Genomic DNA, 60,948 nt, shown 5'->3' on the forward strand with positions numbered 1-60,948 from the left:
CAACTTTCATATGACACCTCTGTGAACATCACAGCTGTCATGGCAACCACAGCCCCTCCTGATAGCCTCCATGTACTATGGAGAGGATGTCCTAAACATGACTGGAAAGCACCATGAGACTAAAGAGTCTTCAGTTTTTACAGGCAGTAACTTGTGGTGGTTTAACATGAAAAATTTGATATCCTTGGCATAAAAAGTGCTCGCTTTTACAAAATAAGTTTAAAAAATATCTGCGTACTTAGAAGGGGCTCAAGCTTTGTTAATAGATGTTGAGCTGACCTGTACATACCTCTCCAGAACTTGGTTAGTGGACTGCGACTGGGATTACATTAGAACATGATTTACATCCTTTAAGGCGACAAGCTCCTTTTTGTTTGAGTGTGCAGCCAATTGTTAAACGTAATTACATACTCTTACTACAAGTTAGAACAAGAAAAACTTTCAGCTTCCAAACTCAGAAGATGAACACATTAAAATGAACAAGGAGGACTAATATGCTTTCTAATGAAAGAGTAGTCATTACTCTTATTGGAGGGAATTTGGCGTTATTATGAATATTGCTGTTATTATTTTCATTATAATAATATATATTTTTAAGAGACCTGCTTTGTGCCACTGACATTATTCTCCGCATGTTCCAAGTGAAAAATTTCATCAGTAAAAAGTGAGATCTCATCCATGTTCTGCTGTTTTGGTACTAAATTATTTTTTGTTTTATTGATCATTTTTCTCTTAATGGAGATTTTGCCATTTTTATTTGAAATGATGAACATGGATGGTATGTATGCTTCTTCCTCAGAGGATGAACTAAAGGAGAAGCTGCGTCAGCAGCAGAAGACAGAGTGGAGGTACTTTGATGGGAATTTCAACTCAACAATCCACATAAACAATGTTTCTAAAGCAGAGGAGATCCGCACTGAGTACCGCCCGACACCCATACCACCCTCTCTACCTCCCCCTCCCATGCCTGTTACTGTCATTCCTATCCCTGTGGTCAGTCCCAACCCTACCGGCTCACCCACTTTGCCTGTTACCACCCTTTCTCCGCCAGCTGCTCCTCCACTGGCTTCTCCAAAAAGAGACCCTCACTTCCCTCAGGAGCAAAGTGCTACCACTCTGCTGTGCTCTCCACAACCCAGAACAGAGCAGCTCGCCTCTATGGTCACCACTAACCACAGGCAGCCAATACAGAACCACCACCACCAACGCCCACAGCTCATCACCCAGACTAACAACACTAAACTGAACCAGCAGCTGGTTCAGCGATACCCCGGCTCAATAGCCTCGGCCCCACAGCAGCATGCCTTACTCCCCCACTCAGGCCCTGTGCTTCAACCGGCTCCCACACAGAATGGACCCATCAGCCGTGGCAGTCCTCCTGATGAAGAGCGCCAGCTAGACAATAAGAAGAGACCTGGGGGGTAAGTTTAGACCTGCTCGCTTATAGTTTTAAGTTGACTTTTGGTGTTTTTGTCAAAGTACCAGTTCATAAAATGCAAAAAAGTAATGGAAGATGCTTGTTATTCATTTCTAATAATAAAACAAAGCTTTCATTGGGACATGCTTGACAGAATTATCTACCAGAAAAAAATAAAGAAATAGTCAGGTTGATTTAGAATACTCTTGTCATGTTGCCCTTTTGGACATTAAATCCTTACTCTGCTCTGGCTGGTGCTCTTCCAGGGCGGGCACAAGAGAAGTTCATAACAAGCTTGAAAAGAACAGGTGAGTAGAACCCATCTCTTTGTATAATAGTTCAATTTATTTATTCTGAAACTGGTTCTGAAGTTGCCTTAAGCCCAAAAGTTTAGCTTAAATGATTAGAAGCAACATTGGCTTTTAGTTAATATAATGATATATATTTTCATGCAAAGTCTAAATGTGTGTGCTTTGTGTGTGTGTCAGACGAGCGCACCTGAAGGAGTGCTTTGAGACTCTGAAAAAGAACATTCCAAACATCGACGAGAAGAAAACCTCCAATCTGAGTGTCCTGCGAAGTGCACTGAGATACATTCAGGTAAGTCTATATACTCTGAGTCATGGAGCTAATTCATCCTCTAGACTGCATGTATTTGCTGTATCTATATTTTAGAATAAAATTCAATCTCACAGGACGATTATCACAGACCTTTTTCAGCTGGAGTTATCCACATGGGGTGCGGTTGAACAAAAACCTTCTGCTTTGCAGTAGAATGGTTATTTCAGGATTTTCTACACTAAGTCTGAATCTGAAGCAATAGTGATGAGTACATCTTAGATATTTTGGGTTTCCTCTCGCACATTTAGAAAAAAAACACCCCCTTTTTTCTTTTTTCTTTCATAGGAATGATTGATTGTGGTTTCAGATTGATTATATTTGAATCAAAAGGGATGTTTGTCAGCACTGAAGAGCAACAGAATTCATTAGGAGGAGGGTGTGAGGAATTTCAGCCTCTACCCAACAAGCAGAAGATACATTTGCGACTGCAGCTTGTTCTGGAAAGTGCTGATTATATTTAATAGGGGATGTGTCAAGTGAGATCTGCAGCAGCACAGAGGCGGCTGTAGACTTATTCTAATGTTTTGAAGTCTGCACACATTTGTCAATAAGAAGACAAAAAAGTTAATGAGATTACTACATACAGGTTTATATGCTTGCTATTTTAATCTCTGTAACATTCAGCCTTGTTCAACAGTATCATCTTATGATTTTATTTTATTTTTTTAAATTTACGCAAACTCTTCTTCAGATTCATAAACATGTTAGGTTTGTAGACCACAGAATCATTCTTATCTCTCCTTTTAGATCTCTTATAAGTTGACAAACCAACTGGCTCTACTTTGCATAGATAAACACCAAAAATGCCCATAATAGGTAAATATTTCTTGGTCCTGTGCAAACAGACACACACAGATGAGGAGAAATGACAAATGTAATGACAAAAAGATTAATAATAGTACAAACAATGATGATAATAATAACAATGATGATAATTATAACAATAATGAATAATAATAATAATAATAAAAAAGCCTGATTTTCCTTATTTTTGAAGTTTTTACCTAATTTCTAAATAATGAGACGGTGAGCATCAATCAATATAAAATTGGATTTATATACCAATGGGTCATTTATTTATCCTGAATTTGCATAGTAACTTGCAGCCTGGTCTCATGAGCACGTCAAGAAGCACATCTTAGTGGCATCGAGGCTAAAGGGGAAAGTGGTACGTTGTAGAATTTCATTACATAGCCTAATGCACCTTCTGCAGTTTGTAAAGCGAATTTCCATCTGCTGTGGCATCATTTTAAGATGTGATTCGTCTGTGGAGGGTACATCGGATGAATACAGCTCAGTCTGGTAGGAGTTATTAACCAGGAGGCCAGTAAATAACCTTTAACTTTATTTATTATAACTTTATTTATTTTAAATTTGTTAATAGAACTAATCATTAGAATAAAAAGTAGTAGTAAATTCAAAATAGTTTTAAAGACAACATTCAGCAGGTAGATTTGGTAGTCACTGGTGACTTGGACATTTATGTGGTGATATCGTTGTGGTTAAGGGGAACGGATCAGGCTTGTGTGTTATTTAGGAAGCCTATCAACAGAATCAAATCCGTCTTGACTGTAACTTCTTGGATTAAGGAAATAGATAAAAATAGTTTCTTTCCCTTCAGGGAAATTGTAACATTTGGAGAGGATCTGCAGTATCATGCTACTTATATGAAATAACACAATGTTTCGTACTTTAATAGAAGGTATTTTGAAAATCTGACTGAAATATTACTGTAGTTTTATTGGTGTATTTTAATGAATAGAAAAGCAGAAAACAACAGAAACACTGATTCTGTTTCTTATCCGCACTAAGATGTTTTTCTAAAAATATACTGATGAAAGTAGCAATTTTTGTAAAATGTTTTCAAGTAGGATTTAGGAACAAATTTGTTTGTGAGAACAGCTGGTGCTGTTTTGCTCTTTATCAGGGCTCTTTATCAGCCCTTTAGTTGTTAATATGTCATATTACGCAGGTTTATCACTCTTAACATCAAAGAGGGCAATCTGCTGCTGATTGGATGCTCTGAGAAGCAGCAGTCTGGTTAGTTCTCGCTGCCTGTGGATGCTGAAAGGAAACTAGGACAGCATGGATGCACATCTCATCACCCAGTCTCCCTCCCTATGCCCCTCTCTGTGATTTAGCAACCTGCTGTGTGTGTTGTGCTCAACTGGCAAATTGACCTTCCTGTATTTTCCTACTGTCAACAGCTTAGATGGGCAGGGATGATTATTTTTAATGCTATAGAGTAAGGAAAATTAAACGGATTCTTCTGAATTTTGTACATCCTGCTTGTCATATAAAGCTTTTTTTTAATTGACCCAGTCTGAGTTTTTTTTCAGGAGAAATGGAGAAAAGTCCTAAACACGTGCACGCAGCAGTATTTTACTATATCTGGTGCATACGTGTGTCACCTACCTCCCTCCCTGTTCCAGCACTTGCTCTCCTCTTGACTGGAAGAGACTAAGCTTGCACACAAAACACAGAGGTGGTTCTTTGCGTTGAGACCAGCGCTGTATTTTAGTTGCTATCTCAAGCGTTATTTGTAGATGAGCAAGGTTCCTTTGAAAAGGAATTCTGTGGAAATCCTGGTTGGACTTTATTAGTTTTCCCCCGGGGTCACAGACTTGGCCAGCAGCAACGTAGCTCTACTTCCTTATGACATATTGGCTGAAAATGACTCAGCAACTATAACAAGGAGCGTTATACAATCAGATTAGTTTGGGTCTTGATTGCGACTGTTCTCTCATTAATTCAACATGATTTGGCTTTTACTTTAAATGTGATGATTATTGCAACATAAAGGCCTTTTTCCTTCAGTCTGTGGTGCAGAAAGCCGAGACTGTAGAATAAATCCTGATGCATTAGCGCTCGTCCTCTCTACTCCCCCCCCCTCCTTCCTTCTACCCTGCCCATCTGAGCTTTTAAGGCCACATGAGAGGCAAGCACATGGCTAGCCTGAGCCGCGTGACGTCAACCCCCCCCCCGCCCAGCACTGCAACAGGCAGGACTTGCTGTACCACCAGGCTTAGCAGCAGCAGCGGGGTGGGAGCATGGTGTGGTAAACACAAGGCTCAGTTTACGCCACTCGCGCCTTATTTCCCTCTCTGACTGAACTCGTTTCTCCGCTGCTTGTCCTTAATTGCCAGTCTAAAACATGTTGCAACATTATTTGAAATATAAGACTTAAATGTGTTGATTTTTTTTAAAACTTTGCCTTAAAAAATTGAGCTGGTTTCTTATGTTAAGATTTAATGTCCACATGTCCATTTTTAATTCAATTTTAAAATATTGTAGCTGTGGTTTTTATTCTGTTCACAATTTCACAAGCAAGCTTCTGCTACATTAAGTCTTATCCAGTTAGTTTTCAACTAAGATAAAGTAATGAGGCCAGCTATGACTTAGAAAAGCTAATGCACATAGAATCGTGTGCAAAAGTCTGCATTCTTTTCTACAGACAAGACTTTAATTGTTGAAGTTAGGCACCACGTGAAATTCTCAATTTCAGCTAAAAGGCACAGCAAGACAAGGGTTTATGATTACCATGGTGTCACAAGACCTCTGCAGAAGCCTGATCAGCCAGCCAGGCTGAGCAGCATGCCTGCAACGTGGCTCCTGTGCTCCTGGCCCTTTAAGAAAATCCAGCCTTGTGCTGCCTGCTGCTGCAGAAGTGAGTCAGAGTACAGCTTGTATTGCTCCCTTTCAATCCCCAGCTATCTGCCGCCCTCCCTCCCCTGTTCTGAGGGGCCATGTGCTCGGCACTCGCATTGCTTGTGATGGCGCTTGAGCACTGTTTACCTTGCTTGCTGAAACACACACACACACACGTTCAGCCTCTCTCTTTACTAATCTAGGTTTTCACACACAAACAAAGCTGTGGTGAGGCCTTGTCTCGGTTGAAGGAGGGGGTTTGGTTGCTCTGGGGAATATGTTCATGTTTAAAAGAATCAAGAACTACTTGGCATCTTGTGGACTACCAACCTGGTGACATGATTAGCAGGGTGACGAAGTCATGTGTGATCCATCTGCTGCCGACTTAGTTATCAGGTTTATGTGGTTAATCTCTGACTAGCTGTCTCTAAAAGAGATAACCACAGTGTCAGCCCTGCCCACCATCACAATTGTTAAGAGAGTTCAGTGGGTTGCCGTGTTTGTGAAGCATTTCTTCTCTCTCTCATTCTCTCTCTATGAGTCATAGTTTGAAGCACGCACTGTTGTGGCACCAGTCGCACAAGCCCGCATGCTGGTGAAAAGGAAGCACTTAAACCTTGTTTGTCAGTATCTCACGTTCGTTTCAGCCAGACTTGCTTTTAAAATTCCTGGTTAAATGTTGACATGCTGTCAGAAAACATCATTTGAAGCCTCGTGCATGCTCATTAGGTTGCCAAGGAAACCATAGGGAGGTTTGCAGTTGTTTCCCTGACAACATAAGATGGGGGCATTTTGGTATATTCCTGCATTCAGACTGATGTGTAGAGCTGTAGTCACACATCTGTATCCAGATGTAAGAGAACATCTAATAAGAAGCACATACTAACGATCAACAGAGTAATTGTTCTGGCTTGTCTCACTGTGGACTCTTGCCAACAAAGGTAAACCACTATGGGCCCTAGAAGAGAGCACTTAACCCCTCCTAACTGCTCCCTGGGTGCAGAAACATGGCAGCCCACGGCTCGCAAGTAAATCCAGAGATAGGTCAAATGCAGAGCTGAATTTCCCTATCAGGATTAATAAAGTAAAATTTATTTTCATCATTATTACAATTATTATATGTTGTTAGGAGATCAAATGTAGCATATTTCCAAAAAAGTAAAGAAGTTAGATTAAGTAGGTGATAACAGGACTTATTCTAAGTGTTAGTGTGTATGTGAGTGCCTGACAACATGCTCAGTGGGAAGCAGCAACAGCCCAGACCACTTGCCCCATGCATTTCTAATCCTGGATAAGAACCAGACGGAGACAGGTGCCAAATCACGCCCGTCCCGCCTTTGTCCCGTTTAGCTATTTCTGTATGTTGTAACATAGATGTGCATGTGGAGCACACAAGCAGAGACCTCACATTTTAAACCAGACACAACATTTCTGTTTTAAACTTAAAAATGTGCTTTTTAATAATATCACACACAAGTTGACTTCATACAAGCTGCCAAACTGTGAACCCAGCAGCATGAACGCGGTCCGGAAGTCCACTCTTTGGGAGAATGGCTTTATGGTTTTGACTCATCAGGTTTCAGTGTCCCTTCCCTAAGCCTCTCTCTCTGAGGTCAGAGTGTTCTGGATAGATTCCAAGCTGTACTTGCCAAGTAATTAATATTTTATGTAATCGTGGTGTTTGATTTCTAACTTAATAACATTACTGTTCTGCTGTTGTTCATGTACCGGTAGTCTTTTTTAGTTGCAGAGAATTGCTCATGTGTTAGGGGTTCTTACCACTAGTACATTTTGTTAAGATTTGGTTGAGTTCTCATACTTCCTCAAACCTTTCCCCTTGTCATGTACAGGAAAGTCCAGCTCAGTCAGCTGGTAAAGGGAAAATTGGGTCACATGGAGCCACTGCTAGGAAGCGCCTCCTACTTTACATACTTGTTTCTTCTATCTCTCCTCCTCCTCCTTCGTCTCCTCCTCTGAGACTGGAGTTAGTTTTTTTTCTTTTCGGCCCCACGTACACAGGCTGGTATTTAGCTTCATTTTAAGTCAATAATTCTGAATAAAAAAACCTGGTGTACATCTTCAATTGATTTTTTTTCATTACTATCATAATGAGAAAAATTCTAATGTAAAATAAAGTCTGTAAATGATAGTTATAAGTTAAGTACCTAAGACTTAAAGAAAATGGTTTCTTTACTGATGGTAGTTCACCCTGTTTAAACAGATCAGCACAAAAATATACATAATTTTTCCACACATGGTCCTGCATATATAGTTTCATGACATTTAGCAGCACGTTTTTTTCCCCATACAAGTTAAGCTGCAGTCATTACATGAGTTCTAGCCTCGGTGAACAAACCAAGAAATATTTTCCTGCTTGATTTCTTTCAGACACTGAAACGCAAAGAGAAGGAGTACGAGCATGACATGGAGCGATTGGCCAGAGAAAAGATTGCCACCCAGCAGCGACTAGCGGAGCTGAAGAACGAGCTGAGCCAGTGGATGGACGTTATCGAGATTGATCGTGTCCTCCGACAGACAGTACAGCCAGAGGAGGACCAGGCTTCAACTTCAACAGCATCCGGTAGGTGGAAAGAGACTGTCTGAACTGTTAGAACATCAATAGGAAAATAAGTGCACTATATTTGATGCATTACCATTATTAGATGGTAATGCATCTAATAATGCTTTTGTTACATTTCAGAGGGGGAAGACATTATGGACGAAGACATGGATGAAGACATAGATGCACAGAAAACACCACCTGCCTTACCCACTGTGCCTCACACTACAAAACCTGAGAGTATGACACAGAATCAGACTCCATCCCTGACACCTGCCACCACTACCACCATCATCACCCCACACATCTCCATCCAAAGCATAGCCCCTCTTCAGCAGCCACAGCCACCCCCAGTAACTCCTCCACAGCCATTGTCCAAACCAGCAGCTCCATCTGCAGTGGTGGTCACTACATCCAGCACTGCATGTCAACCTTCTCTCCCCACCCACACACAGATGGTAACCACGCCCACTCTGCATCCTACTGTTATCGCCCACGCGTCAGTGTCCCACCCCTCAGTAATCCAAACAGTGAACCATGTCATCCATGGAGGGGTTTCCAAACATGTTGCTCACCTGGCTCCCTCTACCACAAGCTCTGTGCAGTTAACTCCTAGTCAGCAGCCCATTGGCCACATCACTGTGCACCCAGTGGCTCATTTGAGCCAGCATCTACCCACTCTTTATCCTCAGTCGGTGGCCGTCACTCAGCCAGCCGTAGTGGGTCATATCACTCACACATTAAACCATGCCCACCCTCAGGTGAACGGCACTTCCCCTGCCCAAGCAGCCGCCACCATTGTTGGCAAGCAGACAACAGTAAGCACCCAAATGATGGCACATCACCCACAGCTGATGAGTCAGACAGTCATTAACCCTGTGACAATGGTGACGATGCCCTCCTTCCCCATCAGCACTCTGAAGTTGGCCTGAACACTGTCGTCGCAACCACTGGGCTGCAGACGAAGATGCTGCACAAACAGAGAGAACTCCGTGGCTCAGATCAGGCAGGAGAGCGCTGCTGGAGGATTTTAGAAGTGAGACTAAGATTCAGAAGCTTTCCAGCAAAAATAAAAGCCAGGACAACATTCTACCAGTTTCCTGGGACCCTGATCCTGAATTTTTTGGATAGACTAAGCTGCATATGGTCGTCACAACGTTGCCTGTGACACATGAAAATGTAAAACCTTCATTTGCAATCCATTGTTGCAAATATTGAAGCAGTAGTTATTTTCACATGACCTTAGCAGGAAGATGTGGCGCTGCCTTTATGGAGTGCTGGCAGTGTAGGATCAGAGAGCTGGGCCACCATATCCAGCACACTGAGAATGTGATTTAGAGCAGCTCCTCCCCTCCAGCAGCAGCACATGCTGTCAGGCTGCAGCAAAATCATGGACTGAACTTTCCCCCTACACAGAAGCTGCAGTCGTCAGTGTTGGTACTTAGAGCAATAGCGCCCCCATCTGCTTAATTTGTGGTCAATGTAACATGTTGCATATAAAACTGATGGGTATCAATACCATGATGACTACTTTGGTAAAATTTCTGCAGTTCTGTCAGGGTTTGGTTTGACAATCAAATTTCATTTACTTACATATATATTTTTTCATTTAAGCATACAAGGGATTGCACACTGAGCACAAACACAATTAAGTAAAACAACAATTATTGTTTTCGACAGCTGCTACTATACATATCTTGGCTAAACAGGTGCTGTTTCTACAGCTACATGGCCTGTAAACACAACACTTAAGAGATCATTTGGAAATAAAAATTCAACTAAGTTTATTTTTTAAACATAAATAAAAAGGTCCATACAATAGTTTAAAGGATGTGTTAATGCCGTGTTGTACTGCAGATGTGTGTGCATGCTGCAAATGCATGTTGTGACTGTGTTAATTCAGTGATTTCTCTGAAAACAACAAACCGGATGTGCTCTCTGATGTTCGTATGAATGTTCTCGTTACTATAGGAATGTGTAAGGTAATGGCAAAGATTTGAAGTTATTTTAAGGTGGGTTTGGTGCAGATTGGCACAAATTCTATTCATGAGTAAATTCAAGACCATTCTTTTCCAGAGCTAGCACTGTGAACATTTCTATTGTCTCATTGGCCAACAGACCTGCAGTTTAACAGCACTTGGCAGAAACGCTGGGCTCTCCTTAATGAATCTGAATGTACTGATCTGTGAGAGGAATCAGAGTAGCGTACTCCACAGAAGTTGAAGCAGTTTTTGAAAATGAGATCACATTATTACCAAGTGTATATAAAGTGTAACATTTAAGTGATTTGCTATTTTAAACTGTACTGTTGCTTGTTTCACCTGATGAATAACTTGTTTAATGTAAACTTTATAATCTAGCCTTTTCCCCCTGGGACCATGTACAGTGCTGTGTTACTATCAGATTTGCCCACTTCTCAAAGCATTCTCCCTTTTTAATTTGTTTTGTATTTTGTTTTAATGCAATTTAATAAATAGCAGGGACTCTTTTGTTTATAGTGCAAAAGTAAAACAACTGTTCTCCTAATCATGAATTGTATGCAACAACTCCTAGGTAAATTTTGAAAATGTATTGCAGAAAAAACTGATGTATAAAAAGTTAACAGGGAAAAATATACTTGAAGAAGCAACAGTATACTTGTGTGTTTTCCCTATGGAGAAAGTTCAAGGTGTATATAGCCTGTAAATGTTGGGCTGCATATAGATCTAACTGTATTATGTAAACACTTGGGAGACTATGTCAAATAAAAAATTATAAAATATAATTAATAAATTGTACTATGTTTACAAATGCCTTAAGTTGCCTTTTTTCATCCCTTTAGACAAAGAAAGCAAAGATATTTGGACAATTTGATTATTTTAAAATTAACCAAATAATGTAAGAAAGTTGGTGACAACAGGTTAAAAACAAAAAAAATCTGAATTTTTTTATGACAAAGTCTGTGATGTTTGCCAGCTGCGATGGTAATCACTTTTATTCCAGCTGCTGTAAAGACAAGCCACAGTGCTTGTGTCTTGGGGCGTGCCAGCTACTATTCAGCTGTTTTTGTCCTTCACTAAGTCCACCCTCATGCCGTTAGTCAGTCAGCAAACTTCTCAGTATGCTTAGAAAAGAAACTTCAGTGCCTTCTCTGTTTTTTCTACACATAAGTGAAGAACCATAAACTCAAGGTTCTGCAGTTATGCCACGTAAGACCATTATAATCAACCCTATTATTTCAGATGAAACTGTAGATGAGAGAAATGGACTGGCGAACAAGTGAAGAATAAGCACAAAAACATGCTGCAAAGCAGTCAGTGATGTCTTGATTAAAATGATGCACTGATTGCTAAAAACTTTTTCTCCAAAGTGCTCCTTTCACCCCCTGCGCACCAACATTGACTAAATATGCAGGTCATTTTCCAAGAGAACGGACTGCTCAGGAGGTGGTGCCTTTTATGTTTGTTGAGCTCTTATCCGGGACATAACCTGCAGGTTAGCTGTTCGGCGTAAATTACCATGGTGGCAAAAAGTTAACCAGCATCATAGTTTGGAAAACCCCGGCTTAACCCTGTAGTTACCTCAATAAGAGAAAATCCAGCGCTGTAGTACAGGCCTCTGGAAGCTTTGAGAGCTTTAACATTTAGAAATAAGTAAACAGCAGAAAATACCAGCAGTCAGGTGCAAGATGCAACCAAGAAAGAATTGTACCTGGCGTACATTTTGCATTTACTATTATTTATAGATTTTTCTTTAAGTATTTTCAGTGATACTGGACATTAAAAAACAATTTACTGTTAAGAATAGTTATAATTTTGACTAATTCTACAGTAACTTAGAATTACAAATGAACCACAGAACTTGGAAATGGGTCAGTGTCATACACTTGATCTCAAGAGCTTAAAAGCTTATAAAACTCCCTGCCATTCAGGACTAAAGAGGCCTTTTGGATTAAAGATGAAACGTCTCCAAGAATAAGACCAGTAACCTCTATTCAGGAATTTATGATTATCCCAAGATTACCCTGGCCTGTAGGAAAAAAAACAAAAAACAAAACAGATTCAGAGCTTTTAAAAAAAAAAAAAAAAAAAAAAAAAAAAAAAAAGCCAAAACAACATTTACCTTTTTAACATATTTTGTGTTTGCAAAGATAAAAAGGCCACACCTGGCTTCAGATCAGATATCCATGAAACTCTAAATGTCAGCTATCCTGTCTAACATGTTAAAAGTAAAAAAGACTAAAAAAAATTTGTGACACTCACAATTTACATATTAAAAACAAGCGTGCTATTTGCGTAACAAAGTAAAATTCTTTAAATGATAAGCATGAAGTTATGCTTGTATTTTATTACAATATTAGAATTTATACATGTTTTCTCTTCATTATTTTGATTTAGAAATTCATTACATAAATATACTCAAAGATGTAGAATAACAAAAGTCAGATTTAATATAAAACAAAACCAAAAACAAGATGTCCCAACTTTTTGAGAGAAGTTCAAGGAATGTTCTTTTTTGAAACACAATCAAATCAAAAACAAAAACAAACAAACAAAAAAAAAAAACCCCAATATTTTCTATTACATACAAAAACTGGCAAATGATTCATAGTCTCACTAATGTTGATCATTGCTCTTAATCCAAAAACACGCTTTTAAGTATCAATCCATAATTTTTTACAATTAAGCTCATAACATCATGGTCACTGATCTGATGTCATTTAGTAAAATAAAATAAAAAAAAATAAAAAAAAGCATGCGCAAATAAATACACCTGTGTCAGTTGGTGTAACCCTGCCCCTGGACACTCACTGCAAATCGAGGGTCTCGTCTTAAGTTCCAGGCCTACGTCGTAACAACTATACTGGGGAACGACCCAAAAATTATACGGACTTCTTATAAAGACTTCTTTGTCATTGTTAAACATATATATTATATAAGTTGACTATCAGTAAGCAATTTCTACTAACACTGGCCAATTTAAAGCAGAGCCTCTAACATCCATAAAGTCAGGCATCAGAGGTGGCAATTATAATAGATATGCAAACACTCGTAAAACAAAATATACATAAAGATGAAACAGGGTTAACCAACAATAAACTTGGGGAAAAGAAAGTGTACATCCATATAATCCATAAGAAGTCAAGCAGTGTCGTAGTGTGTGATGACACAAAATCAAGAACATAAAATAAGTAGACCAGTTCTTAGGTGTGAAAGAAAAAAATTAAATTAATACAGCATTCATGCTTGTTGACTTACAAAGAAATTAAAAAATGAACACATCAGAAAAGTGTGCTTAAAATATTAGCAGGACACTATTACTTTGATGTAAACCTCATCAACCTTACAACTGTGATCATGTGACTAAAGTACAGTTCTGATATGTGACTTAGATTCAAGCAAACAGCAGAGTGCAGAGGACCAGGTGTTCTGCAGAAGTGGTGCCATTAATGTCAGAAGTTCTGGAGAGAATAAAGGGAGCCGTTTCAAATGCCACTACATCTATCCCCTCCTCACCGGGTCCATGTGAAACATGCTGTTGATGAGGCTGGGCGGTGGCTGGGTGGACATCCTGGGAATGTCAATGTTCATGACTCGAATAAAGGATTCCTGGCTGTTTTATGTACACAGTGTGGCCGGACTCCTATGTTAATAGCCGTCTTTTTGAGTGATCAAGTGATCCTGAATCCTCTGCAGCATCTCCTGCATCCTCCGTAACTGCAAGGAGAGATGAGGGAGATGTTAGTGACATAAATAAGTCACGGGATGAACTTTGACTTGAACAGCAGAGTGAAAACTGGGCATGTCAGCTGGCTGAGCGGGTTTAATCAAGGTTAGTTATTTACACATGACTGCACAGAAAAGTGATCAATAACACGGGGACATCATGTGTTCTGCTTTGATCATGTGACCTGTGCTGAACAGCTGGAGGGAAGCGGCATCTCCTCAACCTGCCTCTTTAGCTATGTGACAGCATATATCATATATGAGCAGCTTTCCAGAATATTAGCACGTACATCTGAACATCTGCAGCTACAGGAATGCGATTCCTTTATTTAGTAAAATGTGTGAATTTATTGCTGCATTTGTGTGCATAACTTTAATCCCACATGCAATTTCAATTTTTTGAAACACAGGAAATGAAATAAAAAACAATTGAGGAAAATAATCTCTTTATTTAAATAAATGAATTGGTTTATAGGATAAGCGGGGAAGGAAGAGGGACTTGAAAACATATTGCTGGTGACACATTATGAGTTCTAGATGACCGTATGATCAGACATTTATTCTTTATTCTGACAATCTTTCAACAAAATGAACCAGAAGTAGCTTTTTAGTTTTGTTCAGTTGGGCTTCATTAAAATAAAATGTAAACAATCGTATTATCAGGCATTAGGCTCACATATGCAGAGTTAAAATGATAGGAATTTGTGAAGAAGGCATCACTTCAAAATAGTACCAACAATATGTTGCCTAAAACATTTATTCTATTTATAATAATCCAACCATTGGATTCATACTGTGTGAAACACATGCCTTACAAAATCTTTAGTTGGTAGTTGGTTTTTCCATTTTGTATGGATTGTATTTCGTTCAGAGCACCGGTAACCCATCAGAAATCTGCCTGACTGAACTGATACTGAATTAAATCGGAAATCGAATTGTGAATGAGAACTTAATCAAGTTGGGAAATCAGTAGTAATACCAAAGCCTAAATGTCAATGGTGAACTTGCAATAAAAGCTTCTTCTTAAATCAGAATGACACGATGCTGTATATGATGTTACAATTACAGACATGTGACAAAGAAGGTCCATCTTTTAATTTAAGGTTTTATGAATCATCATATGAGAAAAAAAAATCATGCCCTTAGCAGGTTTTAAATTGGAGGTAAATGTATCTGTTCCTATATGACATATTAAATAAAATCCACATATGCAATCTACTTTTTCCCTATGCTATAAGTGGCTCTACAAGAAACTGAATGATGGGGTGCGCTTTTCTCCCATCGCCCCAATTGGTTTAATTTTTTTTTCAAATGACTGTAAAATATAATTATTTAGTAATATGAAAAACCTTAGAAATTTTAAAAAAGGGTTCTTTCTTTTTCACATGTCAGCATTCTGCTGTCTCTGGTGTCGGGGCTTGAAATTGGTCGTGTTTGAAACGTAACATAGTATTGAAACTTTTTTCTAACTCACTGTTCAAAGAGTCTAAATACAAGTTGATTACATGAATGCACCATCTCATATTTTCATATATAAAAAGTTGGGACTTCAGTGCACTTGAAGAAAAAAAAAAGGGTACAAAGGATCTGTGAGATGAAGTCACTCAGAGAGTTTCCTCAGCTTTCTGAGCCGAGTGTGCATCTTGGCTGGGCTGAGAGTCTAAGAGCTCGTGCTGCTCAGAGTGGTGGTTAGACTCGTGTTCTTGGTCGTGATGCAACTCCGGGTCATTGTCAGCGTTTCGTACCTCCTCATCTTTCTCTCGGATGAGCTTTTCAGTCTCGCTCTCTGTCACTCCAGGCACCATGGGAATGGGGAAGTCTGTGCCACTCTCCCTGGTTAGTTTACTGCAGAGATGTCAATTAAACAGAAACAGTTTATATCCACAAGTTTTTTTTCTATCGCCGTGATGTGCTTTTTCAAGCTGCTAAGCCTGTTTAAACAGCAATAACTCATTTCAACAGAGAAAATAAGAAAAAGTGAGATGAATACAGAAAAAACATGGAAAGCAACTGTTGCTGCTTCAGTGTGATCATACTTGCGATTGCGCTCTTTCACCACCATGCGGGTCATGCTCTGGATGCACTGAGCTCTGTAGTTTTCGTAGTGAGTCTCCCGGGTCACGTCTTTAAGGTCCTGCATGTGTGTGCGAACGAGCATGTTCCTGAGCTTCACAAAATCACAGTGTGCCGAGTTTTCCACTGCAACCCACACAGCAGGGAACAATTAGACTCAGCTAAACCAACAATGAATCAACAAGGCCAAACAGGCTGATCCAAAATGTAAAAATGATCTATAAATTGTCAACTTATGTTTGTAAATCAAAACAAAATGTTTGCAGCATGATACATATAACCTAAAAGGACAATTTTTGAGTTCCACTCCACCATTTAAATTGGTGAGCTACCTTCTACGATGCCCCAGGGGTAGAGACGGCCTCGCACTCTCTTCCCTTTAGCCTCCACCACTGTGTTGCTGCCAATGACAGCAAAAGGAATGCTTTCCTTAAAAGCAGAACAGAGAAGATCATAAAATTAAAGCGATATTTCAAAAGCACTTGAATGACAAATTGTAGATGGCTCTAGATTAATATCGACCCCTGCAGTGTTTATAGTTGATCAACATTCCTTTTTCAGTCGTTTCAGTCTTCAAAGTCTTTCCTCATCACATTTATTGCTTCATTTCTTCTGTTTCTCAGCTCTTATGCAAGATATAAAAAGGGAGACATAAACGGATACACTGATGTCTCCTCCAGCCTTGTTGCAAGTTCATGATGTGAGAGGGGTGAACAAAGGTTGGGTCACCAAGACTGTCAAGCCTCCAAGGTCACATATCTATCACTACACTCACTAATTGGATTATTTCATCAAATGTTTTGGGGGTTTTTTTTCTCAAAAAGATTATTTAGAAAATTTACTTAACCATAAATTGTATCCTCTTCTTACTTTTCGAACGACCAAGAATCTAATAATAAATCTAGTAATAAGTGCCTTTCTATGTACATCATATTTAGGTTAACTTCTTTGTGGAAATTTTTGTGCCTTTCGTGTACTTCAGTTTTGATTTTTGTCTTCGGACAGTAAAATGAATCTTGAATCTTGAGTTTTTTATTAAAGGATTAAACATTAAAGATGTGTGGTGGCTTTAATCATCATGTTTTTTAGTGTTTAAATTAAATTATTTTGTTGAATAACAGATTTCTAAATTATCTCAGTGTTTGTATAGTAACCCTCAAACTCCATGACAAACACAGATAAGAAAAGAAACCTGGAGTCTCTCTTCCTCACCTTCAGCTCTAGATCTTGCTGCTTAAAGTCCTCATCCTCATCAGAGTCACAGTCAGGAAACTGATATATCTTGATGCCGTACTGCTCAATCTCCTCTCTGATCTGCAGAACCAGATTGAGAGGAGGACAACAACTTGATAACAGTTAATGTTATGTGGTGAAACACATGTAGGGCCAGTCCACGGATTCCCTTGCCTTAATTTTCTTTTTCTTGACCTCATTCGGAGTGAGTGTGTCTGCTTTGGCCAAGATGGGGACAATGTTAACCTTCTCGTGCAGAGCCTTCATAAATTCCACATCTAAAGGCCGAAGGCTGAAAAAGGGAAAAACTCCTCTCATTAAAGACAAACACACAAAATAAACATTATACAACTGTGATAAATGAACATAAAAAGCATTGTATATGTTTTATAATATATGTTTATATTAAGTAAAACATCCTTATCCTGTTTTATTAAACATTTAGAGCCACAAGTACAGATGGAGAGGATTTGCTAATGTGCTACCTGATAAGTAACAATGGAAATTAACCAGCAGAGGGTGCCGCTGCTCTACCTCAAGTTTTCTGGTGGATTTGTTCCATGATGAGCACAGCCATGTGGAACAGTAATGTGCACGAATGTGCTGAAAAGTACCACATCAGCACTCAGCACAAACAAGTGATTAGGGTGAAAGCATTGCAGCAGATGCAAATTCACCTAAAGGCAGCTGAAAACTGTTTTAACTCAGAGCAAGAGCTGCTGCATTAACAATTCATCATGCTGAGTGCACCGCAAGCGCATGCTGCTAAACTAGATCTCAGCGGTGATGTCAATTACAGAGGACAAATGCTGTGAACTAACATAAGTAAGATGATTAAACTGATCTTTTTAGGAGAAACATGATGTAATTGTAAAACAAGCCTTTCCTGGCTTTCTGGTCAGGACACAAATGCTGCTGCAGACATCACACACTGCAGCAGAAAGGTTTACATCTTGATCTCTGAGGGAAAGGAGAGCAGGCAGGGTAACTAATCTCTGGAGGAAAAATGCAGCTTTGTCATACCCATGACCAAAGGGTGAAATGAAATAGAGGCAGCAGTGTACACGGTTGTCCTGGATGTTTTTGCGGTTGAGGCCACTCTCATCCCTGAAGTACTGCTCAAACTGCTGGTCGATGTAATCAGCCACTGACTTCCAGCTAGAGCAGAAACACAAAGGAATGCTCAGTGTGTGGAGTGATGCAGATGCCACATGACTTATAAACCAAGCTGAGATATAATGAAGCTATCTGTCTGTAAATATTCACAGAACTGTGTGGTCTGAAGTACATTTACTCCTCAAAGCTGTTTAAAATGTACCATTCAGTGTTGTTCACAGCATCCCCAAATCCAGGCGTGTCTACAATAGTAAGCTTTAGTTTGACACCTTTCTCCTCAATATCCACTGTGTGTTTGGTGATTTCCACAGTTTGTGTAATTCTCTCTAGAGGAAGACAGAAATAGGTCTCATCTTCAAATATATATCATTACACCAAAAAACTCAAATGGGTAAAAGAGAAATGAGGTGGTTTGCTCACCTTCAGCATTGAGAAGTTTCCTATCTTTGTATAAATCTGTGAGAAACAGGCTGTTGACCAGGGTGGACTTTCCCAGGCCAGACTCACCTTCAAACAAAGAACAACAAAGGGAAAAACAGTGAGGCTTAAGACCTTGTGATTAGCAAAAGTAAAGGGTGGGCTTAGGATCAAATGTCTTCTAATGTGCAAACTGAGATTTTACCTGCCACCATGAGAGTAAAGTCAAATCCTTTCTTGACTGATTTGCGGTGCACCTGGTTTGGCAGTGTTGCAAAACCCACATATTCCTTGTCTTGGTCCTAAACGCAAACACAGAGAGGGAAAAATGTCATCTGGGTCATGCATTATACTGTCCATGGAGATGGCGACACTCGAGATATCTTCAAAATCACACTAATGATTTGGCACCACAGGAAAATCAACAACACAAGTGTAAAATAAAAAAAGCATTCCTGCCATGATACTTCCGTATAAATCAGTCAGAGGAACATGTTAAAGCACACAGTTTAAAAAGCAGAACTCAACCAAAGGAGTTTGTTTATCCTCTCTGGGTTCCTTCACCTCCTTTTATTACCTCATTATTGTCGTATGGATCAAAAAGAGCCCAGGGGCTTCTCGGCCTAGGTGGACTAATAGGGGAGGGCAAGTCAAACTCCACGCTTCTGGACTGCGGCAAGCCGGGGTCTGAACCTGAATCTGACTGGGCCCTACCCGCCACAGGGGGCCGCAGATAAGATGGGGTATGGGGGCGATCTTGGCCCTCTGCCTCTCTGACTGCATCACAAACTTCATGGCCATGATGGTGGTGGAGGTGACCTTGCTGAGGGTCTTGCATTATGTTCTCCATCTCTGAATCATCTGAATGGCTTGAATGCTGAAGAGGGTGAGGAGGACAATGAAAAATAAAGGGGATGGAGAAATACAGATAAAGGAGAGGGAGAGTGCCAGTGTCGACGGGAAGATGTGGAGAGTCAGAAGACACATTATTTAAGTAATGCTTAAAATAGTTGAAATTGGTCACTTTTAATTTTTTAAAACAGACACATAAACATGCTGATTTTATTGAATAAAAATGTTCTCATTCACTTTTCAAACTACCATTCAGCAGAGAAAAATCAGCTAAACTGGTTTTAAAAAAACAGAACACGAACCTTTAACTATGCTAAAGAGAGGCTACGTGCAAAGGCTTGTGCTGCTGGTAATTACTTTCATCACCAGTATTGAACATTGATTATGTTCGAGGTGAGCATTAACAACAATGACATTAAACCAAATATGGTATAATGTTTTTCCCAAAGCACTGGGGTGTGCATTTGTATTTTCAATTACATGCTTTATATAGCCTCTGACAACTTCATAAATATTGAGGCAAATAAGTTGTATTTTAAGATTATTACTAAAGAGCAATCACAGTAAAAAAAAAAAAAAAAGAAAAAGTTTGTCATTAGCTCATTTTTAAAGATAAAAACATAAGAGTTAAGCTTTACTGTAACAATGTCCACAGTTCAAGAGTACACTGTTGTGTATATTATGGACTCCAGTTACCACAGGTGGTAGTCCCAGGTGAAAGACTAGCTGGATAAATAATGCAGTGCTGTTTAGAAAGCAACAAGGCTATTTAATTTAGCAACAGGTCCATACTGTGACACTGCTTTATGTTTTATTTATTTACTATACATAAGATTAGGGGGAAAACTAGCAACTTTTATCTGAATAAAAAGACTCACGTTACAACAAAGAAGAAGTCAAAGTCCAAATTAGCTGATGACTGATGGGAATAATTGTGATTTAGGGATTTTGGTGATACCTGTGCAGCATGCCTGCTATGATTAGGAGAGGCTGGGCAGGAGTCTTTCTCATCTGAAGAAGAGGAAGGCTCATGGTCACTGTCCTCCATTGCTACTGGGGCTACACTGCACTCTGCAATCTCCTGACAGAAGGGTGTGCATGTAGAGGTTAAACAAGAGGGTAATGAGCAGAGGGAATCATGTTAGGAAGGGTAGGAAAAAAGAAGTCCACTAAGTTCAGATGAGACAAATAAAGTCAAAGAAAGAACATATAAAAGAACATACCATTTCACAAAGAAATGGTATAACTACAGAAGAGGTGAGACAACTGTGGTTCAGTAATAAAAAAGATGAATGAATACTACGTAATGGCATTTAGAAGAGATTGTTTATATAGATTTCTACATCTTGGGAAGAGGTCCAGTAGAGTTTTCCTGTTCAGTCTTCAAAGACCACCATGACTAAATCACTCCCAACAATACTGGCGTTAGCATAAAAAGACTGGGAATTACACAATTCAAAAAGTCACAAACAGTTTGATGAAAACACCAAAGTAAAAGTCACTTTCGTCTAAACAGACTAAATGTGTTCTGGCACCATATGAAATAATGACTGAAAAAACACTTAAAAAAAAAAAAAAAAAAAAAAAGAGGACAGAAAAAATAAAGAAAATTTAATTTTGTTCCATTTTCATAAAGATTTTAAAAGCGTCAAAATGCCTTAAAATAATTCTAGTATATATTTAATTTCTAAAAAGTTTCTGAACATTCATGACAAACACATTTAATTATTCTGGGGAAGCAGCTTAAGGGCAACATGGAAATTGACCTTTCCTGTTCTACAACTAAATCACTAAGATCAATGTTTTACATGGAGGGTTCTGTGACCCACATAAGATCACTGAAATGGTCAGTCTCACTACTCTGGAATAAACATACTGTATTTAAAAAATCTTCCATTTGCATGAATGTGATAAAAAGCTGTAACAAGAACTGAAACCAAAGCTGCTTCCAGAAATATTAGCTGACATTTCTTATGAACATCACAACCCATGCTAATACAAAGGGAGATTAAAGTTCATCCTCAGAAAACTGGTTTAAACAGTTGCATTCACCCATCCTGCATGCAGAGTGTCATCTCTCATCTAGAGCCTCACCTGTTGTGCCTTTTACAGAGCCTAAAGCCTCTTCTTTTCACTGCAGTGTTTACTGCTCTTCACATCAACTCCAGCAGACAGCAGAGACCAGCGGCTACAGCTTTTATACCACTCCATCCCAGAGGACACAGTGTCCTTTAGCTCCATTGAGCCACTCAGTGCCTCAGGGAAGGGATCAGCCGCATTGACGAGACCCACGTCAACATTCAAAGGCTACACACCAACCCTCAAAAAACGAGTCTAGAAACACTTGAAGCAGCACAGCGGTTTATCATGCATGATCCAATGGAAACAAAAAGCGATTCGCATCTATGACTGTGATTCTGGATCATTCACATTTACATTTATGTGAGAAAATCATCAGGAAAGTGATACATATTTTCAGAGTATATATTGACTAATAGATTAACTATTAAATCCTCCAGTCTTTTGTGACACATACAACATAATGAAATAAGGTTGGTTATTTAGCATGGCAAGAAATAATATAAAGTCAACTAAACTCTATCAACCAGAGCATAAGATAAATATGGCAAACTTATGAAGTCTCCATTTAGCTTAACATTGCTCCTGGTAATGTGAATAAGTTCCCTGATCAAACTAAAAAAGGAATTCATTTCTTACTAATTTCTCTTCAATTAAGGATTTATGAGATTTCTTCATTCATAAATCAGATTTATGCAGCAGCTCACTCCAAAATATTAACTAACCACTCCACGGAGTGTAATGCCTTTTATAGAAGGAGAAAACTTTATACAGCGCAATCATGACTTCCTCAGATGATTAAGTTAAAAGTTGCATCTATCCTTCAGGAAGAACAAGTTTTTACTTTTATTCCATCTTTTCTACTTTCTTTCTGTAGCATTTCTGAACATGACCTTTAGAGCTTCTCTAACCACTCACTATCAGGTTGCACCACCTTTAAAGCCCCGCGATGAGGAAAGCGTTACTGTGTGCACATTGAGAATTCACTTTCCTCCAAGTTTTTCAAACCAGCTTTGTATGGGGCTCTAATGCAGCCAAAAACCAAAAAGACACGCAGCTTTTTTTTCTCTCCCACTCAGTCAGACTACCGGTCAATGACGTTGTTCATCTAAACATGCAAAAGTTTTTATGAGAAAGAAATGTAATGGAAAATACAGCTTTTTCCATTTCAGACACAAGAAACACATTCTCACTGCCATGGCCTCCACATTTAATCAGTTTCAATCAGCAGGAACATAAAGCAGAAAATGGACATATAGTAATCCATCTCATAACTGATTTTGTATGTATGAAACTGATTCTTATCATTCCCTTTTTTGTTAAATTTCTGGAATTAGGTTTAATACAGACAATATTTGATCATATCCAATATTTCCACTCTTTAAAATATCTATAAAGTCCACCTTTACAAAGAGCCAGATAAAAATATGACTCAAAAGCTATAATGCAAAATTCAAGAAAATCCGTCTTCAAAAATCCTCCAATCAGGTGTTTCTCATAAGTCAGCTTGACCAATTCAAAAAGCATGACCACTTCTAGAGCTGAGTAAATAATAAACAAAGTCAGGATGTGGTGCATTAAGAAGATCAATCAATATACTTATGAAATACATGAGTGACTGGGGAAAATATAGATCATCCCAACTCTGGTGAACTACACAAACACAAAGCCCAAAGCACTCCATTGAAAAGCAAAAAAGATAAAAGAAGAACAAATATAGAGGTTAAAAATAGAGAAAGAGAGTCAATAAATTAAAGACCCAGACCTCAAACAGTTTAACTTGCAAGATTTACAGAAATGTCTCCTCCCTTTGTGTTTCTGTTTAACAGCTGATGATATGGAAACAATCTCCTATAACTAGAACAAATCCCAATGGGCGCTGACATTAATTTCACTCATTTGCAATAAGCTAAAACACAGACTGCTATGGGAAACTATCTCTGCTGAGACTTGAACTAATTAAGATTTCCATAACTAGCTGAGGATTGGTTCAACTCAAGCTGCTTGAGGTGCCATGCAGAGTTTGACAGAGATAAAACTGAATGAATAAGCTTCAGGTTCATCTTGAAAGTGAAAAAAATCCAACCCTGATGAAAAACACACACCTGATGCCTGTAGGACACAGTGTGATGAACATATCATGGGTATCTTTCTGTTACCTTACCAAGATATTCAGGATCTGGACAAGTGGTACAACAAAGCTGGGTATCAACTCAGTAATTCAACCTGGGGTTTTCCAGTCTTTCTTGGAGCTCGCTATAATAAAATGGGAGGTTTTTGGAGTGTGTAACCAATGGCAGACATGGAGAAACCCTGCAGAGCAGCATATCTCACCATGGAGGAAAATTTAATCTTCAAAAAACAAAAAATTTAAACAACATCCAGGCCAAAAGCAACACAACTGCTGCAGCAAAAGCCAGAAATGAATGCTGGAAGAAACGACTCTGTTAATACATAAATTCTGCAGATTAATACCATATTAATTCACTGGACAATATAAATGGACAGTACTCTGATCACTTTGTTACAGCCCAGACATCTGGGTAGAGTTTCCTCAGTCCCATGCTTTCATTTTATATATTTAATTAAGTGCTTTTTAGGTTAAGCCCTCTTCTTGCTTTTCCAACTGAACTAATTGGTCAGGAGGTGGTTTTACACTCGTTGATCTGTGGTTGTGCTTTTACTGCTCTGGAGCAGGTTAGTTATTGAGCATTAGTTACCATGGTAATTTACCCTGCAAATACATGAACCAGCTTCGTAATAAAGAATACCGGGTGTTAAACTAGAGGTTACCCAGATAACAGAAAATCCAGCCTTATCATGCGGGCCTCTGGAAATACTTGGAAATAATTTATGACAAATAAGCCTTTATACACAGTAAGTCATCTGAAATATATTTGGCTTTAAACACTTCCTCACATTACTCGAAAATGCTTTAAAGACTTCCTTTCATAAGTTTAAATAATTTATCAATACTGTCTATGTAGCCAAATAAATGAGACAAGGGAAATTAAACAATGGTATGCGGACAGAAACATTAAACTTTTGGCAGTAAAACATCTTACTTCAGCAGTGGCTTGTTTGGCATTTCCTGCAATACTGATAAAAATGCACTTAGATTGTATTGAAGCCTCAACATGGGCAATGCAGAACTATTTCATTTGCTGCTGATTACACATTGGCCTGGAATGTCCTGCTCGTTGTATGAAATGAGTAAAGTGGAGCAAAAGCAAGAATTTGCCCGCAGAACTGTTTGTTTTATATACAGTCCACTGCAATAAAGTTAATCATTTTGATTAAGTTTAATAAGCAGTCTTGGAGACAAGTAATAGGCTGCTGCACAACTACTGAGGAAGACAATACTCTTTGTAGTTAAAGGTTTTCAAGGAAACCACTGTATGAAAAATATCTAGGACCAAAATCCTCATGGATATATAGACAGCCCCGAGAGACAATTGAAGGATACGAAACCTAGCTGAAAATAAACAAGTTGTGTGGCTGAAAGTGTTGCTTTGTTACTGTTGGATGGTAGCAGTGGGTTTGACCGACATCGTGCTGATAGATGAATATTTGCTACATTGAATACAGCTCTCAGGGGATAGCCCTCTTCAAATGCTTCCTGCATGACATGGGAAATGCAATCAAAATAAGTCATAAAGAAACTATAGAGCATGTTCTTATTGACCTTCTATGATGAAAGCACATTTCAACTCGGCAGGAAATGCATTCGACAGCGTCGTTTATAATCCAACTACAATAATTACCTTTTAAAACTTTGCTAGACTGGTAAATAATGTTTGCTTTGCAAGTTAAGCTCCTGTTGGCAGCAATACTTACAAGAGTGTATGCTGATGTAGTGTGGGACAGGGTGATTAAAATTATGGCTGCAAGCGTTACCTTATATTTAGTGATGTAATACCTCTGTTGACATTTTTCCTTTGCTTTAAAATTAGTGAAAACAAATGTGATTTTTTTGAAGGCATTTACACAAGGAACACAACTCTTGTGTGCATTCCTCTTTAAAATGCAAATGCCAGTAAGGTCTTTCCTTGTGATGAGGCCAATAGCAGGTGGTGAAACGAGCCATGTGCACTCTGTGTGAATGCTGTGGTTGTTTGGATAGTTATAGCAGCGCTCTGTGTGAAGTTGGCTCAGAACAAAGAGATGCAGAAATACAGAAATAATCCCTCCTTAATTCACTTTCACAGTCATAGAGCTCATGCAAATGTTTATGTGACCACAACTTTGCATCTTCAGTGCAAAAGAAAATGTAATTAAATCTGAGTCTTACCACAGTGTGTAATTTACTGCAAATCAAAATAGGAAAAGTGATAGCAATACCCGAATAATGCAAACAATAAGCAATACCCTCCTCACCAGAGGCACATCTTACAAGCACTCTGACTGCATTAAGCTGTCATACCTGATCAATACTTTCGCATTTTCAATATCTAACATACATACAGCAGAGAAAAGCCTGCTCACACGAGTTCATGTGTTTGTTTAGCTTGTGTGTAGCTTTATAAGGAAAATCTAAACTTAAACACATGCATACAGTGTGAACAGTGAAAAACCTGCAGCAACACTATACTACACTATTCAGAAAGAAAACACTAAATTGACACACTTCATTCTAGTTTAAACACAAAAAAGGAACAAACATACCTCTGTGTCACTATTAGTTTCTGAATTTGTTGCCATATTATTCTTTCAGATCCAACGTGAAATTCTTTAGTTTAACCAACACGGCAGAATTAAGCGAAAAGGCCTTCGACGGTTCCTCAGAAAGTTGCTCCTATAGTTTTTGGAACTCCAGATTTAAAAATTACATCTATTTTCCTTGCCACACCATTAAGTTCCCTTTTCTGATGTTTTTTTTCCCCCTTCATCCATTTGCATTTAGTCTGGAGGCATCTTGCTTCAAGCAGGTGCAGCTTCAATCTCTACTGAATCTGGAGTGTCAGAAGAGCTCCACCCTACTTTTCCGTTTGGACCAATTGGCAGCTTGTATGCAGATGAGCAGCAGCAGTATATACTGTATGTGCACAGCCATTCTGGCTTGAGAAGAGGTGCAGATCTGCAGGGAGAGCAACATTTGCTGTATTGTCTTGATACAAGCTTCTCATGCCCTCATTCCTAAAACTACAAATATGAGATCAGCACATACAAACACAAATATTTCTGGATAAATTTCAGTGAAAAGTGCATGTAGTGCATTTCTGAAATGATACAATAATAGACCCGTTTATATGACAGTCACATCATAAAATAATGTAGCTTGAAACAACTGAAAAATAGATGTGGGGTTTAATGTAGAAGATAAAACAGCAGAGTGCACATAACCCCTTACAATGGCTGTTGTCACATCCATTACAGACCACCCAGCTGGCAGTGCCAGGGCCAAAGCAGCACAAGAGGAGTGTGTGTGTGTGTGTGTGTGTGTGTGTGTGTGACTTTGAGTGTGTCGTTATGGAAAGGGGGGTTGAGTTGTGGCCTACATGCCACAAATAATCTTTTCAGTCTAATACACACTTACTTTCTCTCTCACTACATGCATGCATACACAATTAAGCGGGCCACAGCATAACAATTTTCATTACGCTGGATCAATGTCTGCTTGCAAACCTGACAAATCTCCCTTATTGTTAGAAAAAAGATTTAGTGATTAAGTCAGTGCATCAGGTTTTGCGCAGAAGTGTTTGGTTTCTGAGAAGTTAAACTTGAAAGTGAAATTTGAGGTAATTTGTAAGGAAAAAACAGACAAAAAACAAAAAATAACCCATAAAATGATTAAGAAGTACAAGACTGTACGACAGACTCAGCAATAAAGCAAAGTCTGACACTACATAACAAATACTGGTGAGTGTATCCGCTTTGAAAAGCTCAGCCTGTCTCTAGGCTAAGATTTAATCTTTCTTTAAGCTTTCTAATGGGGAGCAACCAAAACAAGAGCTGAATTCAGCTGAGAATTAATGTTTTGTTTACAGGAGGGAGAACAAAATGCAACATGATCCCAATCTTAATAGCTCTAACTGAAGGTGTGCCAACTTATACTACTATAATAAGTATCATAAGTAGTAGACAGAGAGCAACACAAATAGCATCAGGTCAACAGACATGCCAGTTCAACAAACCACACAGTGGGCAAATTTCACTTAAACCTCCATTTAATGAGACATGTGCTCAGAATTGGCCTGGATGAGAGGGTATCGGTCAGGAGATACAACTTCCTGTAAAGAAAGATGGTGTGTGAGAAGATGAGAGCAGGTCTGCTTTAATCCTTTCTGGCTGGATCACAACATGAGGGTGATTATCATGGACTGTCTGAAAGGGCTGACTGTGCCCAGGGGATGCCTTTACTCACTGGTACACTGGCCTGAATGTACAGAATAAATAGCTACACAATCCACATACAAGTCAGACAGCAATGAGCTACTGTAGAGGTCAAATTGCCCATCATAATCCAATGTCTGTCCCTGTTTACACTCCAAAGTCATCTGATCCAAGACTAGCAGGAGTTTGGGAGAGCCACTGGGCTTGGATGTCAAAAGATGAGTCACACACAGTTAGCATGATGCACAGTTTTCTAATATATACTATGTGCTATACAGAGGAAGCAGAATGAGCAGTGGAGGGAGGGCAGTGCCACCTGCTGCTCATGATGGGAAACAGTGTGACTTCACTGAAGATTTACAGTTGAGACAGTTCAGGGATGCTCAATCCTGGTACTTGAGATTCAGACTTAACCATTGATTTGAGTCAAGAGTACTGCAGCAGGGAAACCTCTACAACTTGCAGGACACTGGCCCTTGAGGACTAGGACTAAGGATGTTTGAAGTAGTATCAGCATGGATTGACACATTTTAATCTTTAAAGGGGTCCTATTATGGTATTTCGAGTTTTCTGAGCTTTCTACAGTGTTACAGTGTTGAATCCTCATCTGCAGATTCAAACTCAAACTCATTTGAGTTTGAGTTTGAGTTCCAGCACTCTCTCCGTCCGGTTTCCATGGCGACGAAAAACGTGTCGTTTTAGAGAGTTTTTTCTACTTGGAAATCCTTGTGACGTCCCGGGGGATAAGGTTCAGTGATTGGTTACCTTCTACTGGTTAACAAGGGCATGTACAAATACATCAGGCGGGTGGAAAACGTTGGATAGTTATTTCGAACGATAGCTGGTGAGTTTACCAAAGAGAGACATCCTGCTGCATTCGTTGCTGTGGGTTGCTGTTTTCCACTTCGTTTTCAGGGTCTGATTCAGGTTCCAACATGTAGGGCTGTATGCTATGTGTTGACATTGTATTTTGTTTTTTTTATTGAGTTCATATTAGCCTAATCCTTCTGTTTATGAGATGTTACAATGACGGCGAAAGCAGTTGCGGTGCGCGCTCCCGATGTAGTGCAGTGGCGGGAGGCGGGACTTAATGCGGAAGAGTCTCAATCCACTCAATTTGCCCACAGGCTGATCTGACAGCCTACGGAGAGGGTCGGTCTGAAGTAAATAAAGCGATTTGTGACAATAACTCGGTCAATCCAAGCCCTTTTGGTCTCAGAAATAAAAATAAATTAGACTGAAATGCACATAATAGTTCCACTTTAAAAGATGGAAATGCAAACATAAATGTTAACTTTACACTATGATAGTGCTACAACACTGAACTTATTTTCCAAGCATGAATAGTTCAGATTTTGTCTTGTCCAGAGAGCTTCATGTATCCAAACATTCTGACGACACAATGCAATCCTGTGTTTTGCAAGGAAGAGAGCAAATATGTGGTAAATACTCAGAAAATTGGAATTTTGACCTACATTTTCTCCCATGGCGTCTAAAAAACTGGATAAAATCCCCTAGCAGTAAAATAAACATGCGCTACACACTTGCTTCCATTTGAAGCAGATACCACCATCTTGGCAGGAACATAAATATTGTTCAACAATAGTGAAGAACTCAGAGATGCTGGATTGGCTGAACTTGCACTTCCTACATTTCCTCCTCCATTCAATTAAGGATTTTTATCTGAAGCAGAGAGATTCCTGTTGGAAATGAACTCAAGTATTTTCTCACTTTGTTTTTTCCCCCATAAAAAGGTGGCTTGGTGTAACAAAGGCTTTTGTGATGTGATGTGATATGAAGTGTGTGTGTGTGTGTGTGCGTGTATGTGTGTTTAAAGAAGGGAAATACCTTCTCAGATTCCAGGCTAAGTTTTCCATTGTTTTAGTAATTTTAACAACAACACATACCACAAATCAGCTTGAACCCAAAAGTTTAAAGGTTTGAGAGGAACATAGCTGAAAATCTTTAGACTTCAGGAATTGTTTACATTTAGACAATAACACTTGGTTATCTGGCATGTACACTAACCCTAACTAATACCTGTATGCGGAGGGTGTGATATCCAGCTTGTCCAAAATCACTTGACCAAAAGACATCTAAACTCAACAAATCACATTTTTACTCTATTTACTGCTTTGCACAAATGTCTTTGGATGGTGGAAGGAAGCCAGAGTACCCAGAGAGAACCCACACATACATGCAAACTCCCCACAGAAAGGCCACTGTCCAAGCCTCCCCCCAGCCGAGGATCGTACCAGAAACCTTCTTGCTGGGAGGCCACAGTGCTAACCACTACGCCACTGTGCAGCCAAAGAAAATCATGAAAATATTAATTATTTTCTAAATTTTTGGATGTTTTAACAGTTCTGCATTTTCTATTCTCACAGCCCCCCAAAATGTTGATCTGCCTCATTAGCAGTACCATGGATGGTGTAATGTAACCTGGCTAAAAAAAGAAACAATGTGTAAAACAAAAGCACATATGGAGCTTATCTAAATTAGCAACATACTGTACAAACACACACACAGTCACACACACACTAATGCAATTGCACTTCAAAAGCAACAACTAAAAGCTTGGCTTCCCTTGAACTGAGTAAATGCCCTTTATTCTGCTACCTTTGGCAGAAACCTGGACATTTTAATGAGTTGTACTGTTTAGTCTCAGCCATTTTTTAAAATGAGAAACAGGAACTGGCTCTCAGATAGCTGAGAAAACTACTGCTGAATCATGAAAAACCACCAGATCAAACTGCATAACTTTCTGGTGTTAAATAAAAGTACTGGTATGTTACGCTCAAACAGAGCAGAGCAAATCACCTGTGGGACAGAAGGCGACAAACAAGCTCAACATCTGCTGGGAGCTGCACTCCATTTACCCAGTATAAGGAAGTGACTGGGTTGCTGTGTGGCCCTGCTTCTGCTATGCTGAATTCCAGCCTGTCTCACTCCCACATTACACGAACACAAAACCACCTCGTGTGATTTTTGGCTCCTGCTTATCACAAATCTACTGAAGTCTGAAGTTGGAGCCCCATATCTGCTGAAACACAGCTGCATTGTGTCCTCAACAGATTGAATAAGAGAAATTACATCAGTGTCTGGACTGGGTTTCCTGCTTTCCCAAAGGTGGCAACTGAATAGAAACAAACACAAAGTGGAAAACTATTTCCAGAATCTCTACCTTTTGAGCAGTAAATTAAGAAACCAAAGTCTGCAACTCCCTGAGGGTGGCAGTGGTGGAGGTTGACTGTTCATTACATTATGTGAAATATAGATTTAATGGTTTACCTGACAGCCCATCTCAAAGCAAAAGACAGCTATGCAGCCAGACAGACATTTTTGTCTGTCTCCTGTGTCGTTTTTGTGTAATTTAGTCTGTTTTTGGGATCTGTTGCTTGACGCAGCAAATGGAGCAATACTACTGGAAACCATAAGGGTGATGTAGACCTCTATAGCTGATACGCAACCAGTGAAAGAAACATACCAGAGAAGCAGAGGAACAGGAAGAAGAAGAAAAAACTGAAGAAAATGACCACAAGGAGAACAACTGTGGAGATGGTGCAAACATTTGAAGAAAGGCTGTATGAGTGTGTTGAGTGTGTTTGCGCAGTTGCAAACAACTTTAAAGCGATGCATTACCACCAAACAGCATCTGAAACTTATGTTAAGTGAACTCTGAACTTAACAACCATGGCAACATAAAAGACGCATAAAAGCATGAGATCAATGACCACCCTTACAAAACGCTGCATGAGTACAAATCCAGCTTTAAGTATAATATTAATCTGGAACCCAATCCACCAACTACCAGGTAAGAGGCAAAGTAATCTCCTGGCTGGGTTTAAACAGTCCATTGCAGATAATATTAATACAGTACAATTTACTGGATTCAGACTTACTGAACTTTTTTTTCCAAGTGCCCTGAAATAACTTTGATTTTGAATTGGCGTTTAATTAAACTAAAATGATCAAAGAAACAGTCAGTGCACACTGCACCCTCCTGATACAGTATAGCTTTTATAATATTGTTAACATCAGTACACAGAATAAGATTTCTTGAAGTGAGAACAAGTAAAGGCCTTATTGAGCAGAGAAAGCCTGAGCATGTGAGGGAGTCATCCTCTGTACAAACCTCTTTCCAACAAAAGCAGCATTTTTTTTTTTTTAAATCTACCATTTAAAAATCCTTTGGTGTGTCAACTTTTATAAATAAACTTTGGGTAATTAAAGAGATAAATATACAGCAGATTAGCTTCTTGCTGCTGTAGCTGCTTAGTATGCATGTGAAAGAGTTAGGCCAAACCAACTTGCACAAGACTGAAGCTCTCTCAGGTGAAGTAGGTGCATCCAGATAATGCAGCTTCAAATAAATCACTCCTGCATGTGTACACACCCAACTAGTGCTAAAGGGCACCTCTAAGATCCATCTTTTTGCATCTACCTACAAAAACAGTAAAACGTGAGTTTCTATTAAGCAAAACAGCTAAATTGTCAGTAAACATGCTTTCAGTTTGGATTTTGTTTTAGCTACGTCTGTCAGATGGATGGCTGGACGTGTCAGTAGTCTGTGTCAACTCAGCTGCTTAAGGATTCCCACACTGTCACTTTGCTGTGATAAAATCCTGACTTATAACTGCAGCATTACATGATGAAAGTCACCGTCCAAGTGACTTTAAGAAAATGTCTTTTAAGCTAATAGGGCCACAATGACATGATTTGATTAGAAAATTAAAGGTTGCAGAATCTCAATTTTTTTTTTTTCTTTTTACACAACTCATAGTACTGTGATATCAGACATGCTTTGGCCACTGGCTTGATTCTTCTCGATACAGTTTCTTTGAGAAGTGCAGAACGACAATAAATTACTCTATTTGAGCTTCAACCTTTTAAAATAAAGTCACATTGATATAAAAGTCACAGAAGGAAGGGAATTTAAGTTTGATGGATTATTTCTTTGTTGTAACAATACTTTTTGGCTGCGATGGACAGGTGAGCTGTCCAGGGTGTACCCTGCCTGTCGCCCAAAGCCAGCTGGGATAGGCTCCAGCTTCCCCGCGACCCTGAATTGGATTAAGCGGTTCAGAAAATGAAAGAATGAATGAATGAATACTTTTTGGATACAAATCATCTCCTTTCAGGAAATCTATTTATTTATTTTTTTTAAACGGGTCAAGATTTTTCAGAAAAACGCCTTTGTGGGAAAACCAGTAGAGCTGAGTATGTGGGTTGTGTCAATGAAAAACAGCTGATTTTCTGCCATTGTCTCTTGTTTGGTGTCCTTTATTGGGTTGGATGACAGAAGCCTGACTAAACAAGACATTTTTGGCAATTTAACAATTTATTCATTATGACAGGCCTCTTGGCAGTCATATGAGACTCGAGATTGGCTGTGCTTATTCATTTCCAGATTGTCTGAGTAGAGAGTTGTTGATTAGTCCAACAAACCTTGACTGCAAATCTGTGGAAGACTGCCTATCATTCCTAATTGATCACAGGGCGATGAAAACAGTTTTCTTGTGAGTTTGTTTTCTCGGTGTGCCCACTTCACAAACTTCCCCGAACAACCTCTGATATATTGAACTTGGAATTTGGAGATGACACTAGGCCAAACTCCAAACAATGCTATAACTTGATTTTGTGGTACAACAGCTGTGGTATAGGCCCAATCCAGATAAGTCAAATGTGGCATGCTTAGAGGCATGTTTACCTGTAGGATATGGAGAGAAATTTGTGTCTTTATTATTCAATCAAAAAAGTTAGATTTGAAACCAAAAATGATTTTTGAGAGCAAGAAAAAAAAAAAAAAAAAGTGAGAATCAAATTTTTTTGTAGAGATAGAAATTAATTAGGTTCCAATTAAAAAAAATATATATTTGAGAAAGCATACTTCTCCAACTTCAATCAAAACTAATGTTTTCAATCAAAACTACAGTTTTCTTCAATCAAAACTAATGTTTGTTAGTCAAAAACTACAACCATTGTGCATAAAATTAAGTCCTTTTCTCTTTACAGTTAAAAACATTTGGTTACAAGTTACAAAGTTTTGTTTGCAAATCAGTCCTCTTTGCTTGCAACTTCTAAAGTTTTGGTTGCAAATTTAACTGGATTTGATGGGTGGGGCCTGCGCTGGTGAATAAGAGCAGGGTTTCTATTGGTTGGTTTCACCTGCCTTTCCTTCTGTCACACACACAACCTGTACAGACCTACATGACTCTCAGTAGCAAGTTGACATGATAGTAGCACTTGTTAACTAAATGTGGAAATGCACGGTATTCGTCTGAAGAACTGCTGCAGGGCAGCAAGAGAGAAACGGGTGAAACGCAGAAGGCGCAGCTGGCGACAAAGCCAGGTGAAACCAACCAATAGAAACTCTGCTCTCATTCACCAGCGCAGGCCCTGCAAACATTACAAACATTAGTTTTGATTGAAGAAAACATTAGTTTTGATTGAAGTTGGAGAAGTATGCTTTCTCAAATATATATTTTTTTAATTGGAACCTAATCAGTTTCTATCCCTACAAAAAAAATTGGATTCTCACTCTTTTTTTTTTTTTTTTTTTTTTAACTCTCAAAAATCATTTTTGGTTTCAAATCTAACTTTTTTGATTGAATAATAAAGACACAAATTTCTCTCCAGGATCCAGATTCACAAGTGCAGTTCATAAGATGTCTCATTTTCAGCACCTGGGGTACCATAAGTTCAAACAAGAGTCAATAACAAGTTTTCTGGTCTTGGAAGAGTTTTTCATGGACACAACCCACAGAATAAACTCTGCTGCTCATCACTCAAATGTGTTTTCGCTGCAAGTGTGTCACTATTTGAAATGGAAATAAACTAATTTCTCAGCTGTATACGTTTTATTAAGAGAAATCACTGATAAAACCAAATAAGTAGTTTATCAAATAACAATTTCCTGACTTTTTGTGTGAAGTCGAGATGACACTTTACTGCATTTACATGTAAAATGACAGGATTCCTGGTCATTTTAAAGAGTTCAGTGTTATTCTTGAAATCGTACCCTCAACAGATAGCACTAGTAGGTTTGGTGGTGCCTGACTGGCATGGGCTCTGATGCGAACTACACAAAATTGTTCCCTTCCTCTTTCCCCTTCCATCTGTTCTCCTCCCGGATGTAATCCTCTTCTCTCTAATCTTGATGCCCAAAAACACACAAACAAAAATCTTTGAAAGCTCAACACAAGCACAATGTTTTGCTAGCTGACTTATACGATGCCAGTGGCTTCAGTACAGACATTCAAACATATGTTGTGCAAACTAACAAGCATGCCACCCTTCACATGGGATATATCCATTTCTCTAGCACATGTTTGATTCATCTCTCTGGTTTGTCTGTTCTGTCTACTGCACAACTGTCTGTCGGGTGGTGAAAAAGCACCTGCATCGTACAGCTCTATGACTTCTGCAACACTGCCACCAGGACATCATCAAGAGAAGCACATTACAGGTAGAGCAGATAGTGAGGAAAGATAGTCATTAGCACATTTATTAAAAGACAGTGTTTCAGAGGACACAATGATTAGATAAAAGATCCACTAAAAAAGCAGATGTCTGATTCTACACTGAGGGTATGACTTGTATTGCCAAGCCTGTTTAATTTCTCATCACAATGCAGACGACATGCTACACTTACCATTCTGCAGATGGCAATGACATACACACACAAGCACACACGCAACCCAGCAGAGGATGTCAGTCAACCGTAAGCTGCTCCAGGTCTGTGCAGATAAACCTTTCGTATCTTCAGCTGCAGCAGAGTTGCACGGTGTTACAGCCGGACATTAATAACGTAAGACTGCACGTACACATTGGGCTTGACTGCTGGTGACACTGCAAAATGAGCAGTCATAATACAGAGCAGAAAAATGGAGAGACTGGCTTGAAAGAGAAAATGAGACTAAAAGATCATCAGGCACAACCAAAAATTCATGAAAGAGATGAGCTATAAAACATTGTGGAATAAATAAGCATTGGCCAGAAAAATCAAAGAGGTAACACAGATCAGAGATCATGTTGTGAGACAAAGAGGACACCACAGACATAACACATCACACCTTTTATCAGGTACCTCTGGGCACCTGATGATGTATTAATTCATTCTGGCAGGGTACATGCTGGACAGGTGGCCAGTCCATTGCAGAAATATTATATTACATTACATTTTATATATATATATATATATATATATATATATATATATATATATATATATATATATATATTATAACAGTGAAACATGGCAACAAACAAAGGAGAGTCTACCCTTGATTCGATTGACAGCACTTTTTACACATTTTTTTTTACAGTTTTTTCTCAAGTTGTAAATGCCAGAGCACAGAGTACACAGCCTGTGATTTTCTCAAAAAGAAAGAAAATAAGAGACTTTCAATGTCCTTTTGTGGGACAATTAGCTTAAATGCTACATAGGTTCAAAGCTGCAGAAAAGATTTTCACGACTGGGTTGCTTTTATTTATGATGGGTAACTGCTTTCCTGGTTTGTGTGTTTGGATATATTCAGCAACACGGGGTAATATTATTTACTTAAAGCTGGCCTTCTTAATTACACATAGATAGTCAAAACTTGTTATGAAGTAATTCATTACATTATAAAGTTAAAAAGCAAATAAATCTGGGCAAAACTTTAATAGACACCAAATATTAACTAACTCTACACTTTTAAATCATCAATAAACCACTTAAAGAAAAAATGTGCACACAGCAGTGACATGAGTACTGCTGTTGCCCTCTGAAGAATGCTGCATCTCTAAATCAGTTTTTAGTTTTTTTTTTTACCTTTTAGCATAAGGACAGAGAAGCATCAAGGAAGAGAACTACTGACTACATCAGTGTGGATCGTATACTTGACCATGTATTTTTCTTAATTAAAACTGCACCATGTAGGATAAATTATTGGTCAATAGAACAAAATCTTAGGTTTATGTAGGTTCAATCCAATAGGGGGAATACACATGGAGGAAACTGTAGATAAAGTATATATAAACATATATAAACTAAACATTTTTAAAGGTAATAAATCACACTAGACCATTATTGTACTGTTATGTCTATTTCACACATTATTCAAAAATATTCAGCAACTTTTTCTATACCAGCGATCTAAATGTTTTCTGCCACATACTCACGAATAAAAGAAAATAACAAAAACAAGAGCAAAAAAGAAAGGATGCTGGTGGTAAGTAGTTGTGATAATACACAATCTAATTTGGCTCAGAATGGCCCCCACCCTATTTACACAACATTTATGCAAAACCTTTTCATTTGCGTATTTGAAACAAAAAAAGCATTTACACAATGCGGAAACAACAATGGCGTGCAGGGGAAAATTAAATAGGACCAGAAACGATTTACTACGGAGACCAGATGTCTTATGGGCAGTGAAAGTTTGTAAAGACACACCAAGATGTGCGCCACATCCTCATAAGATCAAAAAACACAACAGCGTTGTGAGCCATCTGATAGTTGCATATAACTGATGCGTCTATGATTGTGGTAAAAATGTAAAACAGGTTTTATGCACAAAACAAAAAACAGCCATTAAAAGCTGTTTGTTTCAGCTTTACATTTTCTTCTTATCGTGGTAACTTTGAAGGAAAAGAACATTTTTGTGCATACCAGTGTGATTAATCATCAAATTTCATGTGATTAATCGCAAATAAAACATTTTAATCGCTGCCCAGCATCAATACATAAATTTATAAATATTAGGTGTGTAACAGTACATGTATTCAGATCTTTTGGTATGGAACAGAAATATATAGAGTTCCCACATGGAAGAGTAACTGCCTTGCACACGCTTACTCCATACACAGCAATATCGAGTGTGCAGCCTCTGTCTAGTGGACATAATCGCGAGAACCAGTTTCAAGCAGAAAACGCTGATCAAAGACAAATGGATAAGACATAAGCAGTCTGTCGGTCTTGTGCTGACCCGTTTCGACTAGTTTTTTTTTTTTGTTTTTTTTAAAACCAGGTATAGAAATTAAGCTAATATTATGGAGTCTTTTTATCCAGGGAAGAAACTGCTGTTAGTGACCTGGCTAAAAACCTGGTGTGTGTGTATGTGTGTGTCACTGTGTGTTTGCCTTGGCTCTTCATGGCCACTGGGAACAGTGCCATCTGAGCCACCATGGTTCAATGTGACAGTGATGTGGTGAGAAGGGTGTGGGTGAGGGGAAAGTATGGCGGCATTACCAACAATAATATGATGGTAGAAAGAAAAGGGGGCAAAAAGCTCTGAGCAGTGTAGGCACCCATGCAGAGATAAGATATTACAGGTCAAGGATAAAATGACATCTCATAGCTATCCATGGGGTTTTTTTGTTGTGTTTTTCTCTCTCTCTCTTTTTGGCTTGATTCAATGTATCCTTTACAGGCTTCATCCAAAAAGGGGAAAAAAATTATTAGCTTACAAGTAAAGTATTATCTTTTACTTCCTTAGTTTTACTTGGCTCATTTAGAAGTTCTACTTGCTTATAATAACCATAAAAATAACTGGGTATTTATTCAGCTCACTCAAAGTCTGGTCCAATGTGCGTTTGTGACAGGAGCAGCAGACATCCACCAGATGTTAACAATATAATCTCTTGAAACCAAAAAAAGCAGATTTATGCAAGACAAAGTAAACAAACTAAACCGATTTTACAGTGATGAACATTTTATTTTATGATTTTAAAGACAAACACGGATAATTATTCAATCAAAGACAGTTAGATAAACTTAGTCTGATTTCACCGATTAGCAGTGTAGGCTTTGAGTTGATTGTAATCTGTGTGGGTCATAATGTACAGACTGGGTGTCAGTGCATCAGAGGCTTTAATGTGGCACGGTTATACTGTGCTCTACAGACCATCTGTGACTGTGGTGCTGTTATTTGTTTAAATCTGGGTGTGACAGTCAGGTTAGTGTGTCTCAGCATTAATCTGGGAACTCCAGATGTTTCAGTGTGCGTTTGTTATCTGACGCTTGGGTGTCTATTTATCTGTGTGAGTGAGTGGTCAGACTGCTGACAATTCTGCCATAGTTTACACAGCAGCGAAGTTTTGCCAGTAACAGTTGTCGATGAGCCATATCTGGTTAATGAAGAAAATTTAAATGATTTTAAAACATCATTACATATTTATTCCTATGAAAATGGTCAATGCAATAATAATGATTTAATAGCCATTGAGACTGTTAATCTTTCATTAATGGAAGAAATTAACATTTTATAGATTAGATAGATTTGATTTATTTTGAACAAATGTAATAGTTAAGCTTTGTTTGGTTGGAATATTTAGAAACCTCAAATGCACATGTTATATACAAACAGAAATAAGTTATACTACCAGTCAAAATTTGAACACACTTTCACATTAAAACCAATGGGAAAGCTTGTCCAAACAGGCCCAAACTCAACTTTTTTAGCTCATATGTTAAAGCACCACTGATAGGCCTGGCATATATACCGCAGCATCTTTAATGGCTTTGAGTGGATGCACACATTTCCTAAAATAAGTGTGGTTGAACAACAAAAATTAGCATTGTCCCAGTGTGGATCTAGCCTAAACTGGTAGCGTTGATACAGTCAAACTGCAGAAGGCACCTTTGGCAGAAGGCACCACCTGGCATAACCTCTGTCATTGTATTATAGGAACATTTAAAGAATGCCGAGCTCACCCTTAGAGATAGGGTGAGGAGCTCGGTCATCCGGGAGGGGCTCAGAGTAGAGTCGCTGCTCCTCCGCATCGAGAGGAACCAGATGAGGTGGCTCGGGCATCTGGTCAGGATGCCTCCTGGACGCCTCCCCTGGTGAGGTGTTCCAGGCACGTCCCTCTGGGAGGAGACCCCAGGGAAGACCCAGGACATGCTGGAGGGATTATATCTCTCGGCTGGCCTGGGAACGCCTCGGGATCCCCCCCGCAGAGTTGGTAAATGTAGCTGGGGAGAGGGAAATCTGGGCTTCCCTGCTTAGGCTGCTGCCCCCGCGACCCGACCCCGGATAAGCGGCAGAAGATGGATGGATGGACATTTAAAGAATTCTCTTATTACAATCCTAAAAAAATAGGGTGTCAAGTTTAACAAGCAGAGTCTGAACCCAATTTCAGTGCATGGCTCCCTGAAAAAAATAAAATATATCAGCTGAATAAGAATATGTTTTGTACTGTACACAGTAAAAAAAACATTAAACTTCTGCATCAACACCAGAAAGCAAACATGAGAACGTATCCACTGCATTGTTCCACCAATGAGTAGTCTGCACACAATTTATAGCAGCTGGCCTGCCCACCAGATGCTCTGATCATAACTAGTGTTGAAAGCAGCATATATCCCCTCAGCTGTTGCTTATAAAATAAATATTGACTAAATACATCCAGTGTATAACTGAGAGGCAGTTTCCAATGCATAATGAAATCAAAAGTCTAACCCCCCCCCCCCCCCCCACACACACACACATACATACATTATATATATATATATATATATATATATATATATATATATATATATATATATATATATATTATATATATATATATATATAAATATATATATATATATATTATATATATATATATATATATATATATATATACATACATACATACATAACAGCCTAAATTACAGAAATGGGTTGTTTTCATTTATGAAGGAAAATAAAACTTATGTGATACACTCTGTACACATGTAACCAGACCAAATTGCTCTGTTAAAAGTAAATAATCTTTAAGTCATATATTAGGCAGTTTTTCAAGAAATAAATCCAAATCTTTCATACTGTAATCATTTAACCTTAAAAAAAAAACAAAACAAAAAAAAAACATCCGTTGCAGAGGGTGTTAAGGAGAGTGTTGATGGATAAAACACTTTGTGTGAATCACAGTAAAAAGTAGTTCATGTAGGCAGCAGGACAACAGTTGGCACTTTTCTGTGGGGAAATCTGAAGGAGTGGTTACCCCAGACTCAAAGACCAGGCAGCCAGCATGACTGAAAGTTTACATATAAGATTAGAAATGTGAAAAATGCACAATTCCAGGGGGGACTTTTCCCTCTTGTTCCTCTCCATCAGTTGGAAGCAGGAATCTGATTGCTGACCTTAGTCCGAATTCTCAGGCAAGCTCTATTAATAGTCCAGACACCAGCAAACATAAGACTCCTAAATCAGCAGCTTGAGTTTTGGTCTGGCCCTGGATGATCCAAGCTGTTAATTACAAAAAAACAACAACAACGAACAAAACAAAACAAGACTAAACAAAACAAAAAAACAAGCCTTTTGTTCTACAATCTCAACATACTAAAGTTAGTCATTCTTCTGGGTTTATGAGAAAAGGTTCAATTCCACATTAAATAAACTAAATCACATGTTACAGTTTCTTCTACAAAACATCAACATTGCCATCAGATGATAATAGAGCAGAAAAAGGGGCACCAATTGGGCACGAATGCCAGGGAAACTGGGCAGAAATGCAAGAGAGACGGTGCTGCACTGTAACCTTGCGGTTCATTTAGAGTGAGGAAACTGGGCTTTTGTCTGAAAAACAGAAAGGTATTCAGATAGAGCTAGTGTAACGCAGCTCCGGCACTAACAAGAACTAGCTGTAAATCAGCTGTAAACTGGCCTGAACTGCTCCAAAGATTAACAGCTCCTGACAGGTTTCTGAGATGTGCTTTAGCCATGCCAATCTTCCATCATGTCACAGGATGTCTTTTACCATGAAAGAAATGTACTCTTCATGGTTCTGTGTTTCAACCAGAAATTCCTACTGATGTTTCTGTGTAAAGTTAACTTTCTTAAAAGCACCATGAAGTGGTCTGCATTGTCTTGAGATGTTATTCAATCCCACAATATCTTTTCCCAAGATGCTCAAGCTGTAGTTTTCCTACTGAAAACAATGTGGCAAGAAAAGCCACCAAGTGGAAAAGACCACAAACGTAATTGTAGATAAAACAGATCAATCTAATTCTTGTCTTAAGGCCAAAACAAAAAGAAAACTGCAATTTAAGAGCGATTTACTCTAAAAACTTCCTCTCTTGAAAGACTACCTAATTAGATCAATAAAAAGATAAACATATTCTGATTTAAGGTGATTTCTCGTCTTCTTCTCTGCTGGCCAACTGAAAATAAAAAGATTTTCAAAGAGGTCAGACAACAAGTCTAAAAATATAAGAACCGAGATCTGAAACCAAGTCACAGAGCGCTATTTAACTTTTACAATACCTGAACTACACTTTTACTTGCTTCCCTGCCCATATATAATTGCAATGTTGAGTGACATGGCTGACATCTTAATAACTGAAAGGAGGAGTTATTCTCTGCTCCGTCAATGGTGTGAGATCTCATATTTTAAACATCAGTTGCTAAATGCGCTCTAAGTGCTGTAAATAATCTGATGTCCAAAGTCATCACAACTTAAACACATTCCACGTCCTTCAAAGTGCTCCTTAAATCAGTCGCATTCTTGACATACATAAATATCACAGGCAGGCAGCACAAGAGGGCGACTGGTGGTCTGCTGGGGTTAACAGGTGGAGTGGAAGGGCAAGGACACTGAGTGCTTATGTTCTGCCAACAGCTAGAGACTGCAAGAGCCTGAGGAGGTATTTGGAGCACTTTAAATTCTGTGCATTTTTAGCCCTGTTCAGGCTGTCACTGCAGATTTGTTCATGGACAGAACCGGATTGTATCTAGGGTGAAATTAGGCCGTCTGTACAGATGTTTAAAAAAAAAAAAAAAAAAGAAAAAAAATCAAATGCAAATTGTATTTGCCCACGATTTGCAGTTAAACTTTGATCAAAATTCAATAAATGTATTTCAGTCTGAAAACTCAAAATTTTGTTACACTCATCACATCACACTTAATGGCCATTTTAGGGTGCAATCACATCAGGATAGCCTGCTAAACTCAGTCCCATTGGGCACTCGGCTCAGTTGTAGGGGGGTGTATCCATGCGGAACAAGATCATGTTAATGCTGCATTTTGGTGAAATGAGCCAAACCATTATAATAATAATATATTCTCATTCTTACCAAAGGTGGCGCTGCACTAGTATCTAGCAAAAGAAACGACAAGACTCACGTAAAGAAGAAAACTCTGTTGCGAGTTAAGCTTGTTACATACTCCACAAGAAGCAAGAACTTTTTTCTTATTCTTGAGGCCTTGAGGAGAAAATGACGTCATTTTGAACTTTTTTCTTGTTCTTGCAGTGGAGTGGAGTATGTACCAAGCTTTACACATGGAGCACGAAACTATCTCTGTTTTGGGTTTTTATTTTGTCTTATGCAAGTGTACTGCAGAAATACGCTGCAACAATGTTCACAGTATGAACAGCAGAGATGGCAGAAGATGATCGCTTTGTATTTACCCACAATGCAAAGCTACACCAAATGCAGGAAGTTGCTTTTTTTTGTTGTTGTTGTGGCCAGCTTCCTGTATTTGCTCTGCTCGAAAAGGACCAAGAACGGCGTTTATTTGCTGACCAGGGCCGCTTCTTTGGTTCAAATCGGAATTCGTTTGGTGCATTCACAATGAAGCGGACTTTCCTAACAAACAGACTCGGATTTGAATAAAAAACGCTGACGTGAATGTGCCCTCAGAGTGACACCAGCACTTCCAAGTGGAAGGCAACACATTAAAAACACACACACACACACAAAAAAAAAGAGTTGTTTGCTGATGTTTTGGGCAAAAAAAAAACAACCAAAAGGCAAAAGTAGAAGGAAACTAACACTGGATATCAACACTACCTTTAAAAAAAATTCTGATCTGACAATACTGTATAATTAGATTGAGAGAAATTATAATCCGTTTCAAATTTGAAAATCAAGTAAAATCACCTCAATGGCACTTTTGCTTGCAATTCATCAGATCAGTTGTGTGTCCAGGCATCGCCAAGCTGTCTGCCTGAGTTGCTGTGGTAATGATGCAGTCATCAGTAATAACCCAGTTACACTACAACTTTGAGGCAGTTCCCCACTGCTATCTTACTTTTGGTTTGGTCTGGACAGAGGACCCTTTAAAGTGCCAGCTGACAACTTACTTCACCATCTTTTTCATTTCATTTCCCGACCTTGTCTTCATGTTGTCTTCCACACCTCTCTAAGTGGTAGCACTGATTCCAGATTTGCACTTGATCTGTTGTTTTTGCAGTGCGTCAAGTTGTAACACTTTGCAACCCGTTTTCAGAATAAAGATTTCTACAGACGTTCAATAAAACTGCAATTTTAACAACCTCAGAACCTGACACTAGGAAAAACAGTGAAAGCAGTACTATGACAACCGGATGTTTTCAGTGACCAGGCGTCTAAAAAGAGGCTTGAAGAGGTTTTTCATAGTAAAAATAAGGAAGTCATTAACTGCTCATAAGGTCAGCTACATAAAGCAGTCGGTAATGGGTGCTCCCTGGGTCCTCTTAACTTTTGAAGATCATAGAAACACAGTTACACACAGGCACATATGACAAGGTAGATACGTGTAATTAATGTTACCTCACACAGAGCAGAAGTAAATGAGTATATGGTTTCTTGCTGGGCTACACTGCTAATCAGGGGTTTCGAAGGCTATATTTTTGCAACTTTGGTTGAATCTTGGTCATTATTTGTAGATTTATTGCAAGTGCTTTTAAATTTGGAAATTTAAGTGTACCTGTCTTTGTTATAGCACTAGCCAAAGCCTTTAAGCAACCTAAAGCACTGTTTTAATTTACTGTAGGCTTGTTACAGCAGTTATGGTCTAAAGATCTCCTAATAAAGTAAGAATTCAAAACCTTCCAGGGCTTCATTTTAGGTTCAGAAACCTCTCTGGCATTGAAGATGGAGAAACTTTAGGAAAGATTGGTATAAAGAAGGATCTTGGTGTGGCTAGCAAGCCCGAATAATGGGGAGGTCAACATACCACAGGTATGCGAGTATGTTTATATGGAGGTTAAAGAGAGAAAGCCCAAAGCCCAAGAGAGTAACTCCTTCAAGTGAGACAGACTATTTTAGACATAAATGCTCCTCCGTACACCGGAAGACAAAGGGCAAGAAAAAAAAAAGTTTGAAAAGAAGGGAGCACTTAAAAGGGAGAGGTACAGGGGAAATGGAGGCAGCCTCAGGAGATTGAGGGAGGCAGGAGCCACGAGTTTCTCCTTTCATCCCTCAATGAGACACACATGCTCTGTTCACCCTGTTTGTACGATACCAATCCTCACAGACGCACACTTCAGACATTTCAGCTCCAAATTCCAGTCTTCTGAATACTACTACTGTTTTAATCAGTTGATTCCAAGATTTCCAGGAAAACGCTGATCACAAAAACAACCCAAGTCTGTTAACAAAATGCAAATCAATGCCATATCCACAGTTGTGAAGCTGTGACAAAATCCCAGCACTAAAAACATCATCACATTATCTTTCCAATCTGTAAAGTAGTTTACAAAAATGGCCACGCTACGTTAGTACAATGAGCATGTGTTGGATTAAGTAAAGATTGTGAAGAAGAATAGATTAATACAATGTGCAAACTTTGCCATCAGCTGGTGAATGCAGTACAACTAATTTGTTCAATCACCTACAAATGCATCAGGCCAATGACTACACAAAAAACACGAGTATTAGGGTCCAATAATATCTATTGTTAGTTTGTTTTGTCCCAGATACCATGTTTTATTTTATTTTGCCCCTGAATTCTATGTTTTACTGTGCAACCTGATTTTTTTTCTCGGAGGACTGTGTCTACTCATGTGGTGGGGTATACAATTTCAACAGTTCAATGGGAAAATATCATTTTAAAAATATTGTTTTCGCTCCAGAGGCTTTTATGACACAGCTGCTCAACAAGAAAGGGGATCAGAGACAAACGGCATAACCTGCAGCAAAAGGCTTCAGGGTTTGAACCTATGACACATGCATGGAGGATCTGTGGTTTTTATAGCCTTTCTCGCTCAAACATTTGAGCTCAGCACCATTAACAATTTTTTTCCATTTATAAAACATATTTTTTTAAAAGTAAAATATATTTTTCATTTCTAATATGTGGTGGTCTCACCTACAAATAATGTAGTCAACATAAACTGATACTTTTCCATGGATCTTCTTTTCAACATGCTCTAGATGCAGGTCAAACACTAAAGGCAAGTGAATCTGATGGAGGATGCTCTTATTTTCTGACAAAACTCCTCATTGTTTGAAAGACTTCATTAAAAACAGAGGCAGTTTCTTTATTTTTTGTAGAGCCACTAAGGGTAATTTGTCTTCATTTCTTGAACAACTTTGTGTTTCTGTTGGTCAAAAACTCACTGACTTTATGAGGGAGGATTGAATCCGACAAGTGCAGATGGTGTCACAGAAACAGGAGGTAGCAGCGCTTTCACTTTCGTCCTGCCTTTCTTGTTCACTTGGCTCAGACACCATGGAAAACTCTTAGTTCAGTAGGAAAAGCAGAAAAATTCAGCTTTTATGAGCAAATTCTACTATAAATCATAGGGCCCTTGAATACAGGGGCTGATGTGACATGGTGTGTTTCTTTTGGTGCAATAATTTAACAGACAAGCAACATCTCATATGGCTGCAGAGATTACAACAATAGTTTCAATATTCCACAGTTCCTTGCAGTCATTCTTAAAATACATGTAAAATTGACAAGTTTAACAAACTATTTGTCACAATTACTATCACAATTACTAACATTCGCAAAGATAAACCAGATTTTATCATATAATAACATCACTGAGTGGAAAAAGCTGACTGGATCATGGTTGAATCTCATCACTGATTTGATTTTCCATGCTGCTACTGTTTGTGCATGTTGCTAAATTCACAGGTAATGAAATCCCTGCTGCTTCACAACAGTGAATACCAAATATAATAAATGTTTCCAGAGCAAAAATAGCAGTGGGTATTGACTTACAGAACTATTCCCATAAAACCACACAAAGAGTTGTAAATATTTACTGAATGGTGGTGTGTCAGTGCTGTGGTTATGGTTTTAGTGTCTGGTTTCAAAAGAGCTGGCTGTGAAGTGATGTGGACAAAATCACACATGTGCCCCTGCTCTCTCTCTCACTGTCTCTCTCTCTCTCCGTCTCTTCCTCACTCACACACACACACACACACACACACACACACACACACACACACACACACACACACACACACACACACACACACACACACACACACACACACACACACAGGGCAAATGTTTAGGGAAGAAACCTTCCACAATAAAAACGCACCTGGTCTTAGTCTACTGTGAACACATTTGGGTTTAATTTTTGACACTTTCCACACACTGAGGGGCAGCTACTTGGTTGTATAGTGTCACTCTGTTAGGGTCTCTTGATTCAGATGTCTGACATCCATGAACTTAAGATGAATTTAGGGAGAAAAATTCACAAAATGTAATTTAAAATCACGACCATGACTGGTTAAATAACTGAGACAGCTTGAGTCTCAGTTATTTGATCATACAAGTTTTACGTTCCAATAAAGTGTTTGTTAAATTTTAATTTCTGTTACATTCCATAAACTCTGACATCCATCTATCATGTCACAACATGTCATCAAATTCCATGCTTTATTTATATATATGTATCCAAGGGCTTTGTTTTGTCTGTGAGTATTTGTGTGTGCCTGCTGGTTTGATGTTGATAGTTAAAACTGAGGAGTACAGTGAGTAAATCTGGTTTCCCTGTTCCACTTTTCTAAAGTTATTTCAAAATCAACCCCAAATACTTGAACTTGAAGATTACATCAAGATAGGGAAAGAGTTTTCCAGGGACATTAACCATCTTTTACTACAACCCTACCCACAAGATGATCTCCACCATCTCTACTGCTCTTCCTTTTGGCTTGTCTGGAATTTCCTCTCACTGTCTTGGATCCTGGTGGGAGCATCTGGAAGTGTTTTTTTTTTCTTTTCGTGTTTTCTTTTTTTTTTTTTAAAGGGAATGAAAGCAGCAGTAACTGAGGAAATAGCTGGTCCCATCTCTGTGCATTGATAAAACAACAGTATATGGACATTTAAGCTTGATTGAAAGAAAATATAAATCATTAGCACCAAAAATGACCAAAAAGCTTTTAAACATATAGTGGTACTGGTTAGGTTGTGTGGAATATGATAATAAATAACTGCACTAGAAGTCTTAAATGATGATTTGAGATATAAAATACTTCAGAGGCCATAGTTTGAATGACACTTCCAAAGAGAAACCCTAAAAAAAAACAAAAAAAAAAAAACGGTCAAATTCCAATCAATCTTATTCATTTTTATCTTTTAGATAGCATCAATTTGTATTTTGCTGTCTATGTATTATGACACCAACATTTTAGGACAATTTTAGTTGTTATCTTCCCTGTGCATAACTGTCTTCATAGTGCGTGCTGTTAAAGTAAACGTTTTGACTTTGTTCCCAGAAGCACGAAGATTAGATCAAGACATCCTGACTCTCGGGCCAGGAAGATCACCATCCTAACAAACATCACTTTGGATGATATGCTGTTTGAACTGTATGCCACTTCACTATAAGAAGATACTGCAAGAGAAAATGCACAGTTCAGACTTAAGGCTTTAAGGGTGTATCAGCTTTATCTTAAAGTAGATTTAACTTACTAAATTAAGCTTTACAGTGGCATTTATGTTCTTTATTTAACATGCAGCATATCTTCAGGGTTGATTCCAATTATTGTCATTGGATATGCTGATGATGACTTAAAGTAAGAATAACCTTAAATATGACCTAATCAACATGAAATGATGTTCAAAAATGGAAAACAAACATTTATAGGAACTGTTTTGCTGAGTTAAAGTACACAGTTCTTGTTTGCAATTTAGAGGAATACTGCATTGTGGTTTAAAGACAAAATACACACATGCCTCAAAATCCACTATAAGCGTGTCTTCTTAAGGTAAACAGATTTTCACTGGGCCGATTTAAAAAAGCTGAAGATGACTGCAAACCACAGACTGGGAAAAAAGAAAAACCAAAAGAATGTGAGCTTGTCGCACATAGTTAAAAGGTAGGACTGGATCTTGGAACAATGTCACTGTGAAATAAGAATGACAAACGAAATATGAAAACAGACATAAGTGGCATGACAAACCAACCAGCCAGTTATTACTTCATCACTGAGAAAAGTGGAAAACCTGTCAACAAAAATCTTAGATGACAATTCCAAATTTCTCAAACAGCTGGAGAAGAGCTCTAAATATTCCCTTTAATCTTGGTGATCTCACCACTTTCACAACAACTGCAACTGCCTCAACACCTGCCATGTTTCATCCAGAAAGCTATTCATCATTCAGTTTTCAGAATGGAGTTTTGCTTTTTCTGGTGGAGCATATCCAACATTGTTTTCTGAGTGCAGGGACCTCAGTGGGAGCCATGGGAACTGGGCTGAGATTATTTATAGCAATGGAGGGATTGGCAGGGACCACTTCAATGAGTGTACAAGAATGTTTAAGGTCACCCTCTGACCAAATCTTCTGCATAGTGCTGAGGTTGGAGGCTAGAAAGCTTGCTCAGTATGACATGGGCCATCTGCAGTAATAAAGATATGAGCTTTTTAGTGTGAGGGTCCGGTGAGCCTGTCCAGAAGTGACAGGAAGTGAGCAGCGAGCATGAGGTGAGGATGTCAAAGGAGGACCCGACAAAGAAGTTCTAAAAGCCATTTCAAAGTTAGCCGTTTACTGGTAGCCAAACACAACACATCGTTTGAGAAGGAACATACACCATGCATAAACTTGACATGCTGTGACACTTTCAATGCATCGTGTCAGAGCTTTGCTAATGTAACATGAAGGTAAGTAGAAGAAAGTGTGAGCCACTACCCTGGAAAATCAATAAAATAATGCCGAAATGTTACATATTTAGCCTTTTACCTTCAATATATCCATGTATCCACATATAAGTACCCACTAAAACCTTCACAACACAAATTCCTTATCATGACAAACCTCATTTAAATCAGAATATCAGTGAACCAGCAAACACACCAAAACACTCAAAATACAAGTGATAAACTAAAACTAAATCAGCGGAATGAAATTTGGCCAATATTAATTATAAATCTATGTTTATCTAATGAAGGAGAATTTTATTAAAATACTACATGGGCAAATAAAATCATGCTTTAATTCTGTACTATGTTTTAATACATGTAATTTTAAGTTAATGAGCTTTTCAATTAAATGTACTTTAGTTTCAACGGCATCAACAGCCTCCAAGGAAAGGCCAACTGGATGTTATCACGCAAATCCTATTGCATAGTTTTTCCAATAAATTTGAACATTCATAATGTCATAGAGACAAAAAGTATTCTAGGCAATTACTGCATTAAAATATTGTGCCCTTTGTAATGGGATTAGATAATTACACACTACATTACCTTATATTGTCAATAATGGCTAAAAATCTGTGCAGCTTCTCTTCCTGTAGAAAAAATAGGTCTCATAAAAGAATGCTGACAGCGTAACAGTATTTATTGAAAACAACAAATCCTTTTTGGAGTGCTTAGCTTTCAACATAGCTTTGTTATTGTCTCACAGTGACTTTGTATTCAGCAAGTGCTGGTTGTCTGCTCCTTAACCCAATTGTTTGCCCTTGCATCAAACTGTAAAAGCCCAGAGGGCTGCAAGTCAAAGTCAAATCCCCAGTTCAAAACCATGTCAGCATCACAACTGTGCTATCATGTAGCAACTCTCACTACACGCTCAGAAAATAACACCCACATACTTAACCTGGTGCAATGTTACACTGGGTTAGGTTTCACTGATGAGTGATATTCCACCTTCTCTTAATAAAAGGGCTCATACTGTGAGTACTTGTGGATTCATTGAATAACGTAATGCATGATAGATTTACTGCAAAGGCAAATGATAATACTGTATATGGTATGCTCACAAGGATTCACATAACTAAAATTACTTAAGCTGAGTGACATAAGAACTTGGGGTTAAAAGTATCAGGAGTGACTGCCTGAGACTATGATGACTTGTCTGTTAGCAGAGTTAACCACAGAAGTGAACTTTATGATATCTAAATGTTTCGACATCAGAACTCACACCCATCATTTGCCATTCTTTTGGTTTAATTACTTATGTTTTGCTCACAATACTATGTACTGAATGTGTTTCTTAAACAAAGAGGATCCATGGGTGTGGTACTGCATTTCTGCAGATTCTGCCATTCCAGTTTCTAAGCAAATGCAATGAGTGTGCACATGCTAGCAGTGACGGCAAACGAGAAAAGCAGATACAGCTATGGGAGGAGTGGAGGAAATGGGAAGCCAGCAGCCACTGCAAAGGCTAGCAAGCTAATGGGCTAATAAACTCCAAGTATAGGCTTTGGCTGCAGACACAAGTAGCAATTGAAGGCACAAGAAGCTAATGGCTAGTTCAGTAAAAGCCACAAAGGAATGTACCACAGTGGATGTGTGTGCTCTCTCAAGACAGAACAGTCCTCTTCTGGTACTACCCATTAAGCGTGACATCATTGTATCCGTATATGTGCTTGAGTATATGTGTGTGACATTTTCTTGGATTTTTAGGCGAACAAAGGGAAGCGACAGCCACCCTATTGCACCACCACATCCCAGAGTCCTCTGTGGTTTACAGCCATGGGTGTGGGTGCAGCTAGGAAGGGAACTTCAGTCAAGCCAGTCTGGTTGTAGTGATGGGTTTCAAGAGCAATACACCTTAGTTTTAATTTAAAAAAAAAAAAAAAAAAAACAACTCTCAAGGGGTGTGCTTTAAAAAGCACAAACCAAAATTATGAAGACTAAGACATCTGGTAGAGATCATGAGAGTAATGAGCAAATACTGTCACCCAGCCAAAGGCCAGCAACAGCAGCCACCACTGGATCTTGGAGAGATGCTGAAAGCCTCCCCACAAGGTGTTCCCTTTGTCAACATTCAGTGCAGCTTTGTCACATAAGCCTGGAATGCTGCTGAGGAAGGAACAGGGGTTGTCACACCCAGATCTACTCCTCTCCACAAGTCTGAGAACCGTTAGGGCCTGAAAACAAACAACACTCCCCTTTTATCCCCTCTCAGTTGGGGCCAAACACAGCTGCAGGGTCTCAGGAGACAGACACTGACACAGAAAAGAGTAAAAAGGAGGGAGGGGTGAATTTTGACAGTAGGGTGACAGTCACCATACCACCAGAAAGGTGATGGTGAAGGATCACCATCACTGAAATTATGGCACACGGCTAAAGGCAACTGCATCTACTCTAAATGAGACTAAAACTTGACTAAAAGTCACAGACACACATATAAAGTTGACACACAAAGCAGATTCTCACTCTGCAAGACAAGGAACATGAAAATCAAGGTCTTGTGAACACACCTATTCTCAAGCAGTGATTTCTGTGGTGTCAAGTAAAACCCTGAAGCATATTACGATTAGTCACGCATGCTAAGAATATTCACAGCAGAAATCACAGGCGCAGTTTGAACACATGATGAAGTAAAACTTTTTGAACTGCTCTCATGATTTAAAGCTTATGCACAAAATGCAGAAACCAAACTGAACAGCAATGGCCATTAAGGAGGAGATAAATGTTGTTTTTTTTATGAGATAATACAGGCCAAAACCTCCATCACAAGTCACCCATTTTCTTACCTCATCATCTGGTCAGAGGAGGGTGATTGGTCAGCATGAAGATATTTCCATAATTCACATCCATCACAGGTCGGGCATGCGGGAGGAATATAAACACAATGTTGTCAGCTTGTTGAAATATATGAGAAACAAAACTATGAAAGCCAGGTAGACAGTTAATCTAAAAAAAAAAAAATCAAGTGAAACAATTAAAGCAAAGCTGGTTATCTGATTTGGAACGGCTGCTCAACTTTATTTGTGCTCAAATGCAGATTTGACACCAATTTTTTTTATTTTTATTTCTATTTAAGAAAAGGAGACATGAGATTCTTATCACATTAACAGCTCTCTGGGATAAGTCACATAAAACAATTCCTGGATAAAGAATTAATTACATTTTTTGACCAACAAATCAAGTCAAATAATATATATTGCTAAGTTGAATATTTCTATGGGAATTTCTACAATATATCAAATAGATACAAACATTTGCTCCATTACAGAAATAATACACAGCAAATAATGAACTCACTTTCAATTGTGATATTAAAGAGATGCCAGGCAAGAAAAGCAACAGTGTTCACACATGTAAATGCGACAAAACCTGTTGTAAAGGTATCCAAGTATGTATTCTTTGCAAGACTGAAAGCTGGTGCCAACTGGAAGAAGTTCAGTTAGACACTGACTCCAGTTTCCACCTATTTGTTCTTCATTTGTTTTGCTGAGCATTTTCTGTTTACAAGACATATTCCTTTAAGTTTTCTGTCTGGATCCTTTGACGTCCTCTGTGGTCTACCAGTATGTTTGCCTTTTACAATCTTCCCATGTTGTTTGTGCTTGGTCCAGATTTTAAACACAGCTGACTGTGAATAACCAACATTTTTTACAACAGCTGTACATCGGTGCAGAGGCTTCAGGAAGGTTTTCAGTGGACACTAAAAGCACTAATTGATTTTCATGTCACAATTTCCTTTTTTAAGGAAACAAGTAATTCCTGCACTATGCATTAAGACAACACAGTAAATAAAGCCACTTTGTGTCATCTCTGAATCTGGATTCTCCAGTAATTAGTCAAGAAATGACAACAGTCTAAATTATTCAAAATTTTTCCTATTTAATGATTCTGTCTGTTCTTAAGAGGCTGCAGAAATGTCTTTACCCCTACCAATCTACCCTGAGAAACTAATTGGCAGCATTACAAATATCGAATCACTTAGTTAAATTCAGGACCATCACTGCCTTTGAGCTTACAGAGCAGACTGTGCTGAGACACAGGCCAGTAAACCCTTATTTCATTATTGCTTCTGTCACAGTTTACAACAGTTATGGGAACAGAAGCACAGGTATAGGCAGTGGTTTAGCTGTCCCATGCATATACAGTGCATGATATATAATGTATGAGCTGCATTTTACAGCTAATGCGCCTTAAGAGATCTGGTAGCAGCATGCATCATTCCTGGTAAACCAAAGTACTGTGGCAAGGCAACAAGCATTACTGTGCACTGTTGACAAAGCAAGCTAAAAAGGACTGATTGCTTAACCTTCCATAATCACAGCGCTCAAAATATGGCTGTAAATTTAGGACTGAAAACATCTCATTACACAGATGTGCGATCAATGTTAGATTCCTGTGCTATCCTATAATATTTAGTCTTTTTGACTTTTCCATGTGGTTCCTTTCTTGACCTACATGCCAAGATATCCCACACAAGTGATGCTGTCAGTGCAGCCATTGACAATAGCAAGGATGGCAGCATCTCTTCATGGGCTCTTCCCTGAGGAGTGTTAACCACGGTGGACTGCGACACCCATCCCCACCAATCACTGTGCTGCTAAATACTGGTTGCTTTTACACTTTGTTTTTAAGTGAGTCCAGAGGCCTGTCCAACCAAGCTGTGCTTTCTCTAATTAAGGTAACTTCAGGGCTTATCTTGTATTTTTTGTACTACAATGCTGATTCACTTCTTAACAGAGTATTTCACCCCAATAACTTTTGCTAAAAGACTAACCTGCTCTGGAGCAGGTCATGTTTGAGGATAAACAATTCAGTATAAAATCACCACCCTCTGACCAATCAGCTCTTTTGAAAAGAAAAAAAATGGTCTGTTTATTCTGTTAATGTTGGATCATGGGAGAAGCGCTTAGAAAACATAGATTTTAGGTAAAGATGCATCCTTTTGATTAAGAAATAAAGCCTCTAACTAACCACTTTGAAGGATGGGGTTGTACTTGTTCCTGAGTTTGTTAAGCTCCACTGGGGTTGCATCTGAAAGAATGAGGTTAAGAATAATGGTCAAACAGCAGATCCTTCAGTTTATGGAATGCACAACGACTTGTGCTGTCACAGAGAGCAGCAATCTCCAACACAAAACACACTCACAAAAGGTGCTGAGCCTAAAAGATTGAATGGAAAATATGAAGTCAAGGAAGAAAGTGGGGAAGAACTCTGTGTGAAATGTCTGTGCCATAATAAAGTGAAAGTGAGAGAGTGCCGTCCATAAATACTGTTAAATGAATTAATTTTGTAAAGTTTCACAAATGAACACATTAAAAGTTGATTTTCTGCCAGCATTTCTTCCTGGTTGTTGCAGTAGTGTTGCTTTAGGCCTGGATGATAACTGTATGCTTTTCTTTGGTAAAGTAGGCTCCATTAAAGGGTTTCTTCATGTCTGTGATTGACCAGATGCGTCAAACACTGTCCATTTAGGTGAGCATGCACTGATCAAGAAGAGAAAAACCTGTCTTGAATCATCAGGTTGATAATCAGCGTTGTAGAACGGTTTATTTGGATCCTGATGTCTGGGCAAATCAACCCAGGTAACAGCGAGATATCTGGGCATATTAATCATGCTTTGCAGTACAGGCCTCAGATGTTTAAGAGTCCACTTGTCTTTTGTAAAAAAAGAAATTATTCTGATTATTGAATGTGTCGTGTGCTCATCATAAAAGACTGCTTTGAATTCTGGATGTATCTTAAGTTAACAAGTCTGTTCAACTAAAAATAGAAATAATAAGAAATTAAACATTTCATTTTAACATGTCCCGTTAACAAAGTTTTTATTCACTGATTTATGACTGAAAAGCTCAATATCACAATAATTTTCAAAAAGCTTAAACAGGCAAAAAGCAACAAGTTAGACATGGAAAAACTAACATTTGAACTTATCACTGAGATGTCAAATGTGAGGCAGCTCCATGAAAATAATCTAACAGAGACGTTAAAGGTGAAACCTCGGGTTCTCAGTTACTTTTCTGCAACAACGCTTTAGGAGAATTCAGTTTCTAATATTGTCCAGTTAAACCAATGAATTAATATAAACTATGGAAATATAAGTCTAAGTTGTGTCAATATAACACGTGAATACCTAAAGCAAGCACAAAACATAGTAAAAGGAAAGCTGAAAGCTTCTATTGCATATTTTTTAACATTCCTTTCTTTGAATGTAGCATAAGAAATCAGCATTACATGCAAAGAAAACCATAAGGAAATTTGCACTAATACTGACAACAACTGTTAGCAAAAGAAAGCTCATCAGGTTCTCTCTCATCCCTGTGGGAGTGTTTGAACCACAAAATGTCTTCATAGTTCTTACAGCTATCAGAGAAAGTAGTACCTTTCTTCCATATACACAACAGGAATTGAAGACCAGTGTAGTTCTAAGAGCTCAGTATGATCTGCTAGCTGGGGTTATACCCTCCCAACATAAAGGCAGCCTTTGGTTACAGTATGGTGATTTGTCCAGGTTATAAAAGTGTATGGTAATTAGTGAAATACATAAACAGCACTGAACTGTCATAACATGAAAATAAATGAATGAATAAATAAATAAAGACAATGAAAAAAAGCAAAAGCACAGAAATGTAGAAACTGACATGAGGAAACTAAACCTGTGTAACACTGATGGGTTCAAACAATTTCAATTCATTAACAAATTGCTGCTTGGCTGTTGCTCGACTTCAGCTTTCCAAGAAAAATACAACCAGACAAAAATCCCATATACATATGTTGTCCTTCAAGAATCATCTTAATTCTAACAACCCTCAGCAAGCTGCTAAAATTGTTTGGGAAATGAGACTATTGCAGGTAAAATTTTCTTGACAATATCTAAGGTCAAGGATGATATCCAACAGGCCAATAAAAACGTTTTATAAATGTTTTCATCTCTAATATGGTGCATGAATGACATGTGAGAATTGATAAATACTTTACGGCTGGAACAGAATCAGTATCTTGATTTAATCTTAAATCTCCAAACATTTTTGGGCCAAAATTGGCTCACTGTCACAAAGCCAAAATGTGGCTAAATCTAACTATTTTCAGTATTTATTTATTTTATTATTATTTTTTTCTTATTCTTATCCTTTATTATTATTTTTATTTCTATCCAGCATGTGTCAACAGTGAGCCTTACCAAGCTCCATTCTGTATGCATTCTGAGAGATTCGTGTTTTTGCAGCTCACTGTTCGGACATAAAACGGGTAACTAATTCTCTTCAATGCAACCAGCCAGGGACATTTATTGTACTATTATAATAGTGACAGCACAGCAAAGCCAACTAGTTTTAGGAAATCTGGTCTGTGACAAAATCATTTTCCCATCTATGACTGTCCTATTTATGCAGTTTATCTTCTGAGAAAACCCATTGTTGGGCTTCGTTTGTTTTTTTTTTTGTTTTTTTTTTATACCAATAATACAAATGGGTATTTAATTGCATAATCCACAGTTCTACAAGATAAAAACTGTAAAGTAACATTATGTAACTCCAAAGGGAGGGGAGGGGGGGTACAAGATGGTTTCTCTATGGTTTACTTGCAAATATGCCTCTGTACACGTCAAACCACTAGTAGTGCAAAGGAAAAAGACAAGCAAGTAAATACCCATATGGGTCGAGCCATCAAACACAACAGCCCTTGGTGTATCGGTGTGATCCAGTTTCGTGATCCAGGAATAGTTTAGTGTGGCGAGTCTTTGGTCCCACTCTTGCATAGCTGCAGAATTACAGAGTGCAGTTATCGTCCCGTGCATAGCTCAAGCTGCAGGCTTTTTCACGGATTTTCCTTTAACGGGACGAACTGTACCCACTGTGTTGTAAGAGTGGGGAATATTTGCAGCATTGCTAGTGAAAACTGCATCTCATCGTTGGCTTACAAACCGGTATAAAATATGACCTGCAGCTAAATGTGACCGTGGTCAGGACTGTGGATGATGTTTAAACAATAACAACACAATTTATTTACAGGATGAAATGACATTCCGAAAACACAGAACCACCTTCGGGTGACACAACACCTCCCATGATGTGACAGTTGTAGACGCTCACCGTGGTTGAACATTGCAGACCGAAACCGGTTGTTGCTGGACAAATTTTCCATCTCAAAGTTTCAGGTAGGACCAGCACCAGCGAACCCTTCTTCTTCTCAGGTATTTCCTTAATTTCCTCCGTAAATCTAAACTCGGCGGCTGGGAAATGTCAGCTTGTGTGTATCGTCGTGTCGTCGGCAAACACGTCTACTCCTGTCACAAGTGTGTGTTTGTATGGCAGCGGCTGCAGCACTAACACACACTCTTTGTGGTCGTGGTTCGAAATGACGAGCCGCCTCCAGCCTGCTGGTCCGGTGACGTAACGACGCACCAGGCTCTGCAGCAGCAGCGTCAGAATGAAAACAATCGCACGTGGATGCAAAGGGGGTACGGCCACGTGCATCCGTAAGGCAAAAAGGCTGCATCACTTCATTACAGCCAAAAGCTGACAGTAAACAAATACAAAAAAAAAAAAAAAGAAGAGTCTATTAAATGTTACAGGAACGGTACATTTAAATGCAATAAGCTTTAATCTCTGCAAAACGATGGATTTGAAATGAAACAATAATATTATGATTGGAGTGTAATTTGGTTTAGTATGAACGATTCAAGCTTTAGAATATGTACAAAAACAGTAAATGTAATAAGGAAAGTAAACGTACTGTTGAATATGTGTATATAGGCACATTAAAGTCATGTACATCCTGTCATAAGCAATAGTTGGTGAAAACAATTAATAAAGATTACACTTAAATAAAAGCAGACAAAAACAACAAAAAACAATGTTACACTGTTGAGAAAAAAAAAGTGAACCAATAGCTTTCCATTGCTTATTCTGGTGACTACCATAACATATTTGATGTTTCATTCAATTTTCAAGCTGATTCTCATTTCATACATTTGACTTTGCATATTAACCATATTAATTCAATTTGATCAATGTCACGGACAAGATACAATTATCCTCACACAATTACACTTCTACAATCCAGTATAGTACATATAACAAAAAGCTGTGCCATTAGTAATTTTAGGTTTGATATGCAAAATGAAAATAGTAGGTCATAATGTGGTGTAGAGATTTAACTTTGAGAATGTTTACTTGAGATATATTATTTTAACACTACGTAACTTTTTTTTTTTTTTTTTTAAAGATTGTTACCCATTTTTAACGACATAAACAGCAGACAACCATGACACCTGCTGGTCAGTTTGTGAACATTTCAACTTTTCAAGCTGATTTTTATTTATTTATTTTTTTATTTATTTTTTTTACCACTTTTAAGTGTCCCACACAATTTCTCCACAGATAAAGTCAGTAGCGCGATCAGTAAACTCTTATAGCTTATGTTTCAGTAGTGGGAGGTGGTGAACAATGAAGTGGAATACAGACCACATGAGTGTACTATTTTAAGAAAAAATATCATTTGAGTCACTGGGTTTGTTTTAGGAGCAACAGTTTTATTTTCAGCTGTGACAAAAGAAAAACAAAAACAAAACAGTCACCTCCTCAGATTCTAAATGTTCACGTTCAGGAATAAAGTGCAGAATTGTTTTCACAGCTTGTGTAAAAAAAAAAAAAAAAAAAGTTAAATAACTCCATAAAGAAATATAATAATAAAATATCAAAACTGACAATGAAGATCTGGAAAATATAAATATGATACAGAACAAGATGAAATCTTATACAACATGGTATCAGCTATGATATTCAATACACTTGAATCAGGCTTGCGCTTATGATACATTAAAAAAGGAAATCAGTTCATGTTTTCGAGTCGTTGGCAAGGCTAGCTTACAACAAAGGCACAGCATTGTTCAGAGGTAACGATCCTTTGCAAAGAAGTGCTGCGGCAACATTCAGAGATCATCAACACACCCTTGCTGACACATCTAACATGCTTGACATGGCTCACGCAGGAATGGAGAAGGAAACACGGCAAAGCCACTCGTGTACGGATCATGCCCACATACAAACACATCAATTAGGTGGGGTTTGTTTTAGAGACATATGTTCGTGTTAACCAATTTAGTGACAGTTTACATGCTCTTCCAGTCTCACTGGTACAAGTAAGTTATTATTAAGCTGCTGAATTAACGGAATTGTAGAGAAAGCTCCAGAAAAATTACAGCCCTGAGCCAAAAGAGTATGCTGAAGAAGAAGAGATGGAGGCTAGTTTAAGTGCTCAACTATCAGAAAAACCTGCAGTGATTGCAGCCTCTGTGGGCATCACGTGTTACAAAGCAGTCAGAAACAGCACAGGACATCATTACAAAGGACCGGTCTGTAGGCAGCAGGCAACGGTTGGGCATCACTTCCTCTCTGAAGCAAAGTCCAGGCAACTTTTAGCCTCTTAGTTTTGAATATATATGTATATATACATACACATACATACATACATACATATACATATATATATGTATATATGTGTGTGTATATATATATATATATATATATATATATATATATATATATATATATATATATATATATATATATATATATATATGTGTGTGTGTGTCTAAAATTTGGATCTGTACTCTAAAGTGAATTTATATAATCAAACAAGTCACAGATCCTCACATGGTCCAGTTTGCTATTAAGAGGAAGAAATTCCCAGAACCCATATAATTTTTTTTAACAGTTGAAAGGCTCCATCAGTGACTTGCATTCATATATCACCCTGAACTGACAGAATTCATTTTCTTATCACAAGTAGCCCAAAAGAGAAAATTAACAAACATGGCATCAAACTGCCATTTAGTGCAAATTAAAGTACTCAAATGTATACAAAAAGATTTCAGAGGGTAAATATAGAAAAACAGATGCTGTTTTTTTTCCTTTTCATTTTCTTATCAGCCTAACTTTCCCACAATATTCAGAGAAAAACAAAAAGCCCAGAGTAAAAGCTGAAGAGACCTAGCTTGTACATCATGCAGCTTGTGGAAACAGAATTTTACAAGAAGTAAAAAATATTCTTAGAGTACAG

At 38.4% G+C, this 60,948-nt stretch overlaps 2 protein-coding genes across 2 annotated transcripts; one reads left to right on the forward strand and one right to left on the reverse strand.

Annotated features, from left to right (window-relative positions):
- Positions 1 to 771: 771 nt before the first annotated feature.
- mnta (MAX network transcriptional repressor a) lies at positions 772 to 10,923 on the forward strand (the record flags this gene model as incomplete). The annotated part of the gene is made up of 5 exons (XM_079245950.1): positions 772 to 1,421; positions 1,684 to 1,725; positions 1,906 to 2,017; positions 8,075 to 8,267; positions 8,388 to 10,923. The coding sequence occupies 5 exons, from the start codon at positions 772 to 774 to the stop codon at positions 9,176 to 9,178; spliced, it is 1,788 nt and encodes a 595-aa protein (XP_079102076.1). The 3' UTR covers positions 9,179 to 10,923.
- A 2,950-nt stretch (positions 10,924 to 13,873) lies between these two features.
- septin4b (septin 4b) lies at positions 13,874 to 58,029 on the reverse strand (the record flags this gene model as incomplete). Its single annotated transcript, XM_079247019.1, has 12 exons — positions 13,874 to 13,942; positions 15,697 to 15,796; positions 15,988 to 16,150; positions 16,357 to 16,453; positions 17,237 to 17,338; positions 17,432 to 17,549; positions 18,281 to 18,415; positions 18,576 to 18,699; positions 18,794 to 18,880; positions 18,996 to 19,092; positions 52,677 to 52,684; positions 57,978 to 58,029. The coding sequence occupies 12 exons, from the start codon at positions 58,027 to 58,029 to the stop codon at positions 13,874 to 13,876; spliced, it is 1,152 nt and encodes a 383-aa protein (XP_079103145.1).
- Positions 58,030 to 60,948: the final 2,919 nt, after the last annotated feature.

The sequence above is a fragment of the Telmatherina bonti genome (genome assembly GCF_933228915.1).
Source record: "Telmatherina bonti genome assembly, chromosome: 9".
Classification (NCBI taxonomy): Eukaryota; Metazoa; Chordata; class Actinopteri; order Atheriniformes; family Telmatherinidae; genus Telmatherina; species Telmatherina bonti.